This window comes from Vidua macroura, chromosome 28 (genome assembly GCF_024509145.1).
Source record: "Vidua macroura isolate BioBank_ID:100142 chromosome 28, ASM2450914v1, whole genome shotgun sequence".
NCBI lineage: Eukaryota > Metazoa > Chordata > Aves > Passeriformes > Viduidae > Vidua > Vidua macroura.
The window spans coordinates 439,384-510,936 of record NC_071598.1 but is presented as its reverse complement, the minus strand read 5'-3'; the positions used below and the strand labels follow the sequence as shown (position 1 = coordinate 510,936).

The 71,553-nt window shown below is 50.2% G+C and overlaps 1 protein-coding gene across 1 annotated transcript; it reads right to left on the bottom strand.

The window, feature by feature from the left end:
• Nucleotides 1–20,450: 20,450 nt before the first annotated feature.
• Nucleotides 20,451–67,063, bottom strand: ZMAT4 (zinc finger matrin-type 4). Its single transcript, XM_054000878.1, has 7 exons — nt 66,943–67,063; nt 52,181–52,282; nt 41,216–41,305; nt 36,736–36,892; nt 31,229–31,456; nt 25,823–25,919; nt 20,451–20,898 (listed from the first exon to the last, which is right to left on the bottom strand). The coding sequence occupies exons 2-7, from the start codon at nt 52,280–52,282 to the stop codon at nt 20,883–20,885; spliced, it is 690 nt and encodes a 229-aa protein (XP_053856853.1). The 5' UTR covers nt 66,943–67,063; the 3' UTR covers nt 20,451–20,882.
• Between the last annotated feature and the right edge of the window lie 4,490 nt (nt 67,064–71,553).

Genomic DNA, 71,553 nt, shown 5'->3' with positions numbered 1-71,553 from the left:
CTCACCCTGCAGAAAGGCACCTCACCTCACAGAAAGGCACCTCACCCCACAGAAAGGCACCTCACCTCACAGAAAGGCACCTCACCCCTCAGAAAGGCACCTCACCCCGCAGAAAGGCACCTCACCCCTCAGAAAGGCACCTCACCCCACAGAAAGGCACCTCACCCCACAGAAAGGCACCTCACCCCTCAGAAAGGTACCTCACCCCACAGAAAGGCACCTCACCCCTCAGAAAGGCACCTCACCCCTCACAAAGGTACCTCACCCCACAGAAAGGCACCTCACCCCACAGAAAGGCACCTCACCCCTCACAAAGGTACCTCACCCCACAGAAAGGCACCTCACCCTGCAGAAAGGAAGGCACCTCACCCCTCAGAAAGGCACCTCACCCCTCACAAAGGCACCTCACTCCACAGAAAGGCACCTCACCTCACAGAAAGGCACCTCACCCCTCAGAAAGGCACCTCACCTCACAGAAAGGCACCTCACCCCTCAGAAAGGCACCTCACCCCTCAGAAAGGCACCTCACCTCACAGAACAGCACCTCACCCCTCATAAAGGCACCTCACCCCTCAGAAAGGCACCTCACCCCTCAGAAAGGCACCTCACCCCTCATAAAGGCACCTCACCCCTCAGAAAGGCACCTCACCCCTCAGAAAGGCACCTCACCCCTCAGAAAGGCACCTCACCCCACAGAAAGGCACCTTACCCTGCAGAAAGGCACCTCACCCCTCAGAAAGGCACGTCACCCCACAGAAAGGCACCTCACCCCGCAGAAAGGCACCTCACCCCACAGAAAGGCACCTCACCCCTCACAAAGGCACCTCACCCAGTAGAAAGGCACCTCACCCCTCAGAAAGGCACTTCACCCCACAGAAAGGCACCTCACCCTGCAGAAAGGAAGGCAGCTCACCCAGCAGCAGGTGATTTATCACCGCCCTGCTCGGGCCACTGCTATCAGGCAGTGGCAGAAAATGTTCAACAAGATGGGCAGCACAAGAAAAGAGCTCCTGAAATCAATCATGCGAGACAGCAGCTAATTACCAGACACCACACCTTCCCAATCCCTGCTCCCGTGTCCCTGGCTGTTACAGACATGGGAAGGGCTTTTCAGTGGCTGGAGCCCCTTGGGCCAACAGGCTGCTGTGTGCTTCCAGCATGGCCAAGACTCCTCCACAGCCTTTGGTTTGGCACTTGAGTCTGATTTACAGGTTCTCCATTGCACTGGGACCAGGACCTGTGCAAACAAACCCATGTGTCTTCTTGCAGAGCTGGGATCAGAGGTTGGGGAGAAGGTCTGGCTGTGAGCACTCACTGTCCTGAATCATCAAGCACTAAACAACAGTGCTCCCACAGCATAATGGGAATTTTAATTGTGTTAGTTAGTTGCTATTCCTGATGAATCATGAAGGAACTTCCACCGGCTGGATGCTGAGGGTCCCTGCAGCTCTTGAACTGCAGCAGAGCAGGGCAGGGCATGCTCACAGACCCTGCAGGTGCAGAGCTCCAGAGCCTCACAACTGGGGACGTCTGTCACACACCTCTGCTCGTCTGGGCGCATCTTGGGGTAAATCTGCAACACTGAACCAAGCTAGCCCTCCTCTTGAAAGTTCCCATGGGCTGTTTGCTTGTTTGTGTCCAGCCCATCACTGATGGCTCTGTGGCAGGAGCTCAGACCCAGCTCTGTCAAAGCCCAGAGAAATCACTGTGCAATTCTGCCCTGAGCTGGAACATCCAAAACTCCACAGTCAATATATTCATGGCTGCAGCAAGCAGCCTGACAGCTGGGTGCAGCAGCCATTTAGCAGATAACCACATTTTATTCTGACCCTTATTTCATCCTGCAGCAATTAGCCAGGAAAAAAGGGCTGTCATTTCAGCCTCGTGCTCCTGCATGTCTAGCGAGGCAGAACCTAGACATACCTTCTGGACCCCGAGTAAAAATGCCACTGATGTCTGCTGGTTCACAGCAGTTCTTACAACTACAGCATGAGGGAAAAGCTGCTGCTGGGTTTAGCCACCTTAGAGGATGATTCTGAACAATCTGAGGCAATCCACTGAACTCTTGGCAGTGCAGTGCAGCCACCCTGGCCTGGGGATGAGCCCCCCACCAGCACTCAGACATTTATTGCATGTTAGGTCCTTCCCTTTGCTCCACCTTAAAATAAAAACATAAATTTGATGTCCATATTCTTGTTTTCTGAAATTATATCTTCCCCATAAATATCTTTTCAACAGTCCCAACCCCAAGCCCAGCTCTAATAAAAGTGCTCTTTATGGTTACTAGACAAGTGAGATGTCCCTGGACTGAACAATTCCCTTCAAATTTCTATCCAGAACAGGCTGGGAGTGGAAATCAGCTTCTTCCTCCCCAGGTACAAATCCATAATGAGGATTTATTTCTGAGGCAGTGGAAATGAGGTAATCCCTCTCCTTCTTGAGGTGAGATAAGGAGAAAGGAAAAAAAAAAAGGAAAGAAATAGTACAAGTTAATAGTGAAGCATCTGGAAAAGCAAATGATTTGCAGGAGGTAGGGGCAGGAGGTCAATGGCATAGAACAGCTTTGAGTAATATGGGAAAATGATGGATTTGCCTAAGGCTGACCTGTGTGGGGGCACGGGCAGGAGGCTGGCACGGGCACGGGGCCCTCCAACACCCACCAAAACCAAACCAGATACTGAAATCAAGCACTGAAATCCTGAGGAAGCACTGAGGAGCCACGTGCTGCTCCTGGCAGCTGACAGACAATGCTCAGGACAGACAGACACCAGTGGGCCTGGAATGAGCTGGGGTTGCTCTGGCACAGGATTAATCTGCATTTGTGGGGATGGCCCTTTTCTGCCTGTTTTGTTTCAGCAAATTCTTTCCTATCATAACCCTATTTCTGTAAAGAACAGAAAATTGCCATGAAATTAAGCAGATGAGGAGAAATTGCATCATTGTGGAACCCAAACTGATGCCCAGTCTCTGCTTCAGCAAAGCCACAGCAGATCTGTATTGCCCTGTGCAAATGTAGTGACTTGAGAAACTGCGCAAATTATGATAAAGGTGTGTATTTATGGAAGAAATTGAGGAAAATCACCTTGGCTCTCTTCTGGGATTCATACTCTAGGTTTTCTATTGGCTTTGCTCTCTGCCAAGCCCCAGCAGCTCAGAGGCAGAATCTGTTGATGCTACAGAAAGCAAATTCATGCAGAGCAGTCAATGGGAAATAATGGATATCAATTACACAGCTTGAACTGCCGACTGGATCAGGTTTTATAACTCCTTACTCTTGTGGTCCTCTTAATAAAACCGTTGGGAGAGATGTCATATCCTTTACAGCAATGTTTCAGCGTTTTATTTCCTATGGAGGAGCAAGTGGCCACTTTACAAAATGCTCCTTGGAGTCTCCCACAGCCTCATGAAGGAATCAAAACTGGTGTGGGATGAGCATGAGCTATTTGTTCTCTAATACAGGGACCAGTTTGCCATAAGGTTCAGACATTGCTGCTGGAAATCTGATGGATTCCTTCCCTTCTGCTTCAAGCCTGTTAATTACACAGGGGCAGCTTCTGAAGAATGAGGGAGCCTTACAGTGAGGTGCTCAAAGCTCAGGTCACCTAAAAGAAAATCACACATTGAGGAGAACCTGCATTTTTGTGGCAGGCAGAAAACAGCATCAATCTGCGGGGGTGTGAGATTTTCCAGCCCTGCAAGTGCAGGGAAAGAGCAGACACATCACTCAAATGAAGGTAAAAAATTATATTGAACAGGGGTACAAAACCCCCTTATTTTTATCTATCACTCACAGTCTTTTATCTACATGTTTATTTCAACCAGCACTAGAAGCAGAAATGCAGCCTTCTTCCACGGCACCTTCCCTATGGTAAATCTAATTAAACAGCCATTAAAATGTGTCTTAGCTCGATTGTATCAAGGTGACCTGGAGCTCCTGCTAAATGTTAGCAGCAGCATTCCCCAAAACTGGCATCCAAGAGGGAACAGGCAGTACTGTTTCTCCTGATGTGGCCTTTAGATGAATGTGGTTATTAAAGTGCTTTGTGTACAACAGATTTCCAAATAAATGAGTCTAATTTTCTGGCAGCTGAAGTGCTCTGTGTGCCCCTCCAGTGCTCCCAGCCAAGGCTGGCATCCCAGTGAGCATCCCAGCTGGACTCTGGCTCTGCAGCACTCCAGCAGGATGCCAGCAGCCATGGGGGCTGGCACACGTGGACAAAAAGGCACACGCAGAGCAAAAGTGCTAAAATGTCAGAAAGGAGAGAAGAGAGGGCAGAGTCTTACCTGCAACAGCCAGAGCAGCTTCCACCTCTGTGGAAGGACCCTCCACCTGCAGACAATAGGTCTCAATTCAGATTAAAGTCTAGAAACATTTCCTTGATTTCCACTGGCCTGACCTGCAGTGTCAGAGCCACACACAGACCATATTCATGATGCAAAACTCTGTAAACCACATCTCTCCTCACAACCAGACCTGCTAGTGCCCAGCAAAGAAATATCTGTTTTATAAGCAATTTATCATGTTCAGGTTAATGAGAGCAAAATGCTAATGATGAGACTGGAAACTGAGAACAGTGTCTGTTGATTACTGCGGGTTTTTATCATGCACCCTAAGAAGTATCATTATGCTAAAGAAAATGTTCACCAGGTACTGAATCAGACAGATCTGCAGCTAAAAACTACTTCCTTTGGTTGCTACCTTATGTTTGACTTCACAAATGTATTCCTTTAACAGCAGCTACAGTTAAAAATAGGAACTATCCCACCAAGCTGCAAACTAGCTGAACAGGTGGGAAATGTCTCACTTCCCCCTTGCACATGTCAGCAGCCACAGTTTGGGCACTGGGGCTCCTTGGCTGCAGAAATCTCCCCCCACACTGTGTGCAGGGGGCTGGAGACACAGGAATGATGAATTCCCAGGTGCACTGATAAAGGAATGAACTAAGTTTAAAACCAAAATAAAACAAGGAGAGATGGAGCCAGGCAGTGGCACAGAGCTCTTGTTCCCCGGGTTTTGGAAGCCCGGGGAGGCCTCAGAAAGACAAACACCCTTTCTGTGCAGCCCACACAGGTTTGCCCAGGGCACCTTGACAGTGGTCACAGCTTGAGCTCTGGCTCAGCCCAAGGTGTGACAAACACACTTCAGCGGATGACAACGTGCACCAAGTTTGCTCTAATGTGGCACCAGTTTACACAGTCACTGTGAACCTGTGGAGAAGCCTGGCCAAGGCCCTTCCCAACATCTCCAGAGGATTAACTGTGCATCCAGCTTTAGCTGGGGCTCCTGGCTGACGAGAGCAGCTCCCTGGTTTGCTTCTAACAGCAGCACCATGTGCCTGTGGCACTGAGTCTCATCTGGGCAATTTTTAAAATTCTGGTTTTGTTTTTGGGTCTTTGTTGTTCTGTCTTGGGTTGCATTTGAATTTCTGATTAAAACATGTTTTTTTATGAATCCTTCAGCTATTATGACACATCTCTGCCGAGTAGGGAAGGCACAGTAAAACTAATTAAATGCCACCCAAGAACTTCACTCTGCCATTTACAGAAACACATTAAACTATGAGGAATGGCTCTTTCAGGATCATTGCAAGGGGTGCACAACCAGCTGGAATTTCCCATGATGGACAGTCTGGTACCAGGGCAGGCAGGAGGGAGCAGGCTCATGGGCAAAGAGCAGCACAGCATGGCACCCTGCTTGGCAGGTGGGAGAGGACACGGATCTGCAAGTGCTGGTTTTAAACAAGATTCAGTGAGGGAAGGGGGTGATGTGCACAGCAGGGAAAAGGGTGATGTACAGAGGGAAGAGGATGATGTGCACAGAGAAGGGGGTGACGTGCACAGCAGGGAAAAGGGTGATGTGCACAATCCAGGGTCACCATCTGCTCAGTTCCAGCACAGGGCACACACAGTGTGGGGTTCACAGGCTGTGCCCACAGGGTGCCCACCCTGTGCCCAGCTGGGCACAGCACTGCTCCACTCAGCCCCTTCGCCTGGGACATGCTCTGCCCCAGGCTGCTCCCACCAAACCACTTTGTCACTGCCACCAGGAACACTGAGAGGAAGAAGAGCAAGCGAAGGGCCATCGTGGAGAGCCGTGCTTGGAAGGGACATGGGGTATAAAGGAGGAGTTCTGTGCAGAAATCTACTGTCACAGGGGGTAATGAATTAAATGAAGTGGAAAGCATGGCATGAACGGGAGATTTGCTATAGTGACTAATGTAATTAACCTCTGTTGAAATAATTAAGCCTCCTAATTTGTGCTGCATGAGCAGCACAACCCCAAGGGCAGGTGTGGGCAGCCCCTCACGGGCTGTGGGCAGCACCCACCACACTGAGGGGCTTGGCATCTCCTCTGCCCTGTGGAGCTGCTTGGCTTCTCCTGCAAATAAATCCTACAGGTCTAGGAAGAAAAAGTTGTGATCACAAATATCCCACAAAATGCTCATTCCTCTTGGTCTTGACCTGCCTCCTCATAAACTGTGACATTTTTTCTTCCTTCAGCACAGGATTGCTTTATGCCAGTCAGAGAAGCAGAGTTTGTTGTCTCTAGTTATTAATTTACTTTTATTGACTGCAGTGCCTTTCCTGGTTTTATTACCCAATAGCTCACACCAGCAGAACAGCTTTTCTTTTAGGTTACACATAAACATTTGACTTTCCCAAGCGGGCACCAAGGAGAGCCAAAACCACTGCGGCTCCTGCTGGGTGCATCTGCTGCCCTGGCTCCTGCTGACCCCAGGGACAACTTCCACCAGACCATGTCTCTCACAGCCCCATCCAACCAAAAAAAATGCTGATCCCTTTTCCCCCCTCTTCACTGCGCAAGGCATATGATGAAAAAGCATAAGGTTTAGATTGATTTTTTTTTTGTGTGTCCTAAAAATATGCTCTGAAACGCTTCCATTGTCCATGTGCTGCTCCCTGTGATAAGGCACATTTTCCCTCCATAGCAATTATTTTGAACACCATTATTAGGCTGACTGTGAAAACCCAGGAGCACCACAGAAGGTTCTGGGGATGTTAAAGCACCGGGTTCCCTGCTGCTGCTGGACACGTCCCGCTGCTCCGGCCGGCATCCTGCTGCAGCCAGGACAGCGGGGAGCTCCAGAGATCCTTTCTTTCTTTTTTTTTTTTTTTTTGAGAAAACAGACAGCTGAAATGAGTCCTCCACTTAAACAACTATTTGTGCTAAAGCTAAAAAAAAAAAAAAAAAAAAAAAAAAAAGTAGCTGAGGTGCTTGGCTGACTTTGAAGTCCAGCAGAGGAAATTCCCTGCTTTGCTGGAGCTGTCAGGAATGGGCAACGCGAGGTGGTGGCTCAGAAGGGCATGGCAGCCCGGCAGGGACACAATGCCTAGGAGCTCTGTCCCACTTCCCAGCACATTTAGGGATGTGCAGGACCCAGCTGGGAGCAGCAGCTCTGGAGCAGAGGATTAGCAGCGGGCCAGTGCCAGGGTGAGGGGCAGAGCAGGCTGGTGATGCCCAGTGCTGCTGGTGGAGTGTGGAGCTGTGCCAAGGCTGGGTGAGCACATCCCCACTGGGGCCATCGGGCTGCTGCTGGATTAATGAGAGGCAGCATCAACTCTAACTCACTGCATCCCTGTCAGCAGTGCTGAGCAACACAGCTGCTCTCTAAATTTGATTATAGCTATTTCACCGCTGAAGATAATTGGGGGACGTGTCATCAGTCTTCCATCAAGTACAGCATGTATTTTGTCTTTCAGTCATATTTACTTTAACTTCACAAAAGGATTAAATGAAGTGTGCAGTGATATGCAACAACTGTTGTTAGAAGGTGAGAATTCAACTGAGAAAAAGAAAGAGAAAAAAAAAACCCGACAAATAGGAAAAAATTAGCTTAGCAGTATCTTATCCTCCCTTTCTCACTCTGCTGTAGATGATTTCCCCAGTTGTACTCATGAGCACAGAGGAATTCCTAAGAAGTTTGGGAGGAACACGTCCAGAAGTGCCCTGGTGTATGTGAGGAAGCAGAAGATGTGCTGCAGCCCTGGGCACACGTGGCATGGAGACACAGGGCACAGGGCACCGTGCTGCCCCAGAGGCTGACAGAACCCCCCCTGCCCACCCCCCTGTGCTGCAGGAGCTGGCCAGGGCCCAGTGGGCTCCTCTGCATCTCAGTGCCATTTGCACACACCTGGCTTCCAACCCTTATTGGCAGCGAGGTGCAACTTGTAGGAGGAAACCTCTCCTGTGGGGGAGATGCTCACCTTTGAGACAGCCATCCCTCGCTCAGGTGTGCCTGCAGCATCTTCCCCCACCACCTTTTGGGTCTTCTTTTTTTTCAGCTTCTGAAGCTGGGACAACTGTTTTCCATCAGGCAGTCTGTGTTTCCACAGGTGAAGGAGCAGAGCAGAGAGATGCAGGTACAGCAAATACCTGGCCAGCAGCTCCTGGTCCTGTACCTCCAGCAGCTGCTGAAGGACAGGGCAGGGGCATGAGGAATTCCTGGTGGGTGCAGCTGAGTGCCAAGCCCAGCATCTCCATCTGCTGGCATTCAAAGCCCAGCACACATTCTGATCAGTAGATTTGGGGTCTGTGCTGCAGCACGAAGGTGTGCACAGCAGAAGGGGTGAGGAGTTGTCCCTCAGCCCTCCAGATACAGCATCTGTCCTGGAAATATGCCCTTGGATCCTTCTCCAGAGCCCCCAGCTCTACTCTTGACAGAGGCAGACCTGAAGATATTAAAGGTTTGCTCATTTGTCTGGGGGTTCATTTCCCTGGAAGATTGACAGGCTCCCACAGAGTGTTTATATGAATCCATTGAGTCTCTACATTTAATTACACTTGACTGAGTGTATTAACACAACCATGGAATTTTAGAAGATATCAGTTTTATTCTGTTTGACTCCACATCTGACAGTGAGTTGCTTTCCAGCATATCCTTTCCTCCAAGCCCTTTTCCCAGGTGTCTGCAGCTGAGCTCTGGCAGCTTCTGAACCTGAGGAAACACCCCCAACACCCTCCTCCAGCAGGAAAACACCAATTCCAGCCCACAGGCCCTGTGGGGGATAATGCATGTGCCCTGAGTCATGGCAGGAAAGGCTAATTATGAGGGAAGAAATACATTAACAAGACTGAACTGGCTGAACGATGAGCCCCACGCACTGGGGCAGCAGCACTCCCCTCTAAAGCACTGGCTCCATTAGAAATGGCCTTCATTCAGGAATGGATGGATTTAATTCCCAGCTGCTCACACATGGGACAACACACAACTCCCCCCAGAGAGCCCAGGAACCTGCACACCAGGGCACCCCGGGGGAAGCACCCCCTACCACACACCCAGAGGGACGTGGACTGGCCTGGAGCTGAGCTCAGAGCAGGCTCTCAGTGCCCAGCTTGTGTCCCAGCCAAGCCTTGGACAGCGATGCTGGAGACATCTCACCAGCTTGGTTGTGCCTGTGTCATTTGCTCCTCTCTGGCTCACACACACCTATCATTTTCCTGCAGTTTATTACCAATAAGAATTCACATATTTCGTTTCTGTAAGGGCAAAGCAGAGTGTTGCTAATGTTTTGTTTCCCTTCACAAACAGATCAGGGCATTCATTTACTGAATACAAACCCGAATAAGTAGGTGCCACCAAAAGCTGCAAAGCAGCATTTCACGGGGAGCACCGTGCAGGTGCTGCCACATTTGAGCAGCTGTGCAGCTTAAACCCCATCAGCTGCAGAAATAATGCAGCAGAAGGACAGCAATGCACAGCCAGAGCTGTGACACAGCTGCCTGCACTGACCATCCTCACACAGCACTTGACAGCTGTGGTAAGATAAAACTTACCCTGACCCTGCAGGGCCTGGGCTCTTCACTCCAGCCACAGGACACTCCACACCAAGGCTTTCTGCTGTAAGACATAAGAGGATGGAACTGGAAAGATTCCACTGCCTCTGACCAGCTTTTTTTGGTTAAGATTTTTTTAAAACTACCCTCCTATTAACTCACACACAACCCTGGCTGTAGAGCTGCTTGCTCTACACATGTTGTGTAGAGGCTGCAGAGCACAGTGCTGGGAGCATTTATTTTTAACAGCTCCTCTGTATTCAGGAGGGCACGCAGGAAATGCCAGGGATAAATACAAATTTTTCTGATGGTGAACAACAGACTGGCAGCCCACAATGAGAAGTCCTTTATTAGACACTGCAGGAGGAACTGCTCTGCCTGTTAAGAGTGTGTATTTTTTATTCCTCCACCTCGCAGGGTAAGTGTGGGTCCCTTAAGGTTTTCATTTAGGTCTTAAAGACACCCCAGTCCCCCACAGAAGGCAGCAGACTTCCAACTTAAATGCATCTCTTTTGAGGTAATTTTATTTACTACACAAAAATAGAAACTATCCCAGAAAGCTGCTCTGGATGACTTTTAAGGATTTTTTTACCTGTAAAGCAGGGTTCTTGGAAGGATTTCACTATGTGGATGAAAGACTCTTTCATCCACCTATTATTTGGAATTTATCCCTGTGCTTGCCCCGTGGAGAACTAGCAGATTTCCAGAAAGTGAACAGCTTAAATGCTACTGACAACACACACAAACACAAGAATTTAATTTCAATAAGCTGCCAATTTAAAAAATGAAGTGGTATGAAGTACAGCAGGAGGGGAGTCTGGCATCAGCAGGATGGACAGGGAGATTTTCCTGTTAACTGGAGTCTTTCCCACAGCCTGGAGAGAGGTGGCATCTTGTGCTATTTTTAATCTGCTCAAACACATTATTTAAATGCTGTGAACTTTAAGTAAAACAGGAACATCTTATAAACATTAGAAAAACATGCAAAAGGCAGCTGCTGCAGGCAGATGAAACCATATTCTGGAGATTAACAGCACCTGAACTCTTGAGAAGCTGCAGTTGGAGAGGCCATGGAGCAGCAGTTCCAGGCTGTACTGCCTTGTACCTTGTTTTCTGCTGCCTGAGTGGCCAAGTCAGGCTTTAAATAGGTGTTTAATCGGTTGGGAAATGGGGCACTTTATTACCTTCCTGCAATTATGCCTTTCACCTGCACTGCAGCAAAGCAGCAGACTGCTGTAGCACAGACCCTCTGCACCTGCACTTGCAGACAGCTCCTGGAGCAATTCCAGGAGAATGGGGCAGGTTGGACCCTGGACAGCTTCAGAAGGAGCTGCACTGGATGGTGGCTTGAATGGTCTAAGGTCTTACAGCTATAAAAGCATTTATGACTATGAAAGCTCTCAGGAGCTGCTCTTAAACCTTTTCACAGCTTAATGCCATTAGAAGGTGGCCAAGCTAATCAGAGAATCCTAAAACAGCTTGGGTTGGAAGGGACCTTAAAGCTCTTCCAATTCCACCTCCCTGCCATGGGCAGGGCCACCTTCCACCAGAGCAGCTTGCTCCACAGCCAGGGCAGGGATCTGGGGCAGGAGCAGAGCCGTGTGCTGGAGAGGCTCCTCTGTGCTGCCCCGGGGCTGCAGGGGGAGTGTGACCCACCCAGAGTGTCCCCTGTGCTGGGGACAGCCTGGACTGCACCGCCTGGCTGCCACCGCGCTGTCCCTGCCACATCGCTCCAGCCTCAACACTGAGTGAGAGATTTCCATCTGTGAGAGATTTCCATCTGTGAGAGATTTCCATCTGCTCCCTGGGCACTGCACCAGCTCTGGCCTTGCACGTGGCACTGACTGTCAGCATGGACTGATAAGCATCATTAGAACTGGGGAAGGAACAAGGTTCTACAAGTGGCTCCTTATTAAATTAGTGCATTTCTTAAACCTTTCATGTGGACAGTTTCCTAGAATTGGTAATTAACTTTGTCTAAACATGCCAGAATTTGACCAGCCAACACTACACCTGTGGAAATGATCAGGAGCAACCCCCACTGGACCTGCACGTCCTGGTCTCCTCACCCATAAGGTATGAGCAGCAAGGACACACCGTGGACAAGCCATCTCTTTGACTCCCTGCTCTGTGCCTCTCCAGAGCCCAGAGACATCTCCCCAGGGAACAAACTCTCTTGCAAGCAGATGAGAGCAATGGGGAGGCATACAGGGCTGCAGGAGTCTGTCTCTGAAGAGGTTTTGCAGCTGAAGAAAATCAAAGCAGGTGAAAAGTTGCAGCTAATAAAAGCTGAAGCTCCCAGTGTCAAAATCCCACAACCATACAGCTGAGTGACAGGCAGTTTTCACCCTATTTAGGAGAACCACAGACAAATTTGTTTCCCTGCCTTAAAGTATATTGACCTTACAAAAACACCTTTCCCTTTAGTAACCACAAAGGTGTTAAATTCAGGGAAGCAGAAGGTGAGGAGGGCTCAGGCAGCAGCAGGACTCCAGCAGAGCAATCACATCAGGCTGGAGGGCACAGCTTAACTCTATTTTCCACTGTGCATGTGTCCTGTTTTTGTCAGTTTTGAGGGCTTGCACCCCCCTGCTGAGCCCCTGGATGCCAAATGAGATATGGAGCAAGCTGGGTCTCTGGTTTGAGTCCCTGTCGGGCACACCCAGAGTCCTGACTCCCACAAGGAACTTGCCCAAGAGATCCTGGACATTCTGCTGAGCAAGGGCTCCATGCAATAACTTAAATGGATGCTCTTTTCCCAGCACTTGCTGAGATTTTATTCCTCAATAACTATTTTTTAATGATGATTTCACACTTCTCCAGGGAAATGCAGTGTTTCGGTGAAGCAGCCATACCTTCCTCACGGTCTGCAGCAACCAGCCCGAGCCACACGATGCAGTTTGTGGGATAAATCACTAATGCACTAGGTGATCTGATGGAATCATTCTGGAGCAGGCACTCTGAGGTCACCGAGCCCAAGGTGAGATCAGAACACTGAGGCGTGGGCCGTTTTTCACACGGCAGGAATGTGAGGTGAGGAGTACACCAGGAGGAGGTGAGTGATAACAGCCCAGCAGGGCTGGCATCGATTCCAGCGTGAGCAGCAAATGGAGAAGGATGGCACCTTTCACCTCACTGATCCTGCCCATCAGCCACAGTGGCAGGTCACTCCATCCTCCCCAGCTGCCTCCCTGCCCATGGCACGGGGTCTGCACAGGAGGGGATCAGCAGCCTCAGCATGTGACAGCCACACGCCTTTGGCCACAAGGGACATTTGCTGTGGTGAAAACACATTGCCTTTAAAGCCCTCGGTGCCAGGTGCAAGGGGAGCAGCCCCACACAGCTGGGCTCTCCCTGAAAACACCCCATGACACCAGGAGTGATCCTGAGTGCTGCCTTGTCACCCAGTTCCAGCCTGGGATAACTGGAGCCCGGATCTCCTTCATTAACACACTCGGTTCACTTCGCCCCAAATCCTCTGTGATCTGGTCTCCCCTGGTCTGATCACAAGAACTGAAACCTGGACTTGGAGCCCAGATTAGAAGGCCAGTCCTCTGCGAGTGACAAGATGATCTTTGGTTTTCTTTCTTTTTTTTTTTTTAATCTATTTCAAGTCACAGTTCATGCACTGTGGTTTAATTGCATTTGCCCTCCAGCCTTTCCATTAAAAATAGAACAGAAACCAGCACTTCCAGGATGGAAATGAGAATGAGAAAAAGCCTTTTGAAAGAGGAAAATGCTATGTTTAGAGAGGAAGAATAATTATTGCCACAGGTATAATAAAGAGGGAAGTAGTTGGATTCTGTGTCATATCCAGGGGCCAAATGCAAGTTATTCAGACCTTTCAAAATGAGGTCACACTGTCGCTGGAAGCAAAATGAGAAGCTTATGGCAGAGCTCACGGATTGATCTGTTTTACCTGAAATTCTGAGATGCAAAGCTAAAAACCCTGAGCTGGAAAGAATTCAATTCATGATTTTAGGGAACTTCCCCTGAAATTCTGCTCCATAACGTCACTGACACTAAACCAGGGAAACATCAGGAGCACTCAGGGAAAGCTGGGCCCCAAGGCAAGAGCCACGGGGGGACTTCAGGAGGACACAGCAGGACTGCCTGTGCCAACTGGAGCCTCCAAGTGCCTGGCGGGCTCTCCGTGCTGCCCTTTCAGGGGGATAAGCCAGTTAATGAGCATTTCTTTGTCCATCTGTGACCAACGTGGCAACCCCTGGGAGCATTGTGCTCTCACTCCTGAGCGAAAGCAGAGAGTGACTTCACAAGGCCACCACACACAACAGCTCTGGCAGAGATTCTGGCTGATTGGAATTGTAAATACCATCACAGCTATTACAGCAGTGTTAAACATGCAAAATAATTTTCACAGTTTTGATGCAGAAGCTGCTGGGGTGGCTCATATGAGTGGTTTGTGCACGGAGGCTGCACGCCCGAGCCATTTGTGCTTTGCCGTGTCACTGGCCCAGGCTGGGGCACTCACACACATGGAGCACTCTCACCCAGCTGTGCAGGGCAAGCAAAGCCCCCAGGAGGCAGGGAGAGCACCCCTGCTCTCCCCGTGCATCTATTGCAGCTCTGCAATGGAAACTGCAATAGAAACTGCTCTGCAGCCCAGCCAGCCTCTGCTAGACAACAGCAACAGGGATGGCACGAGCTGATGAGCAGGAGACTACTGAGTACCCCCAAAGTCTGCTATTTTTGGCTGAGGCTTGGTTAAACGCTAGCACAGACAGCACATAAAAACCAGCACATTTTGCACTCTGGATTCTTTCTCTGGCTAATGTTTTTTCTACACAAGTCACTCAAGCTAGTATGCAGGAGGCCAAGAAAAATGAGGAAGAGTTTGTGGGGAGAAGACCCAGGAGATATTTGATGACCCAGACCGACAGCCTGATCCAGCACCAGAGGTAACAGCAGCTCCAGCCCTCAGGGCTGCCCTGCTGGGCTGTGAGGCTCAGCCCTGGCACAGGCACGGCCACGTCACCCATGCTCTGTCAGGAATAAATCTCCCCAAGGGGCCAAATGACTTAATAAGCCTTGGACCTTCTCAGCAGGAAAGGGGAGGGACTTGCTCTGGGACCAGCATCGTCCCCAAGGGCACTGCTGAAGCTGCTGCCAGCTTATTGCTCAGCAGGGAGGAGACAGCACTGCCCTGGTGACACACTGAGGGGCAGAGGAGCCACAGAGCACCCCTCTGCAAGCTGCATATATTCTTTAACTGCGCGTTTAATTAAATAGAATACTCGTGTTTTGTATTAAACTCGCACAGCAGCTGACTATTTAAAACATGCACACTGAAGCCCGCCAACAGGGAATGGCTCCAGAGCTGTTCTCTAGATTGACTTCCAAGAGAAAATTCTGTTAAATGTCTCTGAGGCCTTTCTAAATGCCCCTCCTGGGACCGGAGCCTGGTGTTGCTATGCAGAGAAATGGGTCTGAACTATTGGGTTTGAATTTAAAATATTACTTTATTACTCATCACCGTGAATACACTGAGGCAACTGGCAAAGAGGGGAGGCAGGGCCGGGTGGGCTCTCAGCGCTGAGAGGGTGATGGATGATTTCCTGAGCTCCATTTGCTGTTCCCAGCACTGCTGTCCCGTGTCCCCTCGCCGTGGCACGCTGCCCTGGGCTCTCCCTGGCCAGCCCTGCGCGGGTCCTGCCGCTGCCACCGCTCCCACTCCCCAGAGTGGCAGAGATGCAGCGGATCTGGGCTCCTGTTCTGACAGGAAACCTCAGAGAGGAGCAGGTGGGAGAGGGAGAGACTGGTGTGACCCGGACAAGCATCCTGCTGTGCCCAAGCCTCTCTGAGATGAACAGGGTTTGGCTGGGGGAAGAGACACGCAACTGAAACAAATCCTCAAAAACCCAAAATTAATCCAACCATAGAGCACGGTTCAAAATAATGAATTTTTAACATTCCTTTTGCAATGCACCTCTATGTTTGTGCTTGCTTTAGAACTGGCACAGACACAAATATCCTGTTCTCAGAACAGAAATCACCACGTTGGGCATTTCCACATACAAGTGCATGATGGTGAATGGCAACAGGGGGTTGAACAAGCCCCCAAACACAACCCTCAACATCTGCAATCACAGCTGGCAACTGGCAGCTCCAACTTTCTGTCCAATGCAAAACAACAAATTCATTTCAACCCCTGTGAAATTAGGTGATGATTTCAACACTATTTAAACCTCCCAAATCTGAAATAATAAATTAGGTTTATACTACTTAATTTTACAGGGACTTACTACCTTTCCCCTCACACTAATTTGTTGCCATAATTACATTAAATTGAAGCTGATTTTTTTCTAGTCTAGATCTAGCTGGAAGCTTGTTGTTCCTATTCCAGATCCAAAGAAGAATCTGTTGTTGCCCTAAAGCCTGTCTGGTCTCTGAATCCATTGGATACTCTAATTTCACTACAAACCTCATTATCCTACAGCCTTAGACCCTCACTACTACAACACTGATAGTGAATTACATAGAACTAATTATAAGGGTGACATAAGCACCTGAGCTGTGCCAGGGAGAGGCTGCAGATGGGGTATTTGGGGAGGAAAACAACCTTTGGGCACAAGAGCAGACTGACTTTGCCTTCCTGTTTCCAGAGCCTATAGGCACTCATGGTCAGTGGCCAAAGATGCTCAGGACAAGAGAGCAGGGAGGAATTGTTTGGGTCTTGCAGAATTAGCTTTGCCTTTTTACTGAGACCCATTTTAATGCATTAGTGCACCACTGAACTAAATATCTGCGTTAGAAAAGTGAGTCATGGTGGCAGCAACCGAGACAGCACTCCCCTGGTTCAGAGGTGCATGCTGTGAGCTGGACTCTGGCCAGACCTTTCCAAATTTAAACTGCAGGAACAGCCAAAGGCATCACCTGAGCAGCCCGTGCCTCGTGCCACTTGAGGGCAGGCTGAGGGAGAGTCCACAGTGGTTCCTGTTCCAACCACAGCCCTGCTCCTGCCACCCCAACCACGTGGCCCAGTGGCACAAACCTTTCCCATCTCTGTGCTCCCCGAGGCCAAACACAAAGGCAGCATCCTCACAGCACCTACCCAAGGGTCCCACTGGCATTGCACCACCACGTTTTTGGCACTAGCAAAGATGCTTTTCCGTTATTTAATCCTGTGCACCTGCTGGGTTCCACATTCCCTAGCACTGATAACAATTTCCTCGTTAGGAGAAGCTGTTGAATTGGTAGCAGTGGGTGAACTGAGGTTGTCTGACTGTTCAGACCAGCACTGCTCTCAATAAATGTGTGTGTGCAGCACTGCCCCTGCTGCAGCAGGGCTTGCTCTTCCTCCAGCTCTTTTCGTGGAGCTGGGCTGGAGGGCACTGCTTTTTTCCTCGAGGCTTTTTCTTTGCATTTTCTATTTCCATAGGTCTCCTTTATCACGGTTTGCTCTGAGCCATTCCATGAGCTCTCCCTCGCCCCCCTCCTCCTGTGCATCCTCTGCGGAGCAGCAGCCGTGCTCCATCTGCCTCCTGTGCCGTCAGCACCAGCACGGCCCCGCCTGGCACTGGGATGGATGGTGAAGCCAACACCTGTGGAGCTGTGGAAGGCTGGAACCTGGAGAGCAGTGCCATAGCTCACTACAGCATGTTAATTATTCTTCTGGGTCAGCTGCAAAAAATGGCTCCCAGAGCGGGGCCACCTTTTGCCATTTTACAAAAGTCAAAAACAATGAACGAGACTGCTGTATTTAGCTTGGAGCTGTCACAACAGGCACAAAATCCTGTCCCAGTCTCTTGTTAAATGATCCTTGTTCTAAGGGGGAAAAAAGAAGCTTAATGAATGCATCCATATGAGCCATTAAGAGCAAAATAAAGGCAGAGATAAAGGAAGATAGAGACAAAGAATGGACGATCCTCAGACATGTTTTCTGCCAAAGTCATTCTTTACATAATAGATGCAGCTTCTTTCTTTCCTCAGATGGGAAGATGGGCTTGACACCATCTCATCAACAGCAGCTGTAATAGCAGCTCCTTGCTATTAATATGCAAATTGAAATGCACACACTGATTAAAAACGTGTTAGACAAAGGCTTTTGTCAGAGACCTGCAAGTGGGTGACAGGGTTCAATTAGGGTGCAGTGCCCCACTACAGAATTTTTCCTGCAGCCTCGCACTTGAGCCCAGTGCAGTAACTTCAGCAGGAACACACCACGGGGTTTTAATGGACATTTGCTTTCTCTCTTGGGCTCTCATTCAACCCCCAAAGCGGATCCTGCTTGTCTCCAGCCCTGGGGACTCCCCACAGCCTCTTGCTGTGGGAGCAGGCTGGCAGCTGCTCAGGTCCATGACCTCAGGCAGGTGCAGCCCAGAGGAAGAATCAGACTTCCACACGCTTAATTTGAAGATTATGGAAGGTGGTTTTAAAGGTCAGGACTTGCTAATAAAGTTGATGCAATACGAACTTAACAAAGGAAGCACCACTTATACGTAGCAGGAGCGTTCTTCTCCCATGATTAATCTCTGCATGAAGCTGCGTGTCTCAGGGCTGCCTCAGGTTACACCCTGTTGCCATAGAGCTCCATTGCCTCCACATAGGGAGCCAGATAAAAACACGTGTTATTTGTGTCATTTGTGCTGAGCTGTGTCTGAGCACAGAACCACTGGAAGCCAGTGTCCTGCCCCTGAAACACAACCTGACTCACCTGCACCAGACTCTGGAGAGCTGCCTCAGTACGGGCTACAATAATGAAACACTTCTAAAACATGACAGCTCCCGTGCTGGCAGCCACATCTGCAGCTGTCTCCCAGTGCCACCCGTATTCCAGTTAGCACTGACTGTGAAGTGAGTCTGGGAGAGACCCAACCAGCCTGAAGATAAATTATTGAGATTTACTTTCTTTACAGACTATATTGCACAGAATTTTAAACCAGTAAAACATTTGGCCAGAGCAGACAAAATCAAATTGTTAACGTATAGATGATCTGCATGAAATATGCTGAGTGTGTCTATGGGTTTTTTTTAATGAAGAAAATACACGCAAATGTTTTCACCCTTCAGTTTAAAGTACCCTAGGGGGACGCAGAGGTTGCACTGAGCCATTTCCAAAGCTCTCTAATACATCATCTCACACATTTCAGCCTGGGGCCATTGGACCAGGCTTGACATCAGAGATCTGGCAGCACTTCTACAGGGATGACTGACTTGCCATGAGGAGATTTGTCTTTTTATGTCTTGCTTTGAAAGCCTAATGAACTTAGGAAAAGCAAGAGATTAAAAGGATTTAGGGACCAAAGCCTGATTGACTGGACCTGGACAATACTGGCAACAAATGGAAACACTGTGCTGCTCTGTCACTCCAGGCAGAAGCTGGAGACAGGGGTGTGATGGGGCAGCTCACCTGCCTCCCACTCACCTGGGCCAGGTGCTGTGGGCTGGGAATCCCATCAGCAGTGCTGAGCCTCCTGCCCTGCAGTGCCACGAGGAACACCAGAGTGACACCAGCTCCAGGCCAGGCTGGACACCCAGGGGAGAACAGCCAGCCTAGCACAGGCTGGGAGCAGAGGCTGGGTCCAACCCAGCTCACTGCAGAACTGTCTCCACACCTGCCTGGGGAAAGAAATTGTGTTTGTGCTGTAATTAATTTGCTGCAATTAGCTTGTAGTGATTACTAGAGCACACAGATTTTTGGACTTGTCTCCTGACAGAAACGCCTCTGCAGCACCCTGGATGCTGCTTGGGGGAGGGCTCCTTTGGGGAAAGAAGGCTTGGAAAAGTCAGGCTTGAACCCACATGACTGATGTGCCCTATTTCTGTAAATCATTCTCTCTGTAAAGAGGCAGTTTAGCTTCAGGAACACTGGCAGCTCGTGTTATTACCCAAAACACAATAAATGAAACCACCCCACAGCTATGAAACCCAAGGAGATGTTTACTCATCTGTGAAAAACCCATTCTCCTCCACACATGAAAGGCATCGATGCAAGAGCACAAATTAATCACGCAGAGCTTCTGCAGTGGCTCTGAGTGTCCCCACAGCGGGAAGGAGGTGATGCTGCAGTGCACCTGAGCTGTCCCTCCACAGCTCTGGAGGTACAGCCCGGGGCTGAGGCACTGCCCAGGGCTGAGGCACTGCCTGGGGGCTCAGCACTGCCCAGGGCTGAGGCTCCTGGCCAGCAGAGCTCCAAGGGCTGAGGCTCCTGGCCAGCAGAGCTCTGGGCAGCCCCAGGATGCAGGGCACTGAAGGGCTCTCCTCTGCTCAGGTGCCCAAAGCAGGCAGGGGGAACGAGCTGCTGCTGGCTGTGCAGGGCAGAGCCCGAGCTGGGTCAGTGCAGGGCTAACCCCGTGTCCCTGCAGGTGCACAGGTCACCAGCCTTACCTGGGATGGCCTGGCCAGCTCAGCCTGTGCCAAGGCTCTGGTGCCCCCGGGCTCCTGCAGCTCCCCGGCGGGCACGGCAGCGTGCGGCCTCGGCCTCGCAGCAGAGTCAATAAAGCAAACAGCTTCTGGTGAGCCTGCAGGAATCCTACCAGCAGGAAAAAGAATTCACACTTTCTTTTCAGTGTTCTTTACTCATGGAACCATTTGTTTCTTTAGAGACAAAGAGCAAAGGAAGGAACTCATCCACTACACAATCCCCACGATTCACTGCTGCTGCTCTGTATGTGTTGACACAAACCATGCTGGAGAAGGTGAAGAAAGTGTGTTTATTTCTGATTGAAGACTGATTACATCACTATCATGGATAATGTAGTAGAATAATCTTATACTCTTGGGAGAAATCTAGGAATAAATATGAAAAAGTAAAATAGTTTGTTTCCACTGTCCCTGAAGATGACTGATGAGTAAGTGCTGTATTTACAGGATAGTTACCATACTCTAGACTCTGTGCTGAATAAATATTGTCTTGAAAGGGTAAAAAAATCCATCGAAATATTTTAACTCACCACAAAATTAAAAAAAAAAGAAAATCCATGTACTTGTCCAAAGGAAAGGTTAGTTACATGTTAATTATTGAATCCACATAGGATCACTGTCCAAGAAAGCCTCCTCTCCTGCTGACCCGCTCCCCTCCACAGAAGCAGCATTAGTGCTTGTCCTCTTCTCCACTGACGAGCTACTATTGGTTCTTCAGGCTGCAAGACAGAAACGAAGCCCAAGTCACGCTCCATCCTGGTGTGTTTCATGAAAGAAAACCACCACAGCAAATTGGAAAAAGTCTCCTTTCTTTAGGTCTTAAATTTGAATTGAAGGGCCACACAAATCCTGCCCAACTCGCCTCCTCCATGGCCCAGCACAGCTCAGCTGATGAGGAATTCCTCATTGGAATTGGCACTGGCAAGCTCAGGTTTGTGGTTTGAGCAATTAAGCCAGCGTTTGGGTTTTACATTAAAATAATTCATCTGTACACCCAACACAGAGCTGTACGGGCTGTTCTGGGCTTTCAAATTATGATCAAAACAGAAGATATCAGAGATATTTTCACTGACTTTAAAAGGGAAGGGAGACAAGTTAGATCTATAATGAGGGGAAGTATTACATTCTCTTTCTTCACAGGCAGTGTAATTATTCAGCTGCTCCCTGGAACTGAAACTATGACAAATAAAAATGCCTATCAATTCCATCTACCTTTTGTAACTATTCATCTTCTGGAACTGTTACTGCTCTTATGCTTCTTTACCACAAGTCACTATATATTGCAAAAAGCACATAGAAATGCTACTATTACCAAGTGTTACTGTTATTGGAGCCACCCAGGTAAGAACAAAATCATTTGGCTGGGGTTTGAAGTGCACAATACAACTCATTTACTCTAACTTCCAGAAATTTACAGGAAATCTTCTGTCAGAGAACACCTTCATCCTGAGTGAGGATGTGCAGAAGGAGCCCAACCTGCTGGCAGCAGGGACAGGACTGGAAACATCCAGGAGAAACAGAAATGCCATTTGGCACTAAATCTGACCCAGGTGGAGCCGGGCCAGGCAGCCCCAGAGCTCCCCATGAGTTGGCTGTGCCAGACACACAGATCCTGGGACATGCTTCAGCCACAACAGGCTGTCAGTGTTTGTTCACACCTTCTTAAATAGATGGGAAAAGTGATGTAAACGAAACCATGGGAAAGGGTGACATTTCTCCAGCATGATATTAACAATATTTTGATTAGTTCATTCCTGAATAGCCAAACAGCTTATGTTGATAAATACCCTGTTCCAATTAGACATCTGTGCTCTCAGCCTGAAAATAAAAAAGGAAAGAAAAGAGGAAAGAGCCTGCCCAGGCCCAAGCCTGCTGCCTCTGCTCCTCAGCAGGACATCAACCATCTGGGCTTGCACAGGGTGCAGCCCAAAGTCAAGGCTGAGTTGTGCAGGAAGGGCTGCAGAGCCACCTCCCCTACTGGACACAACCACTCAGAATTAATTCTGACCATTGAATTGGTTTTACCCCAATGATGGCTGCAGGATTGGGTCCCCTCTCTGCAAAAATCCCGCAATTAACCAGGAAGCCTGAGTCTGAAAGGGAAACCCTTACATGCATTAGCATCTATGAAAGTGTAAATGAGTGATTATAAAACCCTGGAATACACTGGTGAGCTCTAGATGAGGCAGAGAGGTCTGGCTGATCAAAGAGGCAAAATGAAGGCGAGAAGACAAAGTTCTTTATGGAAGTGGGGATGGTTATCCCCACACAGTCAGACTGTTAATTACCAGGGCTGGATCTCAGCCCTCCGTGGCTGACAGCCCGAGCAGAGGAGCACAGCTCTCAGCTCTCTGGCACATGTGACAGACCCACAGCTGGCCCAGGGGTGACAGCCACCCCAAACGTGACTCTGGGCTCTCTGCTCTGCCAGAAGCACCTCTGCTCCCTGCACCCACATGCCCAGAGGAGGTACCTCACACCCAGCCCAGGCCCTCTGGAGCCTCTTCCCTGAAGGCAGCTGTTTTCTCCAGGCCATGGGGATGACCCAGCCTGTTCCCAAGCCCTCTCCAGGAAGGGCTTTTTGCCAAGCCCCAGGGTAACATTCTGCACAAGCACTGTTTTGACCCCAGACACTGAATATCCTCTGTCTCCTTTCACAACTATCTGGGACTTTAATCTCTGCTGTTTGTTGCCAATCCTTTGAGCAGCGATTTTTCATCTTCACAGTTTGCATAAAGCAGAAAAGAGGGAGGTTTTGTTTCTGTCAGCCCATGGGGAACAGTGAGGAGCGAGGCTGGCATGTGCCTCCCTCCCAGCCTCTCAGAAGTAACACTCACAACTGGGATTCTGGCTGCTGCTGGTGCCCACCGTGGCCCAGCCAGAGCGGGCACTGGCCCCTGCCTGGCAGCCTGCCCAGCACTGCTGCTCCGTGCTGCATGGGGGGAGGAGGGAAGGAGATTAAAAAAAACCCAGTCTATTTCTGGAGAGCGAGTCAAACAATGCCTCAATCATCTCTACACAGTTCATAAATCCCTAATTAAAGGTTCAGTGCTCCACCCCGCTGCAGATGTTCCAGAGTCCATCCACATTCCAAAACTTGCTCCGTGCCCACAGCCAGCGCCATCGCCCCTCAGAGCCTGAGTTGAGCCCTACACTCCCCACACATCCAATGAGGCATTTAACCTCAATTTTCAAATTAAGCTCAAGTACCTGTACCCTGGAGTAAAAAAGGAGGTGGCAGATATATCTGCTTTGTGTATGCACGGCTGGAGGGATAAGGACCAGCTCAGTATTAGCTCCCTCTTCCTGCATCTTTTATTCAACACCAAAATACCAGCCAAGACACCTCCTGCTTCCTTCCTAAGCCCTATTTTCCCCCTCTTCTGGTCAAACAAATGCAGTCAGAAGCACTCGGGGTAGCACCTGAAGTTCCTATGAATGGTTCATCTCTCCTGGCCAGACCACTCAAGGAAGAGCAGCTCAGCTGCAGGGTACAAGCCTCAAACTGTGTGCTGCCCATGGAGCCCCAGCCCTCCACGGGGCAGTGCCAGGCTCCTGGTTCACACAGCTGCCAAGCTCATGGGGTGTATGTGGGTTATTTAAGGCAGCTCTAACTGGGGCTCTCAGCATGCTGCTCTCTGCAGAGCTCTCAGGAACAGTAATAAATAACCACAATGCAGCTCATGCCTCATAAAAGTTCTGAACTCCTGAAACAGCTTTCCAGGAAACTCATCTGCCTGGTGTTTTCTGGGTGGTATCAGCTTCCATCCTGCAATCACTGTTCCCTGTTTTGCTCTTTGTCCCAGAGCAAAATCCGTGTATCCCTTCACCCCAGTCCTTCACTAACTGCCCCTTTCTTCAGGTTGTTTAGTCTTTAACTATATGAAATATGACAGCTACATAAAATGTTTTGTTGCCTGGGCAACTGCAGTCCAGTGGCTTCAGCCTGAGTTAGGAGGCAGAGGACAGCCTTGACATTAACCAACAGTAATGAGAACAGCAGAAACCAGCGGGGGAACACTGGCTGAGGAACGAGCAGGGGACGATCCTCACCTGCCCCAGCACGGAGCACACCTGGGAGCCACGGTGCTGCAACGACCCCGTGGGACATCACAGCTCTGGGAACCCGGCAAAGGACAGCTCTGCATTTCCAAATCCCCTTCTTTGTAGGACCAGGCAATTGCTTGGAAAAGCCAGTGAGACATAGATGCAGCCCTGCCAAAATCTGTCATCTGTGCTGCCCAGCACATTCCTTTGCACTGAGAACGGGCTGAGCCCAGGGCATGTGTGTCATCTGTCACTCCTACCACAGTCAAAGCACAAACAGCTTCCCAAGGTTACATTTCACAGCACCATAAATTAAGATTTCTTAATCTCTGCTAATTGTAGGAGAGTGCACAACAGAGCAGAAAGTGTGGGGATAACCAGGCACCCTTCTGGTGTGGGGAACTGATCTTCCTGCACATCTCTATCTCCCATCCATGAGGCTGCTCTGGTTTGAGATAAACTTCTTTATCCTTCTCAATAATACCAACAGCAACCACAGCAATAATCATACAGAAGGACGGGCAAGGGAGGATAAATTACAGCTCTGGGCCAGGGCAGCATGGCACAGACGCTGTCATTCCAGGTTTCCAAGAGGAAGAGCTCTCAGCTCTGTTTTCCAGCAGTGGGAATTTCTTGCACTGGGTATGGATCCCGACCCTGTCCCAGCTGTTCCCACATGACCTGGCTGGGCAGGCATCCCCCATCAGGGAGATGTGCTGAAGAGCAGGAGATGGAGGCAGCAAAGGTCACAGATTGCTCATGGCACAGCCCAAAACCACGGCTGGCTCACTCACCTGGCCCCAGCCCACTGCTCCACAACACACCTGCACTGCCACGTGTGCTGGACCACTGCATTTGGAAGGCATTCAAATGCTCCCTGAATAAATAGAATAAAGCTAACGTGGATAAGACCAGGAACATGAGAAGGTCTGACATCACCTGGGGAAGGGCTGGCTTTATCCTTTGCTGGCTTAAGCAAAATGAGCCATTAGCAGTCATTGCTAGTTCTGCTCATCCTGCTCACTTTTCAGAGTACCCTCAAAGCTACCTGAAGCACTTCAGGTATATCCCTTTCTATTGCTCTCCTAATCTGGGCAGTTCCAAGTGATTCAGCCTGAAATGGTTCCCAAAGCTCACATATAAGTGCATTAAAAGCAATTAGTTCATTAATCTAATCTCTGGTATCATGTTTCTCCATCACTTCATTTTAATAATTTGTAGTAATTGACAGAGCAGACTCCCCCCAGTTCTCATAGCTGGGTAATGCATAATTAGTCTAAATCACAGCAAAAACTGTTTCACTGGGAAACACCTAATGCCCTTAGGCTCATGGTGTCTCTTCTGAGGCTTCACACATGAAAGAAGCTGCAAACTCAGTATCATTATCCACAAGTCAGTGGGACTCCAGCAAGCCCATGTGGGTTCAGCCCTGCGCTCCTCGACCTCTGGTGCCTGTGTTTTCACAGCAACCAGAGCACAGCCCCCAGGGCTCCTCTGCTGACAGGGAGCTGGAGAGCACAGCACTGCCCCAGAGCATTCCACCCCTGCAGACACAGACTGACTGCAGCCCAGGGGGAGAAGCACAGGGATACTCACTTGGTCTGGTGTTTGGAGCCCTTCAGGTGTGCGTGGTACTGCTCTATGGAGTTCAGGGTGACGTTGCAGATGCTGCAGGTGTAGCTGCGCTTCAGGCCTGTGAAGAAAACCAGGTGTTAATTAACCCTTGGCTCCAAATTGCCACATGGTGAGGCCGAGGGGAGATGGGCTGCACCAGAGGGAAACACTCCTGTGCCTGGGCTATAGACTGTTCAAAATGGCAGCTAGGAAGTAAAAATAAGTGAAACTGACTGAAGAAAGGGGGAGAAATAAAAAAAAAAAAAAAAAGCCATAACCTATGCTCCAAGCAAACTTCTAATTAATTAGAAGGTGCTTGGATCCCACATTTCATTTCCAGTGTCACAGACATTTCTCTTTACAGTGACCCATCTATTTACTTTTCCAGGCCAGGGTATCCAAGCATTAGAGAAACCTAAAGGAATATTTTTAGAACTGAGCAGAAGAAAGCCAGGTTCAAAGGCTCATCCCTCCTGACAGCGTGGTGAATCTCTCCTGTGCCCTCCTCAGGGGATCATCACTGCTCACACTAACAAGCACTCCAGGCACCACTTATCCCTCTGGTTTTTGGTAGTGATCATAATTCAGAGCAATTCCCTGTTAGTACATTCAGCAGCCAGATCACTTAGGAGCTCTCTTTTCCCCAGAGGGATCCACTCTGATTTATCCACCAAAGTGAGCCAGCCAAGCACAGATGCTGGTCTCCCACAGCCCCACTCGGCAGCCCCTGGCCGAAGGTCAAGGCTGGCAGACTGCAGGGGCACCAGGCAGCCACCCAAAGCCAAAGCAGGAGCTCTCTCACCTGCTGGGCTCTCTTGGCTGCACTACAGACTGTCCCCAGCAGAACTAAGGGCTCTGCTTAAAAACACTGCAGCCACGGGATTCCTAGCAGGGATTGCTGTGCTCCTTAGGAACAGTTCTAATGTTCCTTGTAATTGTCTCTTCTGGCTTTCTACAGTATTTTTTTTTTTTTTGCCAAAATTGTTAAAACAACTAATTTAGAACAAATAACGTGTGGCATTCTCAAATTTGATCGGTCCATGCTCACCATAATTAACTGCACAGGTAATAAACACACTGAGTCCTCCCCAGCTGGACCTGCCTTTTTGGCTCTCAAAAAATCCCTTGTCTTGTTTTGCACTCTAGACACCAGCTACACCAACAGCCCCACTTTTCTCAAACACTTCATAATATCTCTCACCCAGGAATTTGGCACAGCATGAAAATCATCTTTAAATAATATTCCAAAATCGTTCAGATGAGTGCTTGAAAACAACAAGCCAGGAACTGCAGAGGTATTTAAGTAGTTTCTGTATTTCTGTGTCACGACGTGGCACAGAACAAAAATCAATTTGCAAATGTGCACTTGGATTTTCTCCTCACAGAATTTATTCTTGATGAAGCAGTGATGATTCTACAGTCACGCCCTTTGTCCATTGCTGGCAGCTGCTGCTTCCTTTATTCAACCAGCAGGCATTAGAAGCCTGATGAATCTACCAGAATGCAGGTGAAGGAGCGGGACGGGCAGTGCATGGCTGGCGTGGTGTGTCAGCACCCTGCAGCAGACTGAGAACCTGGGCCCCACCAGGATCTCCACATGGCAGAGTGGGACTGGGGAACTAGGAAACAGGTAATACTTTAATTTAAGGTAATAAGGTTCTGCCGCTCAGCCAATTTAGCAGCACGTTAAGAGCAGCCTCAGTGAATCTTAATTACTGGTGTAGGTGGAAACGCCTTCACCAAAGCAGCTCCTAACTGGGGATGATGATTTTCTCCCTCAGCATGTCAAGGCTACTCACAGTGATGAACCAGGGGGAACCCTGCTCCCCCTCCCTGTGTTCTGTGCAGGGAACTCAGTGCTGTTCCCTGATGCAGCTCTTCCCACAGGCTGGAACATGCAGCCCCAGACTGGGCAGATTCCATGGACTGGGATGGACATGGAGAGAGGAAACTAGCCTCAAATGAACAGCAGGATGAGACCACAGGCAATAATCACTTCCACGATATAAAAATTACCACAATTTGACCTCATGGAGCTCATCAAAGCTGCTACTTGGCTGAAACTGGTTTCATAGAACTCCCCAGCCAGTGCTCTGGGGCTGAGCTCAGCCCTCCAGGCCATAAGGTGGTCCCAGCCTGAGCAGTCCATACTGGCAGCTGCTGGGCTCTGGCTGTATTCACATCCCCTTCTGCATCCTCGAGACACATCAGCACTGCCTCCCCTGCAGCGTGACATGCATTCATGTAAAATTGAATGTCCTCCTATCCCCATTAAATAAAATATTAACAAGTCAAGTTATTAATGTCATCCTGCATAAAATGAATTAAAACCCATTCCAGGGGAGTTCTTGTTAAACTGCTTCTTACTAACCACAAGTGACAGCACAGAATGAGAAGTATTTATAAGGCACACAAAGAAATTATGAGCTGAGATGAAAAAGGAAACACAGCTCGTTGCTTGACACTGGTGCATCTGCAGCACCACCAATTTACCTGAGAACACAAAGGCTCCAAGTGACATCATCTCTGTGCCCTTGTCCATGTGCACTGCAGAGGCTGCTGTGCTTTATTTTAGGCATTCAGAGCACCTGTTGCAGGGTTTAGCTGGCCCCAGCACCAGGCAGAGCCCCTTACAAACCACCTGCCACTGCAGAGCCCACCTGCCTGGGAGAGGGAAGGGGAGAGCTGGCCATGGGGCACACCAGACATGAGCTACAACTCGTGAGAGGTGACTTGATGGAGGAAACTTGACATTCCTCCTCCCTGTGCCTGGGACAGGCTGGGAGGGCGAGAGCTCCCAGATGGAGCCACATGGCTGCTTCCAGCTGAGCCAGGGCCACTCCGTGCTGCTGAACAGAGCAGAGCCTGGAATTTGGGGCTTGGCACCCACCAGCTTTTGTCTTCCTGTGATCTGTGCCAGGGTGCAGGGGCAGCCAGGGGAGGCAGCTGTGCAGGAAGAAAACTCCCAATTTCTTCCTCTTTCAGGGTATGTTCCCATGCTTCCCTGCCCAGCAGGAGCAGCAGGGATTCCAGGTCAGCCACGCAGCAGGGTGGGTCCCAAAGCAGCTCTGTGCCACAGCTGGAAAGCCTCACAGAGCTGCTCTGAGAGTGGGCTGGACCCTGCACTCCATCCAGCCAAGGAAAAGGGATCTGTGGGCCCTGTGCTGCAGCTTTAACTCAACACAGACTGCAGAAACTCATTTCTCCTTTTTTTTTTCCTCTCCTCATTCTTATTTCTGAGAAGAAAATAAGACCTCAAAATTGCAGGATGAGCACTTGGTGAGAAGAATCAATGTTTTTGTTTCCTATAAATATCAATTGTCCAAAAATATATCTCTATTCTTATTTCTCCAAATATACATTCATATTTATCAATAAATATTTTATTACAGCCATTATCAAAACATCAAAGGCTGCTGAAATGTTGTACTTCAACTGACACTGCCTGTTTCAGGCTCACACAATGCATCAAACGTTCATCTCCCACACTAGTCAAAATAGAATTAATATTTAAGCTGTGATGGGAGAAGCCACCGGGGATGCAGAGGAAGGAGATGACTTTGCAATCCAGGGAAAACTGAGGCAGCAAAGACAGTGTGGAGCAGGGAGAGGATGGGGATGTTGTCCCCAGCACAGCCATGTCCTGCTGCCACTGTTACCTGCAGGCAGACATGGTGTTACCTGGCAAGGTGAGGCTGTCTGCTCGGGCACAAGCTGGATATCATTGTGTGCTGGCCACTGCACAGACTGCTTTCAGCTCCTGTCAAGATCTGCTCTAATCTTGCAGCTAAATGCATCCGGGAGAGCATCTCTAGATGGACACACATGGACAGATGCTCACGCCCTAGTTAGAAAAACAGAAAGATTTCCCAGCTTGGCAGGCTCAGGGCTCCCTCCCTGGCTCCCTGGGCCTGGCTGCACCTCGTGGTGCTGTGCAGCACAGGGCACTGCGGGCTGAACCCCTGGAACAGTGCCCAACCAGAGACCACCCCTGCTCCCTGTACCAGGCACACACACAGCCTGGACACAGCTCTGCTCTCCCCTCTCCTGTCATCTACAGACACTGGCAGGACCACACTGGATCCAGTGCAAACCCCAACCATGCACAGCACCACCATGAAGGTAAAAACCAGCAGCTGATGAGGCTGTGAAGGCCTCCAATTTCGACTCCCCCAGGAGCTAAATTAATAAAACACTTCCCAATTGATTTATTTACAGTTAATGGCATCCCCAGCCACTCCTGAGCTTGGCACAGCCCAAAGTACTGAGCACGTCCATGTTATTGTCCCAGGTTTTATTCCAACATATTTCCAGCAGCGGGCAGTGACTCAGCCAACATGAATCATTGATGGCACCGTGAGTCACACTAGGTAGCACAGGAGGATCAAGATAACCATTACAAGGTTTATGGGAGACCAAGAAATACACTATATACTGTACAGTCATTAGTGGCTAAAGAAAAATTATTTCATTTAGCAAGGAAGAAGACCCAGGTGTATCAAAATGTTATTGCAAAGCCTCACTGGCAAACCAAAGCTCTTGCACATAGCTCTGAATCAAACTTGTCCTTCTTCCTCAGCTGAGTCAGGTGCTTGTGTGCACACGGGACTGTAACCCAGACAAAAGGCTCGTGCCTCTGCCATGCCCACACCCCAGAGTAAGCAGGTATTGTCACGATTCAGCCCTGGACTGAATCAAAGTGCACCTCTCCATCACAAGCTCAGGAGGGCCTGGGGATGCTGGGGGGTCCAGCTGCTGAGACCACTGGCCTGGCTGTGGCTCTGCTCTGCCTGAGGGTGGCTCCCAGAGGGGTGCAAGCCCAGGCACAGTCCCCACAGGGACCCCACATGTGCCAGAGCCCCTCCCTGTGGGGCCACCACGGATGGACTGACAGACAGGTGAAGAAAGGCTGCTCTCCCTTCAGCAGGAACACAAAAAACTTGTCTTTAACATCCCTGTGGCAAATGCTCAGCTCCTGTTGCTGCTGCTGACCCAGGGCCATCACAGCATTTTACAAACACTAATTAAATCATGGGAGACAGTTGTCCTGCTCTCCATCGGGGAGATGTAGGGAGTGCTCTGCCTCCAGCAACATCCTGTCTGCACTCGTGCGTGGGGCCGAGCTGTAACGTGCTCTCCTCTCCCAGGGACAGGCCACAGGTGTGTGCACTAAAGGGAAGGACTATTTTAGGAGGAGGCAAAAGAGATACCTAGAAAACAACTCTGGAACTTTGCTGCTAGAGCTGCAGGCTGGCATTCCGGAGCAGGGGATTTTTGTCCAGAACTGGGAGCCTCAGGAAGCAGTAGCAGCACCTCGGGCTCCCTGCACCACTGGGGACTGCAGTGAGCGAGGGTGGCAGGTCCCCGCCGGCCGCGTGCGGGCCTCACCTCGCAGCTCCCCCAGGTCCAGGGTCTTCCCCAGCTGCTCCAGGAGGTCGGCCCTGGCCGCGTTCTTCTTGTGCTTCTTGCCGTCGTAGTGCTGCTGTGCCATCATGGGGTTGTTGAACCAGGCCGTGCAGAGCTGGCAGTACCTGTCCGAGTCCCTGCGCTGCGGCGGCGCCGGCACCGCCGGGGCGCCGTCCGTGCGCGCCGGCTTCAGCGGGCCCAGGGCAGCTTCTGCAAAAGGCAAGGGCCACACGTCAGCTCTGCTGGGCTCGCGCTGCCCGAGGAACGCCACACCCCGAGGCAGATCCCGCAGCAGACACGGGGAATAATTAGCTGCAGCTACAGGGTCCCGGAGGATATTTCGGATGGCGCTGCTTGGAAAGCTACCATTTCTCATTAGAGAAAGCATCATGAAAGGAGAGCCCAGGACTGCTCCTCAGCTTCCTGCGTTTCACTAACTGGGAAGGAGGATGCTCTCAGTGCAATTACACGTCTTATCACTGCTCTGACTAAATTTGCTAAACTTATCCTGCTTGAATTGCTACTCCCAGGAAAAATCGTCAGTGGAGAATAAATACACCATGAAGAGCCATCTCCTTCTCAGGATAGAGAGACATATTTATCATTATCTCAGGATTCTTATTTTTCAATTTATTTGGTCTCAGAAAGAACGGGAAAGCCATAGTCATTGCAAACTGTCACAAATGAAAAAAAATACTCAGTAGTCAGTCCCATCCTTCAAAGATCTCACATTGTGAATTGTCAGATACCAGCAACACATGACCTTAATTTAATTCTGTTTTCCTTCAGATTCATCAAAAGCCCATCCAGGAACACAAATATGACCCCTATATAACCCCAAAGAAAAGTGAGTGATTAGTCTTTATATAATGGAATGCACTTTGCTCAACAGAGTTTCCCAACTTCGTACAATACAAGTCACAAACCCATGGAAAAAAGAGTTTGAAGTAAAATAAAGTTTAGGTAACACTGGGATACAAAAATATACAATGACTAGCACTTAATTATCACACTTCATTCAAAAATTCCCTTTTATGTGGCTTTCCTTTTCCTTTCTTTTCCAGATGAAATGTCTGCTCTTTAAATAATTAACAACCTGCTCTCTCCATGGTACTGGAATAGGCACATTTGGAGGTGTGTGGTGGCTGTCTTTGATCAGGAGATGATCCAGCTGAGCCCTGATGAGCCCACAGGGCAGCAAATGCCAAACCCACCTCAGCATCTGACACCAGGAACAGCAACACAGGGATATATTTAGACATATAATTATGCCTGGAGCCCACTGTGATTGACTCCTTGGCTTGAGAAAGTTAATATTGCTATAAATCTTCTGCTGACCTGCTCAGTAAGGGACACCCTTCTAGGAAATTCTATCTTACATATAACATTACTTACAACCTTATCAATTTCCAGGGGTTTATAACCTTCTATTGTTTTTGATGATGACTGCCAAGGTATCAGAGTTCCAGCAGTGATGACGCTGCCTCTGAAGAGCTGCTCCAGGCAGGGCCAGGCAGGGTCTAGCTGGATTTTGCTCCTAAAAAAAAGTCTTTTCTATGGTTCCAGCAGGAGAGACACAGCCCAGCCCCTCCAAGGTGCATGCAGCAGAACTGCCAGTGTGAGCAAAGAGCAAAGCCAGCGGCCAGCACAGTCATTAGGAAGAAAATTATGGAACTGCAGTATTTCCTGCTCAAACTGGGATTACACAGACTTTGCACCTGCTTGACCATTGAAAAGCAAGCACAGCTTGCTTCTTGCAAACGTGTTCCTGCACTCCCCAGGGAGCCTCCCTGCAGGAAGGGGTCCATGCCCAGAGCCCAGTGATGCCACACGGACTTGGAACAGCCCTGGTGAGGCCAGGGGGACCCAGCCCTCTGCAGCACCCCAGGACAGGGCTGAGTCCAGGGAGCCGGACTGAGCTGCAGAGAAGTTTGGAGCATCATAAACAACCAGCAATTCCGGCAGCCCAGGAGCTCTGTGACAGATCTGACTTGCTGTTCCACAAGCCCCAGGCTATAAAGTTAAATCTATCCAATCTTTTGGCCAGCGTTCTCCTTGTTTCTGTGCACGCTGCTGCCGGAGGGGGACCAGGCAAGCTGAAGCTCAGGGAGCTGGTGATGTCCACAGGAGTTACATCTCCTGCTCCCTAAGGAAACCTGACAGAAGCAGCTCTGCTCTCAGCCCCTGGCTGCGCCTCTGAGCCCTTCTCCCTAAGGCTGGGGGCTTGTGCTCCCCCAAATGCCATGCAGGAGGGAGGTGCCAGGGGGACTGGCACTCCTGCTGCAGGGGATGGCACCAGAGCCCCCCACGCCCACCCCAGCCCTGCTCCCAGCCCACATCCACACCTGGTTCCCATGGGACCATGGGCTACAGCACAGCACAGCAGAGATCCCCTGCCTGCATCACATGGGGGCTGCCACAGGCAAGGTTTTCCTCTTAGAACTCACAGTACAAGATATTTTCTTTAAAGTCACATTCCTCAGGTCCCACTGACAACCCCCACCAGTCCTAAGGTGTGCTGAGCCCAGCCTGGCAATTAATGAAAGCATCCCAAGTCTACCAAATTCTCCCAAAGAGAAATCGATGAAAGTTGACTTCTCCACAAATGCGTATTTATCATTTTGATATGCACTACATAACTGCTACAGAACAGAAAATGCCATCATTCCCTGAGCAGCGACATGAAAATTAATAATAAACACTCACGAAACGTCAAAAGTTAAAAATGTTTCTCCATCTAAAACACAAACATAAAAGCTGCGAGTTTGACTATTTCAAGTATTTCAAAATGCTAAATAGCTCATGACAGTCTGCCTTACGTTCCCTTTCGCTGTGGGAGGGAAGTGAGAAAGTCTTACTTTGCTGCAAGAGGCAAAATACAAAGTTAGAAACACTTTAGCACTCCGGCAATGAACTAATGTTTGACTTCTTTCTCACATCCAAAGCTTTTTATTCCAAGCTGGATTTAAACAGCACCCAACTTCTTCCATTGGCACACTCCAGAAACTCAGCATGAGGACAAGAAAGTAAGTGAGCCACAACAAGGAGGCACTGGGAAACTCGTTTTTTTCCAGAAGAAATTCCAGAAATCTAGGACTAAGACTGCAGCCACTGCTGGACAGATCCTAGCACCCAAACCAAAAAGCCATTTACTAAGTCCCTTTTGATGGCCCAAAGCCAGGGCCATTGCCACTTTTCTGGAATGATGCCTGCAGGTCCTTGCACTTGGATTGATGAAGACAGCAGCTATTTCCCCCACAATCCTTTGGTTTGTAACTCGTGGTGATGATGGGATGCAAGCTGACAGAGTATGTCGGAAATGATGAGAGGAATTCATCTGCAATAGTGCTGACATGAAGGCTCTGAGGGCTACAGCCTTGTACAGCAGAGCAACAGGAAAGATCACAAGTGTTTCGCTGTCATGATGAGACATGGTTTTTGTGAGAAACCCGACTGTTGGGCCACTTCTTCTCCTGAAAGCACCGGCAGAGAACGGGACATCTGTGTTCCATCTGGATGGTAACTGTGAAGGAGAACACAGATCTCCGTAAGGGCTCTAAGAATAGATGTGATTTTCTTTGGGACTGATGAGACAGAAACCCCAGAATACCAAGCAGCAGAATCTCCTCCCCAGGAGCATCCAGCACGCTCAGGGCTGTGCTTGGTTGGCTCTCACGACTCATGAGCAGTGGAGTCTCTGAAGCTCTCTCTGAGACACTTAATGCTCCCTTAGTGCCAGCCACAGAGGATTGGGACAAAAATCCAGTGAAAACTGCTGGGTGACTGTAGGAAGCCCAGAAAAATGCTGTGTCCAAAGGGTGTGTTTCTGAGAACTCCTGGAGAGCAAGGAGGTGCTTATTAATGTATTCCTGAGCTCAGCTTCATCTTCCAGATCAAGTGCCTGTAAGAGCTGATGAGTCCTTGAGTTGCTCCTTCCTAGTGATTAGGATGGCTGAAGAGCCCATTACTCCAGAGCACGCAGCATGGCTCACTCAGAGCCTTCCGAGGCTGATCCAGATGATGAAAAAGTGAGACAAGAACCACAGTGCAAGGCTGCAGCTCTTAGCAAGCCCTGCCTTGGCCAGGCCCTGGGGCTGAAGGGTGAATCCAAGTTGTCAGCGTAACACAGGAGTCAGTCCAGGCACTGTTCCAGCACTCCTGTGAACATCAGCTCCCCTGGACCTCACCGGGAGCACCAGGGCTTGTGGCAGGTCCTTTGGTGCCAGGGGAGGAGCTGCTGGCAGGCTGCACAGGAGGATGGGGCTCAAGCAAGCCCTGCACAAATAAACACCAAGCCTGAGTCCCCGCTGCTCTGTGCCCTTGGAGGTGTGTGCCAGCTGCAGGGAACAGCCCGAGGAGCCCACAGGAGCGAGGTGTGAATGACCCTGGCAGCCCAGTGACAGCCTTCCTCCTGGCTGGCCCAGGGGTGCAGTGCCTTTACCTTCACCTCCACAGGACACACTGGTGCCCCAGCATGGCCAGTTAAACGAGCAAAGCACCACCTAACACAATCCCCACATTCCTTCAGGCAAAGGGGCCAACAGCTCCCAAGCCCATCCCGGCAAAGGACAAATCATACTCAAATCATACATATCAGCATCTACAGTCTGTGAAGTTAAAAAGGCAACAAAACCACACACACAGAGTGCCAACCCCCGTTATCTAATCACATCTAGGATTTACATGCTAGGCAGGGTCCAGTACACACAGCTCCATTTGAATTTTGTGCTGAAGAAGTGCCACTGGCAGCAATTCTGGGTCACATCTGTCTGCAGGACCTCAGCCCAGCAATCCTTCCTGGAGAAAGGTGAGTGCTTTGTTCAAGCATTTTCTGCTTCCACAACCACGGAGGATTTTTTTTTTTTTTTCACAGATTATTAGTGGTTTTCAGGGACTTTATGGTTAAGCAAACAATAAGATGGTTAAATTGTCCAATTTCAACATTTGACTTTTTAAATGTGAAAGTTAATAGGCTGCATTACTAGAATCACTGTGGAGGAAAGCACAAAACCCATCTGGGCAAAAATCAAGAGACAATCAATCCAAGGGTTTTTAAAGCCTGGCTTTCCCTCTGTGGTAAGAGCAGATGATGCACTGTACTGTACAGTAACACCAAAGGTTTATTAAACATATTAGCCGAGCTGATAATTAAACTGCTGATAATTAAAGCCAGGCTTGGCTATCTGCACCCAGTGGACACATTGTCCTCCACTGAGAAAACACTTTGGAACTGTGGAACCAGAGATAGGGCTCTGGCACCAGGGCCAGCCCCAGCTGATAAACCCCTAATCTACACAAACAAAGCAGAGAGTAATGAGCATCAGGAGTTTTTGAAGGTTGTTATGACAGCAACACAAATGAATAGCTGCTTGTGCCAGCCTCCACACTCAGCTTTCCACGTTGCTCCTGTTTTCTGCCCGAGCCAGCCCCTTGGCCAAGCCCCGTGAGCCCACACCCCTCTGCACCAGCCCCTCTGCCCTGGCTCCTACCTGTGGCCTTCAGTGCTGGTTGCTCCCCTAGCAACAGTTTTAACCTTTTGGCGTGGATTTTCCCTTGGTAATGCGATTCTGCCACCACTGCTGAGGTAAAGGACATGTTACATAGTGTGCAGCATTTGTTCTTATCCACTGAGTCACCATCACTGCCCTGGGTGGAGACAAAAACACAGACAAAACAAAGAGGTATAAGCACAGTCACAGAGAGAGAGGAGAAGAACAGGAGGGAGGAATAACAATCTAGGTTGTTATGCCAAGGGGTTTCTCTTCCTCATCTCTCCCAGCCTTGCTCCTGCCTCGTGCCAGCCGTGTCCAGCCTGGCGACACCAGCACTCCACTCTGGTCTGCACCAGAGCTCAGCCCAGCCCTGTGGAGCTCCTGGCACACCCCGAGCCTCCCTTCCCTCACCCTCTACTCCTCCTCTCTGCCTGAGGGAGTCACACAGACCCAGAGCTTTCCCTGCCACCCCACACCGGTGCTTCCTCCTGATGCACTTTTTCAAGAGACCCCAAAACATCTGGGGGGACACAACTGGGGAGGACACAACCCACTCTGCAGGTGGGAGAAATAAATGAACTGTCTGAAATCACACAGGTCCCTCCAGCAGGACCCAACAGCAGCCTTGGGTGAACCCAGCACAGAGTGGACACCTGACCCACCACTGAAGGTCATTTTCCCCCCCCAAAAAACCCCAATTTTAGAAAGATGACCGGTTTTCATCACTTTTTTTGTTGTTGATAACTGTAAATCAAACCTTAGGGAGGAATCTCAAGAGGTGATTAGTACTGTTCTGAGTGTAATTTGCACTTCTTTTAAATAGCTTTCTCTCAAGATATTTTATGCCTTCAAAGGGAAATCACTTGAAAGTTAAGAGCAGAGCAGAAAATTTCCAGTATCTATTGATCATCAGTGGCAACATATAAAGAGCTTCCAACAGAGCTCGTTTGAAAAGCTGATACACTTCGGTGTTAATGCACCAGGGTCTCTTCCTCTGCCAGGGCTGCTCTTCAGTGACATTTTTTCCCATTTCAACCTACTTCCTCAGCTAGACTGCAATTAAAAACAAAAAATTCAAACCCCCTCAAAGAGTCCTCCAGTACCTCATGCAGAGCTCAGGGTCCCATTTACACTGACCCACAGTTCACTGTGCAGCTCATCTGGGCGAGTACCTCGATGTGTGGGTAGGACCTCAGCCTCCAGCAGGAGAGGGGTGTCCCCAAACCCCTGGTGGGCCTGCGAGCCCCTGTGCACATGCATGGCAGATCTCTGCTCCCCAACAGCCAGTTTTATACACCAAGTATAAATACACACGATGTATTTGGGCTCTGCTGTTAAGCATTTACCCAGGTCTGGATCATCCCTTAGCAGCATCACCTCCCTTCCTTCCCTCCTCCACCAACCCAACCCCTGCACAGAGCCAGAGGTGCTCCAGGCTGATCCAGCCCTGAAGGGTAATTATGCCTTCTCATTTGTCAGGGGCTGTTTTACCTGAAACCAAAGAGGCTGGGGGAAGCGGATCCGGGTGCGTTTGACACGCTGACAGGATTGTGCAGGTGCTGCAGTCGCATGGCTGCTCCCCCAGGATGCCCCAGCTGGGCCACAGGGGGCAGGTGGCTGCACCCTGGGGATGCTCTGCACCCGTGTGCACCCACCCATCCCTCGTGCACCACAGCCCACTCCCGGGGCTGAAAAGTGAACAGGCACTGACAGCTCCGCCGAGCGGCTCTAAATCCACCCCAGCTCCTCAACCCCTGCTGCCAAGGAATCCTACATTTCATTTCTGCAGCTTTCTCCACCCGATCCCCCCTTGAAAACCTTCACTACAACGCAGCACAGAAGCCACTGCCTTCATACAAACTGAAGCACAACAGAACACATCACTGGAGCTGCAGCAGCCATCTCCCAACACTGACATCCCCACTCTTCCCCCGCTCCGCAGCTCTACTGAGCCAGCCTTGTTTATAGGGCTTCTTTTTGTAATATTAGAAACTTCACTCTCGTATATCCAACAGAATTAACTTCAGTTATTTGGCTGCCTGTTAACAGGCTGCATAATCTTCACACAGGCCAGGCACTTGCAGTCCTTTGCTGGATGTTCCGTAAGCAATCCACAGGAAAAGTAAGGATTTTTATTCCACAGATACAAATCTGCTGTCTTCATTTCCCAAGTTTTACTAAGAAGAAAAGATTATACAAACCCTAGAACACAGCAGCATAAACCGCAACATTAAAGTGCAGCTAAGTAACTTTTAATATTTGAATTAATTTTCGGTGCATGAAGGTGCTGCTGTTAAAGAGCTGCTTTCTGTGCTGCTCCATAGGAAATTCAGGCCATTTCCGTTCTGGAGCCTGTTTTTGTCATGGTACCAGCAAAAAGCAAGTACCAGTTCATGAAAGGTCAAGATATGAGGGTTTTCCCTTCCTCCACACCAAATCAAACCAATAATGAAGAGCACAACAGTTGAGTTATCCATGGGAAGACTACTTGTGTAGTCCTCGCCTCACAGAAAGGTCAGGAAGCAAATGCTGTTTCCAATCCCACTGCACTGAGTATCCACAGCTGCAGCCACCTCTCCCTCCTGCTGCCACCTGGCAGAAGGACAAGGTGTTAGTTCTGTGGTCAGCAGAACACAAACCCAATGGCATTCAGCCATGTAACAGTTTTGATGAAAAAAAAGGCTAATATTCCCCTTTTAGCTGCAGCTACTTCTACACAAATTTAATTGGTTCTCACTGATTGTTTCTAATACTCATTAAAGTCGCTGTGCCATGGCCTGAGTGACACTGCTAGGATTGGGCACTGCACTGCATGAGCACATGGTAGGGATGTCATTGTGCAGCATTAGAGACGTCCTGAATAGTTCTGTTCTCTCTAAATGCAAAGGCTTCTATAATATCTGATCAGCAACAGGCCTACTCTGAGCTATAAATGTTGGCAGATTTTCCCTGCTATATTTTTACAACACAAATAATTTTAGCATTTAGGTCTGGCCTAGCCTAGCATTCACCTAGAACATGAGGACGTGTTAATCCACCCCCACTAGGGCTGCCCTTGGCAAAAGCATCAGCAAACACAGAATTACATTCCTTCTCCACGCTGCCTTTCACAAAAGCAGTGGGAAATAGTTCAACTTTGACTTATTTGAGGTCTGATTGTTTCTCTGTCCTCCACATCCCATCTGAGGTGCCCATGCAGTATGTGGCTCCTTTGTTAGACGTCATCAAACCCCTCAGGGGACCCTGTTCCCCATCTGTATGCACCTGTCCATTGCACTGCCACTCTGTCATTAGTAACTCAATAAAATCACTGCAAGGTCCTGCTGTGGAGGGGCAGATTGCATCTGCAACTGGCTTGTGTGCAACAGGAAAGTTCACTAGTGTTTTGATTACTACATCAATGAGCTTTCAGATTCCTTGGGCAAAACTTGAGTGCTTCTCCCTTTAATTACAAGATATCACACAGAATATCAATAGCACCCAGCCCCAGTCACACTGAACTGGTTTGGATGCTGCATGCTGGGAACCTCTCACGTACCCTAGAACGTGGGAAGGAGCCAAATGAATAATTCCCCATGAAGCCATCTCTTAAAAATTCAGCCTCCTTCTATCTATTGCCTGACAAATGACTGTGAGCTGGTCCAATTCCTCACCCTCATTCGTTTATTAGAACGCAGCTGAGGAAGCCAATGGCCAATCTTTAAACTGGCAGACTGAGAGCAAACGTGAGCGAGGAGCCTTTGGAAAAAGCACATCAACTCCCAGGACAAGGAGTCCCCAGAGCCCTGGGGAGGTGACACCGCTCTTGCTCCCCGCAGGGGTTTTCAGCCGTGACACTGCAGTGGCACCGCTGGCATCCCCTGGTGTCCTGCTAGCAGGAGGACGGGGCACTGCACGGCAGGTGTACCCACAGGTGTACCTACAGCAGCTCTGCACCTGGCACCAGGTGTACCTACACACCTCCACAGCCACCACTGCCACCAGACACCGTCCAGGTGTGAGTCCTCCCACCTGCCCAGTGACCCTCACCCTGACAGTGGTGTCACATGCTGGAAGTGGGGTGAAGGGGTCTGGAGGTGACCCCAGTGCTGCTCCACTGCCAGCAGCACCCCAGAGTGGCCGTCCCCCCTCGCCTGGAGGCACGAGCCTCCCGCAGGCATTGTCCCTGTCACCTGCCCCAGCTGCTCACCAGCAGACTCAGCCTGGGTCTGGAAGAAATGGAACAAGCCCTGAGTATTTGCTATCAGCATATTTTTTCCTATGAAAGAACATTCAAGTAACTAAAAACACAATTACTGTTGCTGATGCGCATAATAATTCTTGTGTAGTTTATCGAAAATTATTTCCAGTTACTTTGCATTTCAGCTAATCTAAATGTTACCTCTGGGCACCTGATCATCTGTGGCTGCAAGGGAGAGAATGTTGTAGCCCAGAGTCAGTGATGCACAAAGCAAACAGGGACTGGGGCTATACCCACATTTTCTGAGCGGAGCTTTTTGGCCGGGCAGCCTCCGTCGATGGGGTGAAGCATGTAGTAGAGGCGGACTTTGCTGGCATGCTTGCGACTCTGGAATGCAAAAAGAAAAGAACTGAAGTTACAAGGAGCAAGAGGCTCTGTTGCTGTGCTCACTACACCAAACCATAGTCAGATTTCACATCCCCTTGACACACATATCCACCGCTGGAGGAGAAAAGGGGGAGGGATCCAGGTGAGGAGCATTTGCACTTCTCAGAATTTTCACAGAGCTCTGCACCCAGCTGAAATGAGCTGTGGGATGAAACCTGCCATTAGCAGAAGAAATGGTCCAGCCTGGCCCCTCTCCAAGTCCTGCTGCCTGTAGGCCCTCCAAGACACAGCAGGGACCAGACAGCGAGGGAAGGAGAGCATTTGTTACTAGAGCATTTCCATGGGGGGCAGATTGAAAGATGGGGGTTACTGAGCTTCAGCCAGAGACACAACAGCATCCTGACGTGTCAGAGGCACACACACAGACCAAATCCACAGCTCCTACGCTTCTAGAATGATAAAACGTTAGAGGGGCAAAAAATCTCCCATGAGGGAGACACAAGCAGGTTTCACCCTGCCTTTGTCACAGCTGGAGCTCACGGGCAGGGATGGGTCAGAAGAGACAGGAGATCCCCTGGTGACCCCAGCAGCAGAAGCCAAAGCAAATCCTTGGGACTGGCAAGACTTAAAGGAAGATTTTAAAGCTTCTACAGCAGGAGCACAGACATAAACCTTCAAAATCCTGACTTACATTCAGGTCTTGTCTTCCACCAGATGCAGGGGGGAAAAGCCGGCAGCCACAAAATAACTGCACCCAGCATATGGGTAGGAGACACAAGGGGAGCTGTTACCATGTAAATGTTTCCTTTGAATCACCCTTTCCAACTGCCCCAGAGAACAACAGCACCGTAATGTTATCATTTCAGATCACAGAGCTGCAATTTAAAAATATTAAATTACCATTAGCATGTTCTGGAACATTCTTTTTCCTGTGGTATAAACTTGGAGCTAAATTTGCAAGGAGCTATATTTGTATTCGCATGCAGAAATGTGACTATGCAATATTTTTTTCCACAGAGCAAATTAGTCAAGATAAATAATGTCAAATATCTGTCCCCAGCTTGTCTTCCTGCTGCATTTAGCAAATGTGACCTTCCATGGTCAGAGTGAAGTGCAGGAAACCCCAAAGCTCCAGCTATCAGATGAGCAACCCAGACAGCGACTGCGTAATTAGAAAATGACAAAATAGTTGTTTGAAATGCACAGGACAGAGGTGCAACGCCACTGCTGGTGCTTGGCTGCAGTCCCAACTTCCTGCCTGAAGTGATGCTGTGTGCTTGCACCACACAGGGCCAGTCAAACACACTGAGAAGGCAATGTGGCCAGGGTTTTTCAGCTGAATCTCTTGCCTGAGCACTGACACCCCGTAGAGCAGTCAGCCTCCCTCGAGTCATCCTCCCCATAGTCACGAGGCTCTTCCCTCGGTTGACTTCACCCAGCACGTCACGATGCCCACACACACACACAGCCACAGCCTGCTCAGTTTAGAGGGCAAAAAATTTGGGAGGGGTTGCTGGGTGTGTGTAAGCTGCAAAGATGTCAGGAGGAATCATTTTTATGATTCTGCTCCATGGCACTCAGCTGGACCATAAATGGTGCCCAGATGTCGGCGTTAAAAGGCAGCAAAGCTTCAGCCTTCTGTAAAACACCTCTCACCTTTCTTGGCGCATTTGTTTGGATTTGTGAAAGCCAAGGTAGAGAAATGACTTATGTTTAGCATAATTTAAAACTACACAGCTCCTTATGCAACCTTATTATCTTATGATCATAAAAGTGGAGCTTAAAATCATCCCTGGCCTCCGCGTGTATGTGGTGAGCATCTCCTTCCCTCTGCAGAGCAGAGGAAGCACAGCCCATTTGTCATCCATTTTATCTCTGGCATTTTCTACATTTACATGTGTATTTATCATCCCAACACCCCAGCAGGAGCACGGCAGGAGCACGGTGATTATTCTGAGTGTGCTGCTTGCAAACAGCACTGTGGGTTATCCTCTCCCTGCTGAAAACCTGCAGCTCCAAGGCACAAGAAGGGTAAGTGCCAGACACATGGGGGGGCCAAAGGAAGAACCACAAACAGGAGCCAGAAAACTGGGATAAACTGGGATTAGGGCACCTCCAGCTCCCATTTCGACCCATCTCACCACATGCACAAGCTTTAGGAAAGACAAAACCTTGCCACATCTGTAAATCCACAGTGCAGAATGAGCACGCTGCCTTGTGGAGGCACCTCCAACAGCCACCACAACCTCATTTTGGGTGCAATAAGGGTGCTTCTGTGCCCGTGAATACTCCTTTTATAGCTGTACAAAGTGTTACACCAAAGGCATTTTCATTTCCCTGTCTCTGGTGGGAACAGTACCTTTTAAAGGCACTAAGTCTGGTTTAATACTGCAGGCTTGAAAACCAGCCCTGACTATGCAGGGAGCTCAGAGTCTGTTTTCATACAGCTGCTGCAGAGTTCTGCATTGCAAGTTCATTTGCTACTGTAAGGCTCATCAATAAAAGTAAATAAATGGATTATTTCTATCTCTATCAAATCTACCCTAGTACAAAAGATCATGGCAGAGACAGCAAAGTTCTGGCAATTCAACACTAAAACATGAAAGGGCAGAGCAGAGCTAAATTGTGCTATGAAATGCAATTTGATTTTGCATAAATTGGGTTTTGCAGCACACTGTGCCTGGAGCAGGCAGCGAGGTCCCTGCAGGAGCAGCAGCTGCTGGGAGCCGTGGCCGGTTTGGGACGCGCAGCCCCGTTCCCCATTTGATGGAGGGGCTTCTCATCCCTTCTCTGTGGATGGACCAGCGGCTCTGGGGAGGATTCACCCATCTCCCTTCACAGGCCAGAAGCTGCCAGATGAGGCATTATAGCCCGGGGGTCGCCAGGCTACACAGACACACACAGCTCTTCCCTTCTGCCTTTGCCCAGGGGTCTGGGAGAGGAGTCCCCTCACCAGCTGCAGGAGCTCAGCACCCACCATGGCCCTGGAACTGCTCCCACTTTACACCACGATTCAAGCTGATCCAGCAGTCTAAAACACTCCACTTGTGAGGGCACTCTTCCTGTCTCCTGTCATCAGGTTCAAATCAACTATCTCTGCAGCTTCCCTCAGGCTGTGCTAGCATATAATCTCATTTCCCTATTCCCCATATATCCCTTCATCAATCCTTGCTCTCTCCTGTGCTGGCAGCTTTATGGTTTTGGGCAGTTTAGCTTTCCTCTCCTGCTCCTCTTTCTCTGTGACCTCTTCTCCAGCCAAAGGCCAGGGACCCCCACCCTGGGGAGCACACGCTGCACCAAGCACCACCAGAGACACAGTGCGAGATGAAGGAAGGAACTGTGGCAGCCCAAATGGCTGCAGCTTCTCTTAGGTTGAATTTAATTCTTTTTCAGAAGGCCATTTGTTGGGTTTTAATCCTTTTAGCATACTCTGTGTTGATTTTTTTTTTGTGCTGGCAGTTTCTTAATTAAATTGCCACGCAACACGCAGTCACATGATTATACCAATTTTATTATCTGTATTGGCCCTACTTGTAATCTCATCAAAAGAGAGAAAGTTATTTTGGCTGGCCCAGTTGTCCAAATCTTGTACAGAAACCCAGTTCCATGGTGCTGCAGCCCCTTTCCCGAGCATGCTGTGCCCAGGAGCTGTGCCAAGCCGGACGGCTCCGGCTGCCCGCACGGGACCCCCGGCACTGCCGTGCCTGGCCCTGTGCTTGCTTCCTCCTGGAAACTTCCTCCTCTTTCCCACGCCCACAGGGTCAGCAGTGACAGTGCACAGCATGTGGCCAGCACACTCCAAGCACCCACTTGTGAATTACTGGACCTGCTGACCTAAACTACATCATTCTGGAATTTGTAATCGCTGCCTAACAACCTTCCAAGTTTCTACTGGAATGGAACCAATCTATTTCTTCCTCTATGATATAACAACATCCTCTGCGTTTTTTAAATAGACAGGAGAAGTATTTTCAGCAAATGCCTTCCCTTTTCTGCCTCTACTACCCACACAACAAACATTGTCAAGATCCCTGTGGTTCGCTGCAGAGCTGAACTCCCCGGCTGTTATTCCAGACACTGCTGGATGCCAATGTCCTTTTTCTCCCTTTGTAATTTTTGAAAAGCCTCATTTATAATTTATGGTCATTTCTATCAACTTCCCCTTTTCCTCCATGAGTTAATTTTTTAAAAAGTGTCTACTCATGCTTTTGCCTTCCTGGGCACACAGAAATGTGTCTGCAATTCCCAAGTGCTCAGCTGAATTTGCACCCCCATCAAACTGGCTGCTCCAAAGCAAAGAGAGGCACATTACTGGTTTGGACATTGATTTGTTTACACATTAAGGCAACTACTGAGGATCTATTCAGCCAAACAACCTCTAGCTCCACTTCCTTATATCTGCTTATTCCATATATCATTCCTCCTGGATGGCCAGGCTGACTCCAAGTGGGGATCCTGAGCATGAATTTTCTGTCTCAGGAATCACCATTTTAGCTGTGATCTTTACCTTTACTGCTTCCTATATTGGTTTTGACTGTAGTCAAAGTATCTCTTGTCCAACACACTGCAGGGTACCCTGTGGAGAGGAAATAACTCTCCTTAGAGGCTGGTGCCAGAGCAGCATGGCAGGAGCAGCTGGGCTCAGCACCTGGCTCACACGGTGCTGCCACCCACAGACCTGTCCCCCACACCTGGGGCCACCACGGGCACCTGCTCCTCCCTAAACCCACTGCAAGTCCCTCCTTACACCGCCCTCTCACATTCCTTCTGCAGGTGGATCTTACATCTACACTAATGCAACCATGCCTTTACTTCTCCGTTGCTATTATGGGATTCTTCCAGGCAATGTACCTCCCTGAGCAACCTGATTGAGCTGAAGGCATCCCTGCTCTTGGCAGAGGTTGGACTAGACCTTTAAAGGTCCCTTCCAACCCAACCCATTCCAGTATTCTGTAAACATGCCAAGGGAAAGGGGATGCAGGGACAGAGTGAGCAGGCTGGAAACTTCTGAAATGTGCTCCACGCAGCAAGCTAAATTCTTGCTGCTCACCTGCAGCTCCAGTCCCTCGTCTCGAGCCACGCTGCTCTTGGGGGCTGACGTTCGACGCGTGGGTGAACATCACCGCTGGCACAGCCCCCCCTCCCAGCACCAGCAGGCAACAGGAGAGTTAACACAAACACAAGTCTGCCGTGCACACGAGCTGCCCAGCCCCAGCCCCAGAGCAGCAGCAGCAGCAGCGCTGCTGTTCCCGTTCCATCCCCACCGTGCAGAACGAGTCCCCGCGGCAGCGCGTCAGTGCCAGTCACTCGCGAGCGCCCGACAGCCCCGAGCGCACGGGGGCGGCTCTGTCACAACACACCACGAGAGCTGCAGACTGCTTCCAAACACCCAGAGCCCCAGTCCAAACACGGCTTGGGAGTTTAAATATTGAAGACAGGCGGGAGTGAATACCTGGAACAAAGAGGTGCCCTCCTGTGCAGCAGGATCAGCAAGGAAGGGCACGAGCTGCAGGAGCTTGTCTTGCAGGGACACCGGCCAGGGTGAGCCAGTGCAACCTTTCTTTGCTTTCATTCCATGTAGCTTTAATGTGACATCCCTTATGCCTCTCCACTGCTGCTAACCCTGGGGTCCCATTTTCCCAGTGTGTTTTACTGCTGCTCTGAAGGACCTTTAACTTCAGCTATTTTTAGACAGCAATGGGCCTCTGTGCAGAGGTACCTGGGAAGGGAGCTGTGCACAGGGCTTCATCTGCTCTGCTGTCGCTGCTGTTTAGCAATAGATTTTGACACTGGGAGTGCATTAAAAATAATGCTCAGCCATTAATGTTGACAACAGAGCAGTAACACAGAGCCTTGTAAAGTCCCATCCCATCTCCACTGGCTGCCAGAGCCCACCGTCATGCAGCAGCTGCTGCTGCCCAGTGTGCAGAGAGGAAGCACGAGCCTTGTGCCCAAAAACCCTGGCACCCACCTATCTCCCTCATATGCAATGGGTGGCCACGTTTTCCTCAACATATTTTAACTGGGGCTGTTACCACGACACAAACTGCCAAGGAATATCCGCAGCAGGCCTGCATGTGCACACAAAAAAGAACAGAGCAGCACCTTTGTCATCTCTGCAACACAAATATGCCCTCTTTAGCTTTTTCTCCTCAAGCCAAGGTTCTTCTGTCCAACACCAGCACGATCTGCAGGATAACAGTAATGTTTGATCAGCCACCAAAACCTGTAATCACCACAGCAGATTCCAGCAGTGGTGGGGAAGGACATGGCAACAAGAGGTAGGGTGTCCCCTCCTCCTTCATCCTCTGAAGGATTTACATGTCACTGCCAAACATGTCATGCCAAAGCAAGACAACATGGCAGGTGAGCAGCAACACTGGCAGAACATACAACAGAGATCATGGCCAGCAAATGTCACATTCCCTTCCATAATCACTGACATCAGCAGAACCTGACACACAACAGCCCTGTGCAGCCTTTATCTTCAGCTAAAGCACATCCTTTCCACTCCTCCATCCTGGAAATGCTTGCAGCATCTCACACAGGGAGCTGGGAGTAGAAACATAACATTCCAGCTCCTTGCTTTCTAGCACAGCATTTATTTTGTTAAATAGAGTATGTGCTCTTGCAGCACATTAATATTTCAGACACAGGATTGCCCTTCTGAGCACACACATCTTGATCCTTAAGGCACTAATGTGCCAATAGTAAACAATGTTTATTATTCCTTCAGACAAGCCATTGCTGCATGCTGTTTCCAGCCAAGGACAGCCCAACTGGAAGCAGATTAACCCCAGCACCACTCCAGCCCGTGCAGACAAGGAGCATTGATGAGGCTGTCGATATCGCTCGCCTGCTTCGCTCCGGAGACAGAGTGAGAAATTCCACAGCGCTCAGCTCGGAGAGGAGCCAAAGGGCACGCACTTGATTTGTTCTCCCTGGTTTCTTCTGCATTTGAATTTTAATACACTTTGCCTCTGCCCTCCCCTGCTGCTCCACCACAAGCATTCAAGCAGCATTCCCTCATCCCGTAAGGTGAGCTGACACTTGCACAGGCCCCTCCTGGGCTGCTCTTCCTCCAGACCTGGTATCTTCCTTCATTTTAACTGGAAAAACAAAGCACTCTCTGAACACCTGAAGCAATAAAGATTATGGAGAAAATGGAGAAGAGCATTACAGCAGCTTGAGGAGCAAATGTGGTGATGAATGTGCAGCTCAGAGTGAAATCTGAGAGCAACTTTGTATATGAGGCAATTTTCCTGCAGGATTTTCAAGGGGAAACATGAAAATAAATGGTAACATCTTCCTAATGGCTGTGAACATTTCTACATAGAGATGAGGACTCAGAGCTAACTAAGAAAGCTTAGCTCTCTTTGTTTTAGCTTTTTAATTTACAGAGCAGCTCACCAAAGTGATTAATACAACCTCTCTCAAAGACAGAGCTGGAAGAAGTGTTAAATTACAGGTAATCCAGAGGGAGTCCAGCACCAAAGAGGCTTCTGCTCCACAGGAAGGAAAGATGCAGAGATACAGAAAAGAAAAAAACTCATTTCTGCGGCACAGACTTTCAATGGCATTGCAGCAAGCGCAGCTCATTGCCGCCCCTTGGACCACAGTGGAACACGAGGTGTGAAACACCCTCAGGTGTGAAATGCCCTCCCGAACTGGCCATCACCCCGCGCCTGGCCACCTCCTGCCCGGCACAGCCAGCCACCACCTGCAGCACATGGATTCTTCACCAAACAGCCCCCTTGTTCCCTTCTGCTCCTCCCAGGGAGGAAAGGGGAGCCAGGCTAGCTCAGGGACACTTGGCACAGCACAGCAGCACAGCGAGTGCCACCCAGGGATTGTCTCGGCATCCGTACTTCGCTGCTTTATTCCAGAAACAGAGGTGGGAAGAGAGTTTTCTGATACTTCAGGGGACAAATTAAGACAGTAATTTGCTTTAAGAATTAAACTATGCAAATGCACACTCTTTCGGGCACCCACACCAAGCAGCAGGATTTGCCTCCTCTCTCTCTCTGTGCAGAAGCTGCCCAGCATCACCCCTGGCACCGCAGCATGCACCAGGCTCGTTAAGGCATCTCCTCATTTGGGAACGTCACTGCAATCAACATCCCCAGACTCAGCTCTGTCCTGGGGTGAACCCTCGAGAGCAGGGCAGGACCTGGCACTTTCACCAGGATGGGAAGGAGAGCCAGGGTGCATCAGACACATCAGACAAAGCCAGAAACACAGTTGCATGAAGCACATGTAATAAAGGCAGTATTTGCTGTATGTCAAGCTGGAAGCACAAAGTGCTGCAAACACTCTGATCCTTTTGTCATTTTTCCACTACGCTTGCCCTTGGAAATAATATCACTTAATACCGCGTGACTGACATAAAATCATTTTTTATTCCTGGCAAAGTAGCACAGAAGAAAAGTTATTGGTTGGTGATTTGGAGAAGGAGATGAGACAGCGATTGGAACTGAATTCCTGTTTGGCAAGATAAAAATGTCCCCCTTTCATAGGCTGCTTCCCTCTATTTTCTTACAGAGAAATGTCTTATTTTGCATGCACAGAGAGGCAAGATTCCAGTCGCTGGCACAAGGGCTGCAGAGCTCCCTTGACTGCGCTAGTGAGGCAGTGGATCAATTCCCTTTCTCTCCAGGCTCACTCAGGAAGGATAAGGGCTCTGCTGACCAAAACAAACCCAGATGGAGCCCTGGCACCCAGCATCCCCGGCTGCACCACCACCAAGGGTCCTCAGCACCCATGGGTAGCCAGGGTGGCGACCCCCAGGGCTCCTGGAAATGGATTTGCAGAAAATTCAGTCTTCTGAAGTTGATATTTCCCCTATGAAAATAATCAGTTTTTAACTATACAGCATTTTCTAAAAGTAAGAAGAAAAAAAAAAAAAGAAAGGTGTGAAAATTGTGACCAGCTACTTTATAATTAGAAAGAAACAGTGAATTTTACACTCCTGCTATTAACTAATGGCCTGCAGCAAGGGCTGGCAGCCTCAGGCAGGATGGAGCCCCCAACTCCACCTCCCCAGAAAACCTCAGGGCAGGTTCTCAGCCTCTCATGTGCCCGTGGGCTCTTGGGACCAGGGTGCCAGAAGGTTACCATGAGAATGAGCATCACACTCCGGAGTGCTGACCAGAACAGACGCCCCAAAGGGACAGAGAGCAGCAAAGTGTGGCACAGCCACAGGGCAGAGGCACTCCCAGCCTCTGGGCCACCGGAGGGGATCCTAACTAGTCTTTAGAGCTCACTCACTCCAAGCCTCTGCTCTGTGTTATGCAACCCACCAGCAAGGTTTGGGAATGACATTATTGTGCCAAACATCTACAGCGTCTGCTGGGATTTCACAGCGGATGACAAACGAGCACAACACCTCGCACTAAAATATACAACAGAAAACGGTGTTGTTTTCCACATTTCAAAAACATCTGCTATGAATTAATGATTCAGCTCATACCTACAATGACAGGCGCAGAGGAGACGAGATTGGCTGAGCACCCTGTGGCTCACCAGGAGCTGCTCCTGCCTCCTGCAGGCAAAATTTGGCATCTGCGGTGCCCAGCATCAAGATCTGGAAGGTGTCCCTAAAACTGCAGCCTTCCACTTCACAGAGTTGCCAGGGATCTCTGCTGCACACAGAGGGCAGCCAGAGGAGCAGTTACAGAAGAGCTCCTAAGAAATTCACCAAAACAGACATGTAAAGTGCCCTACAAGCAAACGTACATTCTTGTTCCCATTGTTAATTAATGCAGCACAGCATCCTCAGATCATGTACATTAAGCTTCCTGCACATTCTCCACTGGCCACACAATTGTCTCCCTCGTATATCAACTGCAAAACACTCGAGTCAAGCAAACGCTTGGGGTAACTTCATCTTCCAGGTCCCTGTGCACAAACTCTGCATCTGTTGGAACTCTGCAGACATTGGAGTCTCCGTGCAACCAAGAACAGAAGCAAAGCACACCTCCCGTGAGTGCAGGAGTCCCTCATCTCCCAGCTCATCACACAGAATCACAGAACCATTTAGGCTGGAGAAGACCTCCAAGACCACCAAAATCAGACCAAATTATTCCATATTATCCAAATACATGTATTATCTCTGTATTACATATTATGAATATACAGAGTTAATATAGTTTATTCTCTATATACAGACCATGTAATATAGATAATGCAGACATGCATCACTTCTGGAGTCCTCCAGGACAGGCTGGACCATCTCACATGGCCCCAGGGGAGGTCAGTCCCTCGTGCACAGCCACCACACAGTGACCCTGCACCTCTTCTGCATTGGAACCTGAGAATCTCTGTTCTCCCATCGGGTGAACACCAAAAGCCCATCAACCTGGCAGGATCTACACCCAGGCAGTGGGTTTCCTTCCCTGAAGGATTTTACAGCATCATATCCCTCCATAATTTCCTCCTTGTTTAATAGGAATGTATTTAAGTTTGTTTTGAAGATATGCAGTGCTGTTAATTGCTGTTCTAACATGTCTCTAATAATCCATCCTTTCTAATTATTCATTGCTCACTACCTCTTAAGTGCTTAAATACATTCACAAATTCTAATCTATTCTCTGCACAATCAGTGATTCCTACTCACCAAACCACAGCACATTTAATACAACCTGAGCTTGTTTTGCTGCACTCTTAATTGCTCTCCTTGCTAACTGTGTTTCCTTCAGCCCTGATCAAATTGCAGGCTGACTTGGCAAAAACAGAAGGAAAAGCCAGACATGCAGCAGACACCGCTGCAGTGACATCACTGACAGAGTAAGATGCCACCAGTAAAAACAGTTCTTCAAATGCTGAGTCTTGCAAGCAGAACTGCAACGGTGGCGTGACAGACCAAGAACATCCTACCTCGTAATGGGCCACGCGCTGGGACTCGGAGATCAGCTGAGCACTGCACACCTTGCAGTAACTTTCAGTGAACAATTCTTGGTCGATGTCAGAGGATTTCATCTGTGCATGACAGAGAGAAGAGACAAGAAGCAGAATCAGTTACAGAGAGCAGGCAGATGTGTCTGACGAGGCTCCTATAGAGCCAAGGGCAAGGCAACGCTTGAGCCAAGCAGTTCTTGTCACCGTGAGGGAATGAAACCAGTGTTGTTCAGGTGTAAATGTGACACACAGATGTTCCCCCAGATCCCCAGTCCCTCCCATTTGGAGTCCCCAGGTTTATGCACCAGCAGCCCACGTCAAGTGTTCATTCCTCGCCCCGGGCAGTTCCCAGGAGCTGCCGGGACCAGAGCGTGGCCCCTTGGCTGCTGCAGCAGGAGCAGTCAGACACAAGGGCCAGGTGTGCCCAAGCAACACCATCCTCAGAATGCCACACACAGAGCTCAGGTTCCACAGCACAGCCTGCCCCAACATCCACGTGTGAGCGACTTGTGAACGGCTGTTCCCCATCACCTTTCCTATCTAGAAACACCATGCACAGCACCAGCTCTGACAGAGATTGCTCATGGCTCAAAACACACTTGACCATTTGTTATACAACAATAAAAGAGCTTATAAAGACTTTTATAGAGAAGGCAAACAGCATCACAACCTGGAGGAAGGTGGTTTTAAGCTGAAAGAGCACTCTGTCATATTTCTCAATTTAGATGTGGAAGAGAATTGTTTGGATGATTTACTGGGCTGTGCTGTTCTCCAGCGGCTGTTTAAATATTTATGTGTTCCCCAGAACTTTCTACGAGGACACTTGCACCTTTAAAACCAGCTCTCTGAGTGCTCTGATTCACAGGAACACATCGCTCCTCTGTTCACAGCCTCCTCCTTGTGCCACGGCAGGTATACAGATCTCAACTCACAATCAAGGGGTGTATCAGAAAGGTTCAGGCTTAAAACAGACTGAACCCAAGCAGAGCCAGAAAGCAACAGAAGCAGCTACATAGAATATTTCAAACCAACCCCTATGCAAAGTAAGAGGGAAAAGAGAGGCTGCCTTCTCATTAATGCCAAGATAAAATCTATTAATTCACAATCATAACAAACCTGAGCATAATGAAGACTGATAATACAGGTTTTAGAGAGTTCATTCCACTGACAGGGAAGAAAAGTAACATGGAAATGAACAGGCGATGAGATCTCATTAGCAGACAAGGTCAGATGCAGAAAGGCTGGTCCCTGCCGGGCTGTGCAGCGGAGCTGGAGGTGGTTATGCCAAACCCCCAGTGTCCTGCCATCCCACGGTTATTGTGGTCCCTGCATATTTTATGAAAACAAGCAGCTGAGCTGACACCAGAGACTGCCAGCCTGAAGAGACCAGCCGGCCCCGAGTTCCAGGAAAAGGTTTGCTCAGGTGTTTGGTTTACCAGACAAAAACACTAATCTCAGAGCTCCTCTGCTGCTGCACTTGCTCTTGCTTTGATTCTGCAAAGACATTTGCTTGTTTTCTCTTGCTGTCTGCCTAGTTTTAATCCTCATTTGCTCTGTCCAGAGAGATGTTGCATTGAGAAACTTTCAAAGACACCAAAAGACCCTTTTAGGAATACAAGGAGTGTTGCAAAATTGCATCAAAGGCAAAACAAAGTGGGAGGAAGAAATCTCACTTAACTCCAACAGATTGACACAAAGCAAACCAAAGAATCTCATTAAACCTCAATCCAGCAACCAAGCCAGAGACAGGTAACACCACCTTCATTTGCACGCAGCCTGCAATGCTAGTACAAACCCTCATTGCAAAAATCAGAGTAAATCAAAAGCTTCTCAGCATTAGTTCAGCATTCTGTGCTCTGATAACAGAGCCTAAGTCTGTTTTTCTCAAATGGAATCGTCTGTCCTCCTTTATAGCAGCAGGGGCTGAACAGGCTTATCCAGGAACTGGATCTCAGGCATTTTCTCTAAGCAATAAGTTCTGATACAGGTGTGGGATGTGTTCTCCTCAATATCACAGGTTCAGCACCAGGAAAACACAGTGGTTCTGCTGATGTGACTGCTGTGCACCACGATTCACTTGTAAATATTTGAGTTACCTAATAAAAGTCTCTCTGGAATGGGAGACCCTCACATAACACATCAGAGCACAGTTACATGTGACAGAAGCTCCTGCTCCCAAATCCTGGTGTATCTTCCCCACCAGCAGAACCTGCCTGGCGTCACTTGAGCACCTCAGCGAGGCACAGCTGCCTCCACCCCACTCTCTGCAGAGGACAGCCTGGCACCGCGTTGCTTTGACCTCCCCAAGCAGCTCCTCGGATCCCAGGGCTGTCTCCAAACTGCCACGCTCCCACGGAACCACCAGTGGAAGGATGGGGGGACCCTTCTCTCCCAGGGCAGGTCAGGGACAGCTCTCTTTGCCTGGATGCACAGGTGAGCAGCAGCAGCTCCTGCTTACCTGAAAGCTCCCTGTGCCCCCAGGAAGCACAGCAAGCCTGGCATTGCCAAAGCCTGCAGGATGGCAGGGTCCCCTTGTCCAGGCACAGAAATGGAACTGGCTGTCCTCATGCCTGGGTTTCTGGCAGATGGTTTCAGTGTTGCTTTTTCCAGGCATTGCTTTCTCATGGTGATGAAAAGTACAGCAAGACAGAGCAGAGAGGGATGGGGATTAGGAAGAACAAAAGAACAAATGGAAGCAATACCTCCTTCATGCTTTTGCATGAATATATTAGGCTAAACTGCTATGAGGATTCAAGCATATGTAAGCTTGGCTACTTAAAATAATTAGAAAGCTCCGGTAACAATAACTGCTCTAGACAAAATTAAATTTTAACAGAAAATAATGGATTCACCTTAGCAAGGAAGATTTCCACACAAGCAATCCACTACCAGCACCCATTTATAGAAATCACCCTTGCAAAGTTGCCACTGAAACCAAGACAGCCCCAGAACAAGTTTAAATTCAAGCACCAGTCACTGACTTGAGGAAACGGACAATTACCTGTCCCACAGAGATGCAACAGAGGAACAAAACTCTCTTCCCCTCCTCAGCAGCTGCCAAAGGACGTCCGGCTAACACGCAGTGCAATGAATGCATGAACTGCATGAACATGCAGTGAAATGAATGCCCCTCTCCACCAGGCAGGTTTTAGAGCTGCCACAGTGCCCAGGGTGGCACCGGCTGGCCCTGCACACAGACCTCAGGGAAGGGCCGGGTATTTCCCGGGGATCTGCCCAGGAACCCCGTAACATGCAGGAACCAAACGTCTGCTTCCTACAAAGGGTGCTGCAGAGACGCCACAGCAAGGCTGGGCGACGGCTTCTCTGCGTAGCTGCAAGAGGCAGACTCTGGACATGAAACCCTGAAAAAGAGCACAGCTTTGTGCTGCAGGTGCCCAGCCTAAAACCAGCACTTCCTCCTCCCCAGAAAAGCTCCCTTTCCCATTTCTGTCTCATCTCAGATACACTTTGTGTTACCCTTCTGTGGGTTAATCCGAGCAGTGATTTATTAACTTCTTCTGCCTGCAAGTGTGATAAAGGGAGTTCATAAGCAATTAATATTTATGTATTTCTAATCACTTAATACCACTGTGGCTCTCTCCCTGCCCACACATGTCTAACTACTCCAGGACTGACCAGGCCTCAGCTGATCTCACCTCACAGCCCATTTGTCAAAATGCAGCAGGGAAGGGAGGGGTTTCCCTGGCACCAGCATGTCCCCAGCTGTGAGGGACGACATTCAAGGGCAGCCACAGGTGCTGAGCAGGGTGGGACATGTCCCTGAACACTCACAGATACTTTTCTTGCTGAGAATTGAAGAACTAACATGGGGTTCATGACCTTGTCACAAACTGTCATGCTGAGCAGAAGCAATTGGTCTGCACCTTGAGGTATAAATATCTGAAACTCCTAGTGTCCTCCTCCTCAAGTGGGTCATGAGGGGCCTCTCCCAAAAATGACAGACACAAAAACCACAGGTTTATTGTGGCCTCCTGTGCCCCACTCCAGTGCCATGTCCCCTCCCTGCTCCAGATCCATGGCCTCTGCACACGCCAGCTCAGCACCTCCAGGAATGGCTCAGTGTGTCACAGGAGACCTCGTCTGCAGCACCTCGTGCCACATGGCTGCAATTCTTCTCAGCAGTTTCAGTGACTGTAACAGCTCAGTGAAAAATCAATTCCATCAGACTGACGCCAGGTTTTGGCAATGTCCAGAAAGGTGCTAACTAAGCTGCACTAAATTTTGGAGGACAGCAACCCACAACTGACATCAGAGACATATGCAAAGCCAAATTCCTTTCTAAGGAAATACTTTGCACCAGCTGAATCCTTCCAGGTGGGGTCACATGCTAAATGTGTCCCTGTCAGACAGGAGAGTGGTGGAAGTGCCCTGGAATTCCTGTATACATTCATTTTTCTATTGCCCAATCAAGGACAAGGAGTGCCATAGGAAATACAGGGTTCAGCAACTTGGTTTTCTCCAGTCGAGAGGAAAAAAAATGTGGTCTCTTATCTGAGTTACTCTTGAAGGCCTATAATCACTTTTTCCAAAATTAAAAGCCTCCAAAATCTCCACAGTGGAGCACATTCGTGAGCATGTGCACGAATGCCTAATGCAAACAACAAGCCAAAAATTAAATGTCCTGATTTTCATGTTATGAATTATTTGTGGCTTTTGCTGCTGTCACTCTCTCATGGATTAGCATCTCGTGTAACACCTCCTGTTTTTGTCTGTTGTTTAATTTGTCTTGCAATAAAAAGAAAAAAAGCCTTTACTAATAATTAATGTGCTTTGAGCAACTCTGTCACTGCACTTACATGGAAGCATCTGAAGAAATGCAAAACTGCCTTTTGAAGTGCCTGATTTCCCAGCACGACAAGACAATGGCTGAGCCTGTTCCATGAGTGCAATTCTCCTCCTGCTTTTATTGCCTTGAGACAGTCTGGGTGCTGGAGGCCACAGCAGCCAGGAAAAGGGCTGGGATGGGGCAGCCCGGGGCAGTTCTGTGCTGCTGGCTCTCCCTGGCAGCCACAGACAGGACAGGACAGGACAGGACAGCCCATCCCATGGTGATGACAGGACTCTGTAGCCCACCTGAGCTGCTGCAACAGCCCAAATTCACAGCCATGGATCTGCAGCCTCAGCCTGTACCAGCACCTGGATTTCCCTCCTGTCCCTCCACAGTCCCAGAGAGAGGTGGAGCAGGGCAACGTAACAGAGCCCAGAAAATCCTGTGTCCCAGAGGTCATGGCAGTGTGTCCCTACCCACAAAGAGATCCCTACGAGCCACAGCTCCAGAGGATGTGTGTGCTATTTTCAGTTTTTCCCATTCTCCTGCCAAACCAAAGATGTTCCACGTCCCTCCAGCTGTGCTGAACATCTGCCATCTCTACCATGCTTCACCTTCCCTGCAGTTCTTGTTTGGTTTGGGGTTTATCCCAACTCCCTCCATTCCCTAAATCCTCTACAGAGTCAATTTGCTTCACTTCTGCACTGAGCCTTTGATGCATTTGGACACGCTTTATTGGAGCCTTGAAAATCAGAACAAGATTGTGTGTGGCACGAGCTGGGGAGCAGGAGAGATCCTGCACGTGGCTGCTGCATGTGTCAGCACGGAGAGGAGAGGTTGTGGAAAACAACAGGGGCGAGTCAGAGCCCCAGTGCAGACGAGGCTCAACCTCAGCACCCTAAACGCCTCACTTCACACGATTTCCCCCAGTGTAAGCAGGCAAGTTGCTCATTTGCTGGGGTTGACTTCTTGATAGAAGTGCCCAAGGGGGCCAGGCTGGATGGGCCTTGGAGAAACCTGGGCTAGTGGAAGGTGTCCCTGCCCAAGGAGGGGAATTGGAACAAGGTGATTTTTAAGGTCTTTTCTAACCCAAACCATTCTGGGATTCTGTGTTTGCCAGGACTAAGAAAAGTACAGTCACACAACAGCAGTGCCCTCTCAGTGGACGGAGATGGTGTTTTTGGAAAGAGCCTCTCAGCTTTCATGCCACTGTGGGAAGGAAATGCCATGGATGTCTCACTGAATTCCCAAGACTCATGAGCTCTGGGCTAGCGGGAAAGCTGCCATATGTTCCCATCTCCTCACCTAATCATCAAGGTACCATTTATGTAAACTGAACCAAGCAAGGAAACAGCCTGATGAACACATCAGGAGAAGCAGTGTTCTGTGGCAGAGGGAAGCCAGGAGAGACAGGCAATACCCTCCAGGCAGAACAACAGCAGGGCCACGTCTCCAGGTGTGCCTCTGCAGCCCCCACCTGCACCACGCCGGGCAGCACAGCACCCACCTGATGGGGGAGCAGAAGCAGGGGACTCGAGCTCATGCGTGGCACTAAAATCCAGCTGGTGACTTTTTGACCTACTGCCTGTTCGAAGTGGGAACAAAAGGCAAGCAACGGAAATTACAGGCCCGCAGAAGCAGAGAGCAAAGGACAGATCTGAGCGTGCAGTGGAGACAAGCCCTCCATGCCCCAGAGTGCCTCAGGGAACACGAGGGAAGGCCACTGCCGAGTTCACAGGGAGCCATGCTGCAATTCTGCGAGTAGCATCATTCCTTCCCTACAAATGCAAGTATCCCATTAAGCACATGAATTTTTCTAATTATTCACACTACATCATGTAGCAGGGTTTAATTGCAAACATGTGCTGATTTGAGTAAAAATACATTTTAAAAAAAGAGATTGATATATTGTGACTGTTTTAATACAGTTTGTAGGAACTCAAGGGAGAGCTATCAGATTTTGTGCCGCAGGGTATCGACTCTGTGTCCTGCACACTTCAAGGACGGGGCTCTGTCACTCACTGCTGCATGGCCAGGTGGCACAGCTCAACCCTTAGCAGTGGGGACAGCCCAGAAACCTCCTGAAATAAGCATTAAAACAGACCTGTGCAGGCTTTGCAGAGACTACACTCGAGACAGAGGGGCTGCTGGAGTCAGAGGCAGAGGAGAGGGACTAACTTTCATGAGGATGGTTAGCAAAAGTGGGACCTTGACCCGGGTCCCACCTTCCTGCAGGAACGGGTTCCCCTTGACTGAGCCCAGACCTCCCCAGCCTGGAGAGGATGCCTGGTCCAGCGCAGCCAGGTCTGGAACCCAGCCTGGTCTGGAACCCTGGCACCTGCTCCCGCTTGCCTCCACATCCCGGTGCTCTCCCCTCCACCCTTCCTCCCGTGCCAGCAGCGGGGCGTGTTTTGGCAGCTCTCGGTGCCCCCAGCCGTGAGCAGGGCAGCTGCAGCCCCTGGCCCCGGGCTCCCCGGGGCCCTGCCGGGCGTCGCGGCCGAGCCCGGGGCGCAGCGCGGCGCCTGGCGGGCTCACCCGCCAGAGCCGGGGTTACCATGTGATGCTCACGGTTGCCATGGAAACGGTGGTTTCTCACAAAAAGACACATAAATAGTCTCGGCACTCGCTGAGCGTGGGCGCAGCCCCAGCCAGGCTGGGGCACCCCGGCAGCCGGGTCACTGCTGCCCGGCCAGGCCCCGCACACACCGGGGCCCCCGCACAGCCCGGCAGTCTCTGCCAGGAACACACGTGCAGTTTTGGATAAGCAGGACCTACTTTTTCCAGTGGCTCCCTAATAACATACAAAATGGCAGGAAGCGAGGCAAGCCGAATCCCATGCCGGCAGCCCGTTGCCTCTGGTACTTTGCATAATCAGGGCTTGTCAGTCCCCATCAGCTTCAGCTCAGAAACCCAAGAGGAAAAGCCATGTAAGGTGGCAACAGACTTAGAAGAAGCTTCCAGAGAACAAATCTGTCCATCGCTGATGGGGGATTATTTTAATTCTGGATCCCTGATAAAAGCCTGCATGCTTGCCTGGCTGGCTAAGCTAAAGCACCTCTTCCCAAAACCACAATCGGGCTCAGCAGCACTAACCCCAGATCACTTTACTGCTGACAGCACTAAATGCTCCCTGCCCAGCAGATGTTAACCAAGTTAGAGACAGCAGAAGCAGAGATGCCCCAGGTTATCTCTGAGTTTTCAGCCGCGGTGGAGCAGGTGGGCTGAGCTCCTCTCCACCCCCTAGGATGGCTCCTCTCCCACCCTGGGTTGCCAGCAGAGATGACTCACCCACTGCCACCTGGCAGGATTTACAGGAGCTCGGGTGCCACCAAGGCAGCTGAGCAACTCCGGCCAGGAACCCTCCCTGCCTGCGATGACTGATGGACTCTGCTCCCTTCAGCCACAGCTCCCTGCTACAGCAGAGCTTCTTGTCATCAAAGAAATGATTTAGAAACAAGATACCAGGAATGCAAATGTTTCCAGAGTCCCCCAGCTAGCACAGAGCAGCTAAACCACTGGCCTCATTAAACTGCACATCCAAATTCCACATCCTCTAAAGGGTATCGGCAGATTTCATTAAACTCCTTCTTATTATCATGTAATCTGTCAATTAGCTTTGTGAGCACCAGCAAACAAGGAGCTTTATCTTAAGTAAAATATAAAACATTTACATCCTTCCTACAGCACTTTATCTTTGCCCATCTTCGATTTAGAAAAAGAAAAAACAAACCCCTCCTTTTGTTTGCATTTGCTTTCTTCTAAGAAGCAGGAGCATCTCCCACTCTCAGCCACACTAAGCAGAAGCATGCTGGACTTTTAAGTTTTATGTCAGACCCGTCTTCCTTGGGCCTGGGAGCATCTCAGCAAGCCACACAGATAACTCATGTTTCATTTTCGCCTCTGGAAAAAACGCCATTCTGTCCCTTACCAAGAGATGAGCAATGAGAAATGGTTGATCAATGCCCACTGCAGTGCTCCAGCCAAAGGGTCTCCAGAAATGCAAATTGTTCTATTTTTGTGAGAAATTAAACTGCCACTGCAGAAGGGCTGGAGCTGGGCACGCACCAGGGTAGGCACTGGCTGCTCCTTTCAAAGACCAGCTCTGACTCATAGGTTTGGAAAGGTCTCCCTTTCCTGCATAGTCTGGGGACTCCAATTCCTACAGTATTTATTAGGCATCCCCTGTGGTACTCAGAAGCAACAGAAAGGCATTAAAACAAGTTAATGTGTTTCATATACCATCAGTTTTCCAAGTGGAATTTGTAGGTTATCCTGCACCCGTGGCTGTCAGCCTCACGGTCTGGCTAGGAGGGAAAAGGGCTCAAAAATGCTCCCTGTATGTTCTGCAGAGCCAAAAACATCCCAGCTGCTTTGTAATGTCCTGTCTAACCCACTGTCAGAGCAGAACACTATGAACTGGCTCCTCACATCCCTGTGTCTTCACTGCCCTGTTCCCAGGTGTGGGGATCTGCTGGGACCCCCCAGCCTCTGAGAGCAGGCAAGGGGAGCAGCCTGGCACCTCCTCAAAAGGCACAACGAGCTGAAAGTGCAGTAAGGACTCTGATAATTAACAGAGAAAATAACGGGTCCCCACACTCTGCGTGACTCCTGCCCCCGCCAGACTACCGTGAACTACAGCTGCGTGCTTGAAAATTAGACGGATTAATTATTGCTACAATTAGTAGTATTGTGAATCATCTCTGGTGGCAGGAAATAATATTGTCATAAACTTGTCTAATTGCTCAGTATTTCCAAATGAGCAGTTGAATCTGCAGTTATCATCTTGACGCTTTCACGAGTGACACTGTAGGATGGAAAACACAGAATTGATTAATTAGTCTTCATTTTAAGTCAAACTAAACTCTGGCTTCCCTCCGCCACGTGCTGTCACTGGAGCCAAGACTGAAGCTCGGAGGTGGCAAGCACAGACGTGGAAGGCACCCCCGTGTCCTGAGATCCAGGGTTAGAGCTGAGAGCAGGGGAGCTGCCAGCCTGAGCACCCTGCTCACCCACCGAGGCCACAACAGCTTCTGCCTCGAATACAATCAGCTCACATGTGCTTATTGCACATCAAATAACAGAGGGGCTTGCACAGCATTCTGCACAACAGCAGGTTTAACCGACTAATTTATGGTTTTGAATGCTGTGGGTGTTCAATTCCATCCGTTCCCGGGAGTTTCTGACGAGCCACTCTAGGTGCTGCAGATCCAGCACTCCAAGCTTTTCCCGTTTTCTCGGTGAATTTTGAAACCAGAGCATGTCTCACCTTCACAGCTCACTGCTGGGTGTCATGTCTCTGGCTGCATCCTACAAGACGGCTTTAAATACCAACATCTCACTTCACCACCAGGTCCACCCACTGTTTTTAAGTGGCTGGATCAAATTTAGGAGCAGTTTTGAGTTCACAGTGCAGTTCCCCACGTCTCCTCGTGGTTCATGTCACCTTCTGAGAGCTGTGGGTGCAGCTCCACCACACCCAGCTCACGGGCAGTGGGGACCTTGCTCATGTGCCCTTTGTGACACACACAAATAACATGTATGTGACATATAAGCAAGTAGATCAAAGCAGCAGCCAAGTGACACCTCTAGGGCCTCAAGTGCTGAGGATGATAAACTGGAAAGGTTTATTTATACTCTCCCACCTTCAGGATTTGTTTCACCAACAAAGATGCATTGGCAAAAAGCAGGTCTAAGCTTAACTATACCTTCTACACCGTTTCCCCTTAAACAAGGCAAAGTAAATATATTTCTGCTTCAGAATTAAAAGCAGCAATATTCCTCTCCCCTATTGCTTTCTAAATGAAGCTCCTGAAAACCCTTTTTGAAGCTTCCCAAATTCATTTCCAGACCTGCTCCCCGCTGTGCTCAGGAGAAATGGATTAAACAAGCCTTTTGAAGAGCAGCTGCCCGTAAGCTGCTCTGGGGACAGCTCAGCTCAGCTTTTTCCGTGTCTCCTGGAAGCAGGACAGACACCAAAACTCCCAGGACCAAACCTGCATGTGTAGGCAAAATGCTGCCATTGGGTGAGCGCTGCACCCGAGGCCCAAGTCCCAGGCAGCCAGAGCTGGCAAAGTCACCCGGGCCCCTGACAGCACAATAAAGGCCTCAAACCTGTCAGGCATTGCACAACAGGCAAGTTTTGATATTGCAAATATTCATCTCCAGCCATTTCTAGTTAATGAAACAGAGCAAACTGTCGAGAAAAATGGGAACATTACAGTAAAAACAACAACAAATTAAACTCTAATGCAATTAGATAGTAATTAGGGATCTATCCTCTGGGAGCATTTTGGAACTCTGGGTCTTTCTCAAAATCTGATCCCTCTGCAACTTTATTCCTTTCTAGTTAATAAGGAAGAAGTGAGTGGCACGGCTCCCCCTGGCTCCCTGCAAAAAGCCATCTTCTGCTCTGCAGGAGCAGGAGGTGCTGGCAGGTAAAGCATTCACACCTCCGGGCCGAGGAAAATGCAGGTGTCAGCAGAACAGGGTGCAAAGGGAGAACAGAAACCACTGCCTGTGCCTGCTGCAAGGTGACCAGAAACACAGAGACCCAAATGCTCTGGTGTACGAGCCAGGCTGAGCAGGCACAAGCTGACAGCAGAGCATAGCCACCCCAGAAAACCCTTTGTTTTCCTGCACACAGCTCTGATACAAGCCACAGCCTGGAAAAATACGTATTTAATACCTCTCGACTTTTTAAATGCACTCATAAATGTACTCCTCTATATACCTTAACTAAACCTCTCAAGCTTGCTGCAGGACAGAGCAGGGCAGCCTTTGGGCATCAGTCCCTGCGGTGCCCTGGGCAGGGCACAGGGAGCCCTCAGCACCCAGAGGTGCCCCAAAGCTGCACACTGCCTGGACTGCCTCCCTGACACCCCGAGGGTGGGAGACGTGGAGTGTGGTACCAACAAGGCACCCAGGAAATCACGGGAGAACTGAAACGAAGAGGCAAGGATGCACTGTCCCCTTCAGCCATATCTCCACCCAGGCTCATCCACACGGTGCCCGAGGGTTACAGCAAAGCCTGGTGCTGTTAAACCTTCCTCTGGGGGATGCAGACACAGTGAACACTCTCTTCAGAGGGTGAGGTGGTAGGGCATGAAGAAAAGCTTTCCCTCCATTCCCTGAGGCTGCTGCTATTCCTGGGGGTAGCCCTGTCTGCATTTCACAGCTCCAGTACTTCTCAGCAAGGGGTGTTTTCATGCTTTGAAAGGAATAATAAAGCTAGGTTCTGCCCTATGTCCTGCTACCTGCCCAGCAGGTGACAGGGAGATAACCCCCTCCGTGTTCAGCAGAGGAAGGTATCTGTGCAAGGAAGGGAGGTGGGAGCCTTGACCTTCAACTGTTTCTGTACCTAAATCTGCCCTTGGGACACCCAGAGCCCCATTCTGGCCTAGAAATTGGCCCAATTCTGATCTCTCAAACCAGTTCTTTCCTTGGGAGCTTAACCCAGATAAAGTGAGATCTCCAGATCCGAAAGTGCCCGGGGCAGCAGCGCAAGGACCAGCCCGGACCAGCCCCAGGACCCACAGCCATTTCCAAGATGGTTTGAAGAGCCTGCCTAATTGTGAAAGAACACCTTGCAATGGAAAAGGGTATGATTAGAGACACAGGTATCAAAAATATGCCAACTTCTGGTCAAAAGTTGCTTCTTGCAAAGGAATAATTCTCAGCAAACACCCACTATTGTTGTCTGCCCTTAACCACTGGCATGAGGGCTCTCTGCTGGGGGGCTTGGGGATCTTTCCTCCCTCCCTGCAGGGAGGCATTACAAATCCACCAGCAGACCAGACATCAGCATTCCCAGGTAAATCCCCAGCAAAGGGGGAGAGGTGGCGCAGGAGCCGTAAATCCCCAGAGAGAGGAAGCCAGCTGCTCACTGTGAGCAAGGTGCTCAGTCAGCAAGGACCAACTGGCTGCACCAATTCCTCTGCAAACTGGAAGCAGCAAATAAAACAAATCCAGGCAAATATCAGCAAAACAATTCCTTACACAGACACTTTTCAAGTGGGGGCAGTCAGCAATGCTGCCAATAGCTGGGAAGGCCTCTCAGGGTGCAGCACACCTGGAAAAGTGAAAGGCAGCAGCGCTGCACCTCCTCTGTGCTGTCCAGGGCAGGAAAAGGCAGAAAAGCCCGAGGAAGGAAGGCTGGACGCAGAAGAAAAGTTAAGACTGAGCAACTTAGAGGCAAGGGAAATGACTTCTGAAACACCCCAGCCAGCCAGGCACATGCAGAACCATCGAGCAATGTGTGGACAAGTATCAGTTATCTGGAGAGATTCAGAAGTGACTAAGAATGGTCAGATAAAATCAATTGTGATTGATTGGAAACCACCTCAAATTTTGAAATTGTCCCACCCCAGGATGTGGCCCGACAGCAGGATGCTCCCCAGGAACAGGGATGCAGGAGGTGCTGGTACAGGGACACCTGCATCAGGAGGTTTATAACCTACAGGTTTACACTATTCTGAGAGTATTTAATAAAGGATTCCCAACCTCCTGCTTCTGATAAAATCAGGGGGAAAGACCCATTTGTACTCTAGAAAGCTCCCGTGCTGCCTCTCCTTCCTGTCCCTTTCTACAGTAGATGAGTCACTGTCTAGAACCTTTAGCAAAACACCTCTTATTGTTTATCAGGTCCCTGCTACTCCCTGCCCCACAGCACAGTGCAGTGTCAGGCAATGCTCCAGGTCACTATCCCCTGCCTGTGGAATGATGAGGAACCCAAAGCTGAAGCCCCTCTGCCCAGCATCCCCCTTTCTGGGCTGCTTCTGCCCAAGAGCATCCCCCTGCTCATCTCTCCCCTTCCGGGGCAGGCGGTTGTGTTTTGCAGAGGGACTGCACGTGCTCCCGCAAGAGCAAACAGCACAGCCTCACGCAGAAAATGCAAAGTGATGGTTTTTAACTCAACGCTCTGCAAATCTTGTTCTTCACCAAATACCACACGCTCAGGCCGCTTCAGCATCACGGGAGGTTAAAAGGAGTGTGCGGCTGTACCAAGGACAGTCACCCAAGCACGATTAGCGTCAGGAACTAGGGGGGCACTGCCCAAGTCCGCTGTCACCAACGAACCGCTAGCAATCCTGACGGCTCAGGGGTGGGTCGCCAGAGACCCTTCCCACAGCCCGAACCAGGTGTAATGTCGCTCGCGCTGTGTCAGGGACGGCTCTGGCCGGGCTCTGACCTCCGGACGCCCCCGGTGCAACACGTGGGGCCAGGCAGCCCCACGGCTCCCACGGACCGATCCCCTCCGCCGGCCGAGCGGCCGCTGCAGCGCCCAGCGCCGTCCCCGGGGACGGCGGCCCCGGCGGCCCCGCGGCCTCCCTGCCACCGCGCCTCTGGCCTCCGAGCCCTGCTGGCTTAGGAACTTCTCCAAACTTCCCAAACAACGCAGAGAACAGGCTTGTTTTCCTGCATCTACAGACCTCCACCAGCCCCGGGAGCTCCCGATCGCCGCCGGGCCACGGGGCCGCCTGTGCAGAGCTCATCCCGGCGGAGCACCCCGAGCTGCACCACGCACCGGCCGCGGGGCTGCTTCCCCAGAGTCCCGCACCCACAGGCCTGGCTGCTGCCGCCCGCCGCCTCACAGGTGGATGCAGCATTCCCTAAAAACTCCGCCGGGAAAACACGCCAGGGCTTGCCGCGGGTCTGGACCGCTCGCAGGGCGTGCGCCGGTCACCGCCGACCACCGCCGCGGCTGCGGGGTGGCACGGGGGCAGAGCCGCCCGCTCCCCGACGGGTCGAACCCGCGTCCCGGCTCCACCCGCAACAGCGCTGGCATCGCCCGAACCGCCCCGGCGGTCGGTCCCAGCCGGAACCGGACCGCCTCCCACCGCCCGCACCGACACCGCTATTAACAGGCTCCGGTTCTTCCGCAAACTTTCCTCCAACTCCCATCAACAGATCCCGCAGCCACCCCCGCGCGAGCCGGCGGGTCGGTGTCTGGTACCTTCGGGTCCGGCCGGTGCCCCCGGGGCCGATGGCCAGCGACTCCAGGGCCGGTGCCTCGGGCGCGGCGGGGCCGCTCCAGCCGGGCGCCGGCGCCGCTGCCCCGGGCTCCGGGGCCGCCGCAGCCGCAGCTCCCGCTGCCGCCGCTCCGCCGAGCCCAGGCCGAGTGCGGCGGGGGGCGGCGGGCGGGGCCGGGCCGGGGCCGCGGCTCCTCCCCGGCAGCGCCATTGGCTCCGCCGCGCTCCGCAGGGCCGCCCGCCCGCAGCCCCCGGCCCCGCGGCGGAGCCGTCCGGGCCGGCCGCCACCCGCGGGACGGGTGTGACACGGGCACAGAGCGGCAGGACGCGGGGAAACGTCTTTGGACGGAAAGAAGGGAGATTTGAATCGGAGGTGTGAAGAGATTCCTCCCTGTGGGGATGGGGAGGCCCTGGCACAGGCTGCCCAGAGAACCTGTGGCTGCCCCTGGGTCCCTGGAGGTGCTCAAGGATAGCTTAGCTGGGACTTGGAACAATCTGGTCTAGTGGAAGGTGTCCCTGCCCATGTCAGGGGGCTGGAACTGCATGATCTCTGCTATCCCTTCCAACCCAAGTCATTCTGTGAGTCTGTAGTTTTCCCCACTGTGAAAATAGAAGGATGTGCATGTCTGATTAGCAGGGGCTGTGAAGGGTATCACAGTCGCCAGGGAGAGCATACTTCCAGACTCTTACTTCTGCAGATGACACACTCGTTTTAATACCCTGGATTTATGGAGCGAGCATGCCTGGCACTGCAGGCGCCCACCACACACAGCACGCGGGGACAGTGGGAGGCAAGCTCCTGCTCGGGCAGGAACGGCTTCCTCAGCGCAGCACCTGGAGGAGAGCAAATGCCAAAGAGAACGGGATGGGTTCGTTTCCAGTCAAAGGTTGGTCACGGCCCCAGGGGAGGCAGCAGGCACTGAACGAGTGCCCCAGGCTAGGGTCAGAGCAGAGGAACAAGGCAAGGACCAGAGCAAGGCAATAAACAGGGCAAGGAGAAATTGAGGGGACACAGACCCCTGCAAACTACGTGATGGGAAGACAATCCCTAATACAGCATGAGACACACGTGCCTGGGAGTCTGTGATGCAAAGTCAGGCTCAAACCAAGCTCTCTCCCCACTCTGAAATCCAGTAATGCCTGAATCTGGAAAGGAGATGGATTTCCCTTATCTTTGTGCAGGCAAAGCCACTTCAGGATGCAGACTGACAGTCCTGGAAGCCCAGGCTGTAGGTGAGCACAGCCCGTGCACCATCCCTCTGCCCACGCACACCTGCAGTGGCAATGCCATCTCGCTGCCCTCCTTTCTGCCTGCAGAGAGGAGGGTGAGGACTAGCTGGTATCAGGGAGGCTTTCTGTCCCAGCTCTGCTGAATTGGCCGGTGCCTCATTTGGCAGCAGATGAGGTAAGAAGAGGGGGATGTGATGGAGCAGACAGAGGTTGTACCTGAAGCCCTGTCCTTCCAGGTGTAAGGCTGTGCAAACAGCCAGGACAAAGGCAGTTAATCTGGCTCTGTTCCACCTCCCTCAGTCCCCATAATATCCCTCAGCAGGGATGAGGTTGTTGGGTCTCCACAGGGGAGGGGAGATGGCTCAAGGCAGTTGGAGGTCGCACCCCAGGGGATCTGTGGCATACTTGTCTTGCATGTCAAGATATGGAAAGGCTCCTTTGTGCCTTCACTTCCAAAGCCAGGTGAAACTCAGCTTGCATCATTCCCCTCCTGAACATTTGGCTAATCAGGGAGGTTACCTGCCTCCCCCTTTTCTCATCCAACTGCTCTGCTGTCCAGGGGTCAGCTTTGCCAGGGTCTGACAAAAATGCTGCACCTTCAGCAATCGTGTTTCTGGGAAGCAGATGTGGCACACATCAGAGCCATAGCAGAATGAGCCTGGGGCCTGTGAGAGCTCTGCAGGCACCCACAGCCCAGCCAGGGCTGAGGGGCACTAACGGGCTGTTGTCAGGACCTCCGAGAGCTGAGTCTGTGTAGTTTAATTTGTTTCTAATAAATATACTTTGCAGAGAGTCTCAAGGATTTTGTACGTGCAATGCAGCAGGCTGAGCCATCCCACTGTCCTTTTGCTACCAGGTACCTGGGGCCTCACCTCAGTGGTGAAATGGACTTTAAATCACCCTCTATCACACAAACATTAGAAAGAAAAGACTTCACCAGCAGATTTTCCATTTCCAGCTTAATCTGCTTGACAGCAGTTTTACAAACTATCTGAGCTTCATGATCCTGCTTGGCTCTTTAGCTGTAAAAAAATAAGTGTTAAGGAGCATTTAAGCCATGCAACTAAGCCTCCAAAATTGACACAAACTCTTTAGAGATGCCACCTGGAGTCTCAGATACTTCAGTGCTAAGAAGGGCAGATCAGACAATATTTGCAATGATGCAGCTACCATTCAGGGAAGAGCTGGTTCTTAAATCCTTTCCTCACATCTTTTTGGGGATTGTGTAATTCCCAGGAGCATCCCATGCTCACTAGCAATAAATGGCAACATAGGCACAAGAAATGTTGGAAATAATGTTGAAAACTCAGCTTTTGTTCCTTCCCAGAGCCCTGCAGGGCTCAGGAATATATTTCCTGGCCCTGAGCTGGGCTAACTTTGGAATAACGCAAAACACATCAAAACAAGGAGCTGTAAAGCAGCAGCTGTGATTGATTAATCACAGTAGTGAAGCTGAAGGGTTTGATCATTTTCATAAGCTCTTTAAAATCTTATTCTTCAAAGAAGGAGAGGTTACCACAGACATGGAACAAAGCAGATCATAAACTGGAGCTGATTCCTTCCTGGAAAGGCTCTGGACCTGCTGTGTGCCCAGCTCCTGTGTACATTCACAGCTCAGTGCCTGCACATCACAGCCCACCAAAGGACACTGCAAAACCTGCCCAAGCACATCAGCACCAGGGCTGGGGAGCTGGTCACCTTGTTTGACAGAGGAGGACTGCTGCAAGGAGCTGCATCTTGCACTTTAGAAATCTACTTTCTACCTCATTCCAGTAAAACAACTGACATGTGGTGTGCCACATACTCCAGGGGACATCGTTCCAGGCCTTCCCCTGGAACAATCCGATGTCAGCCTGTGGATTCAGAGTGAATTCTGAGGAGAGGAGAAATGATGCTTCACTGTGTAATGCAGCAACATCTGGTGTTGCTGACGGCATTTTCTATTTCTCTTCCTCCCTTGGCCTATACAGTGCTCTCCAGGTTCCATTTCCTGCACTCTCAGGCATGGGAAAATAAGAGGAGAGGAAACCATAGGCAAGGGCACAGTTACTTGTCCACTGTTTATCAGAGAGACATCCTTGCAGCAAACCCTGCCTGAACTGGCACCTTATTTACAGAGCAGCCACTGGTGCAAGTGGCTGTGGGCAGATAAAAGCTGCCTCCAGTTCTGTGCCACTCCTTTCCCCAATCCAATTCCTGTTTCCATTAAGAGCAGAGCTGGCAGATGGATGCAGAGCACAAAGCAGCACTGGCGCTGGGCACAGCAGCTCCTGGGTTTATCCGGAAGAAGGAGACAGAGGCTTGAGAAAACTTCACATCAGAGTTGCCAAAGCCCGCGGCTGTGAGCACGTGTGAGGCTGCCCAGGTGTGATACAGCGAGGAGCCCACACCCCCGAGCCCAGAGCGCTGCTGTCAGCAGTCCTCACTCGGCCTGGGCAGCCCCCGTGCCTGTGCCCAGCCACCTCGCAGATCCTCTCCTGCGGCACGATGCACTGTGCACTTCTCCTTTCCTGACATGCAGCGGTGAAATCAGAGCAGGCAGCAGCAGGTTCTTTGCAAAACAAAGTTTTCCGAGCATGTTTGAAACCTGTGCCTCTTCACCGAGGTTTGTGGCTCCTGCTGCTTGAAACAGCCTGAAGGAGTGGCTGACCCTGGCTCCATCACATTGCTAAATATGCCCGCGGGATGTCTCTAGATAAGTTACTTTGATTTCTTCAGCTCATCCCCAGCTGCAGTTTTTAATCCTCGGGATAACAAAAGGCTGATCCGCAGCCACCTCCCAGGATCCCAGGCTCTGGCAAAGCATCCTTAGCTCTGTGCTAGAATTGCAGCACCCAGGGAGTTTGAACAAAGAGCCCCAGGCAGTCCCAGCCTGAAACACTGGGAACAATGCCATCGTTCCCAGAGAGGGGAAGATGTTTGGAAATGCAATTTCCGAGGTCACCTTTTATGATCCAGGCATGCCACAGGCACACCACAGAGCCTGAGTGCTCCTTCCGACAGCCAAAGCCAGCGCTGGGACTCCCCGCAATGCCGAAACAGCGGGTGCCACATTTCCAACAGGTCCTCTCCCCCCTCCCCGTGTCCCACCGAGGGGAGCAGCTGCCCTCCAGGCCTCTCTCAGAGGGATTTCAGTCTTGTTCCCGAGGAGAGCAAGGCTTGGTCCACTAATCTCAGAGGCTAAAATAATTTTATGCTTTCTTTGAGAAATCGTTCCAGCAAAGCCTGGAAGATGCAGCGAGCCCAGACAGAAACATATTTCCCTTGTGGTTAAGCTGCTGCCTGACTGCCAGCACAGACAGGCTATTTGTGCCTCACTAGGCAGAACCCAGTGAAGTGTTTAACTTGACAACGGGAGCGTTTCT

What these genes read in the sequence shown, in the direction of transcription:
- ZMAT4 (XM_054000878.1), bottom strand. Translation starts at nt 52,282, where the DNA reads ATGAAATCCTCTGACATCGACCAAGAATTGTTCACTGAAAGTTACTGC. An exon ending in ACCAGCACTGAAGGCCACAG is followed by an intron (nt 31,457 to 36,735) that starts GTAGGAGCCAGG and finishes TGCCTTTTGCAG; the next exon opens with AAGCTGCCCTGGGCCCGCTG. An exon ending in GGACCTGGGGGAGCTGCGAG is followed by an intron (nt 25,920 to 31,228) that starts GTGAGGCCCGCA and finishes TTTTCTTCACAG; the next exon opens with GCCTGAAGCGCAGCTACACC.